Source organism: Chenopodium album, chromosome 6 (assembly GCF_948465745.1).
Source record: "Chenopodium album chromosome 6, dcCheAlbu1.1, whole genome shotgun sequence".
NCBI lineage: Eukaryota > Viridiplantae > Streptophyta > Magnoliopsida > Caryophyllales > Amaranthaceae > Chenopodium > Chenopodium album.
Window position 1 is genome coordinate 18,600,871 of NC_137839.1, and position 72,089 is coordinate 18,672,959.

General features: G+C 36.3%; 2 protein-coding genes and 1 long non-coding RNA gene across 3 annotated transcripts; 1 reads left to right on the top strand and 2 right to left on the bottom strand.

Moving 5' to 3' along the window:
* Positions 1–12,290: 12,290 nt before the first annotated feature.
* LOC145634694 (uncharacterized) lies at positions 12,291–34,771 on the bottom strand. Its single transcript, XR_014113489.1, has 3 exons — positions 34,487–34,771; positions 34,149–34,196; positions 12,291–12,615 (listed from the first exon to the last, which is right to left on the bottom strand). It is a non-coding gene; the product is annotated as an uncharacterized LOC145634694 (long non-coding RNA).
* A 2,390-nt stretch (positions 34,772–37,161) lies between these two features.
* Positions 37,162–38,899, top strand: LOC145636751 (PKS-NRPS hybrid synthetase cheA-like). Its single transcript, XM_081688306.1, has 2 exons — positions 37,162–38,650; positions 38,745–38,899. The coding sequence occupies exons 1-2, from the start codon at positions 37,162–37,164 to the stop codon at positions 38,897–38,899; spliced, it is 1,644 nt and encodes a 547-aa protein (XP_081544432.1).
* Positions 38,900–39,735: 836 nt separating this feature from the next.
* On the bottom strand, positions 39,736–41,629 carry LOC145636752 (protein MAINTENANCE OF MERISTEMS-like). Its single transcript, XM_081688307.1, has 3 exons — positions 40,448–41,629; positions 39,949–40,368; positions 39,736–39,861 (listed from the first exon to the last, which is right to left on the bottom strand). The coding sequence occupies exons 1-3, from the start codon at positions 41,627–41,629 to the stop codon at positions 39,736–39,738; spliced, it is 1,728 nt and encodes a 575-aa protein (XP_081544433.1).
* Between the last annotated feature and the right edge of the window lie 30,460 nt (positions 41,630–72,089).

Consider the following 72,089-nt stretch of genomic DNA (forward strand, 5'->3'; position numbering starts at 1 on the left):
AAAAAGGCTTGAGTGAATTCAAAAGATCAAAATAAAAAAACAAATAAATAAAAGTGTACAAAAGGGCAAGTGTTCCAATGTCTTTGATATGAAAATATCTTCGATAAGAACACGTCTCAGATTGCGTCTCTTATCGAGTGCTCGGTACCGTGCCTGAGAAACATGAATGTCAAGTGAGTGATAGACCGCATGATCGGGATTGCCCACACTTATAAAAATAAAATAAATGCTAAAGCAAAAAAAAAAAGAACTAAAAAAGAGTAGAAATTCAAGCATAAAAATATAAAGATTCAAAAGCGAGGTTGCACACCTTGGGGGCTTATCTAGGGTCTTGAGCCTTTATCCCCTTCTTCTTCAAACCTTTAGCCTAACCACGTCACAACCCTTAAAAAGACCTTTTTGAGGTATACACACTTGTGCGAGGTTCGGCTAGAGCTACGTTCGGCCTGATTCCTAACGGATACGTAGGCAACCTCACATCTAGGTGCGGTCGTAATAAACATGCATTCATATTCACATTCACACACTTACACCATGATCATATCAAGGGATCTCCTATGCTCATCCCTATTCATTTAGAGCTAGACTTGGGGGCTTGATCCCTACATCATTAGCTTACCTAGCCTAAGAGTCACCATCATTTGACTCTTCTAAAAATAATATTTTCTCCACACACTTAGCCTTTGCGGCCTAACTTTAGTGTCACTTTCACATACTGCACAGATACATGACCAAATATACTTCCCTTAGGAACCCTTTGTCATGGAATCTTAACACAACGCTGAAGCATGCCTTGTCATATCAAAATTCACTCATCAATCATAATCATCATTGCATCACGAAGTATGAAGTGCTTAGCCTCCGTGCCTAAGTTACCCAAATACTTTCATCATTGAGTCAACCATTGAGATAGCCTAGGATGAATTAATCCTTGCACCTTGAGAGATAGTATCAAATGACATTTGACTAAGCTCATTCAACATGCACCTTCAAAACTTCGATTCTTTTTCACGTCTTTCTTTTTCGGGAGAAAGTCGGTACCCTCCACAAAAATGACGGAAAATTTTTGCTTTTTTGAGTCAACACTATGCACGCACGGGTCGTGATTCACACGTGTCATTTCACTTTGATTTGAGTCTAACACATGTGTCAAACAGTTTGAGTCGAGTCAACCTCGAGTCAGTCAATCACAGAGAGTCAAGTTTATACCTTGAGTCGTGTCAAGTCGATGAGTCAAGCAATGCTAAACCTTAGGTCAACCCTAAGATAATTAAAAAGATTAGCAAAGTTCTATAGTCAAAATAAATACAGGTTCAGCAGAATAGGGAGGACCCTACTCCAATTCTTGGCGCCAGAGATATTTCAGCAGCGATAGAGCTCGAAGCCTCTCAGAAAGGTGATTTCGACTTCAAATAGCGATTTCGGGTTCCTTGGTACGCCAGTTAGCCCCTATGAGCAATTTGACATGATTAAGTAGTCGGTTTGATTACAACAGCAAATAAGTGATCGACCTGATGAAAGATCGTCTCACTTAGCTTAAAGCGCCTAAGCATTGGCTCAAAAGCAGAAAAGGCACCGACGTATAGGTTCAAAGCAACGAAAGCGCCGACGTACTAGCGGAAGCAAGGTTCGAGCGAGCTTTAAAATTCGACAAGTGTTGGTCTTCGGTAATTTTCTTCGGAATATTATCGCAACAACTGAGGATGACTTCAAGTAAAGTTATTTTCGACAGCGTTCGCTAAGATTGTGGAGGTTGTCACTAAAGATTTGAGAAGATAGCACGAGATGGGCGGTCTTCGACAGCGTTCGCTAAGATTGTGGAAGTTGTCACCAAAGATTTGAGAAGATAGCACGAGATGGGCGGTCTTCGACGGCATTCGCTAAGATTGTGGAGATTGTCACCCAAGATTTGAGAAGATAGCACGAGATGGGCGGTCTTCGACGGCATTCGCTAAGATTATGGAGGTTGTCACCAAGATATGAGAAGAGCGGTTCATGATGAGGCAGTCTTCGACGACTTTTGCTATGATTGGAAAGGTTGTCACTATGATTCAAGAAAAGGCTCGAGATGTAGCAACATTGATCGGCGGCGTTCCCTAGATTGCGGAAGATCGTCAAAACAAACAGCAAGATGGCGTTCCATAGATTGTGGAAAGTTGTCAAAAAGCAACTGAAGGTGATTTCAAGAGAAATAATCTTCGATAGTATTCTCTTGGATGTGGAGTATTATCAATGCGGATGGGGATTGTTTCAAGAGAAGCAATCTTCGGTAGTATTCCCTTGGATGTGGAATATTATCAATGCGGAGGAGGATCGTTTCAGGCGAAGCAATCTTCTATATTTGGAAGCAGTTACAGGCGTAGCGGTTTTCAAGCGGGATGGCATTTTCTAGCTTGCAGGAGGTCATCAAAACAAATCGGTTACTTTCAGAGACGTGTGCTCAACGGTGCAAGATACGCGTTTCTTAACTCTTTTATCTGTTTAACTAACGCTAGTTTTGCAGGTATCGGCGTTACAAGAGTGATTTAGGATCGCAGAACGTTCTGAATCATTCTCCGTCCCTATCGATACTTTGGCTTTCGTTTTTTGAAACCTGCGTTTCTCCAAACTCAGTAAAAGTGGGGGCTTCTGTAGACACCCATTTGTGTCTCCCCAAAACCAAACCCGGTGATGAGTACCTTTCGCGTCGAATCATAATCGAATGAAGTGAAAGTGTGGAAAGTCTAGTGTTGCGGAAAGTTTTAATTTCTTTTCTCTTCTCTCTGTTTTTGAAAACTTATTTTAAGAAAACAGCCAATCCAGTTTGGTTGGTCTATGATATGGGTCAAATAGTAGTGTAGTTGGATGGGGCTTGTAAAGACCTTTCCAACGATATATTATAAGCCCAATTCCGATGAATATTGAGGAAGTTATGGCCAATTTACTAAACTGGGCCTGGCTTGAGCTTTACGTACGGCCCAATGATCTAGGGGAGGGCCTAATATGATTTATCATTCCTAATGCAATTAGGAATGGTTTTAGTCTTCTAGATTCTTCTAGAAGGTTCTTTTCATTCCTAATTCAATTAGCATTGATAAATTGACTTTTGTTGACTTTTCAGAGTTCTAATCAAAATCAAATAGCATTTTCGAGGAAATTATATGATTTTATCCTCCAGTACGGCAAACTTATCTGATTTTCGAAAACGCATTGGAAATAGGCTTGGCGCCTGACCCCAGGCCTTGGCGCCTGGAACCAGGCCTGGCGCCTGGCGCTAGCCATTGGCGCATGGCGCTAGTGTTGGCGCCTGGCGCCAGCTAGCCAGGGTTGGCGCCAGCTCTGTTTTTTGTGCGTCAGACTCTGTTTTGTTTAATTTATATTTTTGGCTGATTTTCTCTATAAATATCGTATTAAAAACTCCGTTTTCTTCATTCATTCATCATCAATTCTCATCTACATTCATCTATAATCAGTTTTTTTTTCAATTCTTTCTTTCTCTGAACTTTGTTTTTCATACAACATTCCGCATTCACAAGATCTAGAAACACCTAGCCATATTTGAAGTTGCCTTCGCCCTAGACGTGAAAGGTTTAATTTCTGAGGGTTTGGTCCCAAATCTCTATTTCAATTATTTAATTTAATTGTTTGTTTATTATTTTCCTTGAAGTTACTAACGTGTGTATTTTGTTATTAGAAAGAGGTACGAGGCATCAAAGTAAGTACTTTATTGGTTTTAATTGATATTATGATGTAGAAATCATGTTTAGATTGTTATTATGATATTCCTAGTATCATGTCTAGGGTAACTTTAATATTAAATATGATTGTTATGATGCTTCCTATGTTCTTCCTAATATTTATGATTGCTAGTATCATGTTAGGGTTAAAGATTTGATTTTTATTGCTTAGTGACATGCTAGGGTTTGTTATTAATCTTGTTAGTATCATGCCTAGGATCTTGCTATTATTATTATGCTTTAATATTAAGATGAACATGATTATGATTAAAATTGTTATAATTTATGATGATTATGAATATTATTATTAGTATTATTATTATTATTATTATTATTATTATTATTATTATTATTATTATTATTATTATTATTATTATTATTATTATTATTATTATTATTATTATTATTATTATTATTATTATTATTATTATTATTATTATTATTATTATTATTATTATTATGATTGTTATTATAATTATTATTCATGATATTGATTATTTATTATGTTGCTTGGTATTATTTATTGTTATTGCTTGATCACACCTTTTATTGCATGTTTAAAGGAAATTTTTACTTGTAATCACGCTCGATAAGATAATTAATAATCTTGTTTAGGGTTATTTTGATTATAATTTCAAGTGATCGCCAATAATAGATTTATTTGTGCATTAATATTCAACCAACATAGATTAAACAGGTTTAGGGTTAATCCTATTGATTGCATGTTAATTAAAAAGCGCACATAAATACGATCAGAATAAAGTAGAGGCCTATTATTAGGGCAGGTTCAATCTCTTTTAGGTTGGATTTGTACCTTCATCCCCGAACTACCAGTCATGGTTCTAGACCTTATGGAGTTGACGATCTCTTGGATCGTTAAGGGGTGTAACCTTCACCTCGTGAACGGTTTACAAGTTCCTAAAACTTGTTGGCGACTCTTTTGCTCTATCTTCTTCCCTTTTGGACGCCACCGTACTTTAGTGTATGATCACAGTGGGTTTCAAGCTAGTGGGATTAAAGCTTGAAATTATTCCCTACAGGTACCATTCGGCTTCTTTACAAGCACAACATTCGCCACCCAGTCGGGGAAATTACATGGCCGAATGAACCCAGCATCCAACAGCTTTTTAACTTCGGCAGCTGCCGCCTGACTTCTTTCCTCGACGTGATTTCTTTTCTTTTGCCGGATGGGATTCTTTTTAGGGTCCACGGCGAGTTTGTGAACAGCAAGATCCGGGCTGACGCCTGGCATCTCTTCCACTTCAAAGGCAAAAATGTCTTTGAATTCTTTCAGCAGAAGGTGCAAGTCTGCACCCAACTTAGCAAAAGAAACCGTCCCAACCTTCACCGCACGCTCCGGACGGCTGTCGTCCAGAGGTATATCAATATGTTCACTAGCCGGTTGGGGCCGGAGCTCATCTGGACCGTTCACCGATTAGTGATTGCTATTTTTTCTCTTTTTTCACCTCCACCAGCAGAGGTGCCTTTCTTTTCTTTCCGGCTGCTGGTGGGGCTGGTACTGGGTCGGCATCCTTGACATTGTCAAGGTCTATTGGTTCCTGGCCGTCTAGGGCTACAGTATCTTTGACGGTTGAGAGATAGCACTCCCGGGGCGTCTTATGATCCCCATTCAAGGAACCAACAGAGTCATCATCCCTCACATACTTGATGAGCATAAGGAAGGGGATGATTACAGCCTTGGCTTCGTTGAGGGTTGGCCAGCCCAAAATAATGTTGTAGGCGGTTAGCTCCTCAACGACCAAGAACTTGACGACCAGGTGTCGCCCTTTTCCTTTCTCACCCAGCCGGATTGGTAAATCAACCCTTCCGACTAGGTAAACCATTCCACCCCTAAAACCAACTAAGGGGTGGGTAACCGGATGCATGCTGTTGCTGTCATTGTATTTCAGCTTTTGCAGGCACCGGAGGCTGATGATGTCTGATGAGCTGCCGGTGTCAATAAGGATCCGTCCAACCAGCTAGTTGGCAACCTTACATTCAATGATGACCGGGTCATCATGCGGACGGCGGACGCTGCCCCTGTCCTTTTCAGTGATCAGGACGTCTGGGAAGGAGGAGCTTGCATACGCCTGCTCATCATCATCTTTGTCCATCTTTCGAAGATGGCTCTTAGTGCCCCGGATGGTAGGGCAACCGCATGAGAACCCGCCTGCTATTGTGTAGACCGGCTCCTTGTCAGTGTCCGAACTACTAGCAGGCTGGGGTGTCTTAGACGACTGCCCCGGATTCTTCTTATTAGTCCCTTTGGACTTAGAAATGTAGGACTTTAGCATCCCCTTGTCAGCCAGACGGTCCAACGCCCGTTGAAGGCTGAAGCAGTCGTTGGTGTCATGGCCAACCTCCTCATGGTATTGGCAGAATTTGTTTTTGTTCCTTGATTGAATGGAACTTTTCATTGGATTCGGCTTTTCTAGGGACAGCCGGTCCTTAATTTCCATGAGGATGGAGTTGCAGTCCTTGTTAAACTCGTACTTAGGTACGTACGGTTTAAATTCTTTCTTCTTCTTCTGGGACGGCTGGTCAAAGTCACTGACCGCCTATACTTCTTTTCTTTTCTTGCTCTCTTCTTTCTTTTTGGCCGGCTGAGCAGGCCGGTTGTCTTTCTGCTTATCAGACTTCTTGGAGTCCGACTGGTTACCAGGCGAGCAGAGGTCGGTTGCTTGAATGTAGCTTTCCGCCTCCCTCAGGGCCGCCTGTAAAGTGAAAGCCCCTTTTCTGACTAGGTCGAACTTAAAGGTCGACCCATCTCTCAGACCCTTAAAAAAGTCTGTAAAAGCTACCTCATCAGACAATCCTTGAATCTGAATTCTGATCAGATTGAACCGCCTGACATAGGAGCGCAGCCCTCTCTCTCTCCCTGCTTAATGGTGCTCAAGTCAAGACTTGTTTTCTTAGCAGGGATGTTCATTGAGAAGTTGGAAGCAAATAGGAAGGCAAGCTTTCTGAAACTATCAATGGACCCGGCTGGCAAGTTTCTAAACCATTGTTGGGCAATGCCCTTCAATGTAGCCGGGAAGCATCGACACCAAGTGGCATCATCCAACCCTTGTAAGTACATGAGGTTGGTGTATACCATGAGGTGATCTTCCGGGTTGGTGGTACCATTATAGGTACCTACCAACACATTTTTAACCTTGGCCGGTTGTGCCGCCTCGGTTATCTCCCGGGTGAATGCAGAAGGTTGTTCACCCAGGCGGAGCAGACGAAGTTGCCAGTCTAGTGGCTGGACATTGTTATATGCCGCCTGACCTCCGAAGAAGGCCGACTGCATAAAGTGAGGGGGATACTGACCGTAGACCTGAGTAGGTACATACGGTACAGTTCCAATCATCTGAGGGCCAGAATGGACGGTATTGTTGCCTGTCTGGCTCTCATGCAGGGAAAGTGCATTCCCTGCAGAAGTGTTGTTGAAGCTGTCGGGAAAGTTCGACGTGGAAGCCGACTCAGACAACTGTTGATTTCTCTTCCGGTTGATGATTTCCCGGGCATCAAGAATTGATTTTTTACTTCCCACCGGCTGTTGAGTCCGGCGGGTATTGTTGGTATTCCTCTTAGGAAGAAGAATTTTGGACCAATCAATGGTCCCGGCTGCCTTCTCTTTTGGATGAGGAGTTGGCTGCCGATCTCTGACTGACTTCCCCTTTTCCAGAGGAGTCTTTTTGGCCGACTGACCCCTACTTGGGCCAGCCCGGCTCTGAGTGATCAGTTCTTTAATTTCACCCTAGAAATTTGTCATGAATCTCATGAGTTCGTCTCGGGTGACAGGTGTTGATCCAGCTGCCGTATGGGTTTCCCCTTCCGGCTGCCCAGGGAGTCGATTTGTACCCGCCTGGGAGGCACCCCGCTCCAGAGTGTCTCTTGGTCTGATGCGCTTGGTTATGAGGGAGCCATCATTGGCTGTATTGGTTTCGACCTGAGGATCTTCATCCTCCTGGTCTGTAAAGACTTTTAGGTCATCGCCCAGACGGTTAGGAGGTGGTATAGACTCTTGAACCATCTTCAAGGTACTCTCCCCACAGACGGCGCCAAATGTTTTGGGTGTTTTTGTCCCTCGGGAGAGTTACGTCACGAAGTCTGATCCGGCTGAGTTGTACCTGCAAAACAACGGAGACTCCGGGTGGTAGGAGCTCCGCCTCCGACGATCAAGTTAGTAACTTGAAAGGGAATAAAGAGTACGGAAATTTAGGTGGGGATCTGCTTGGATTCCAAGCTCAGGTGTTTCTCTGATGTGAGATAATGTAGGTGTAATAAATGATTGAATGTGTCCCCAAAAGGGGGAAATATCTCCCTATTTATAGGGTCATTGGAGAACGTGCCCATATCTAGGTCACTTAACCTAAATTTCAGTGGGCTGCGCCGTTTTACGGCGCTTCTTGGACTTTGGGCCCTTGAAGACCGCCATTTCAGAGGTGTATCTAAGGGCGCCACGTGTCAAGAGGATATTAGGCCACGTGGGCCATCCTGAACTCGACACGTGGCCTCCTCTCATTGGTCCACGTGTTTGGGGTATTTTTACCCTAAACAACGTCTATACTTTTGAACATTTAGTAAAAAAAAAATAAACATTTTACAAAAAATGAACATTTAGTAAAAAAAATATGAACACGACACAAAAGCTAAACATTAACATGCAATTTTTATATTCATATTTTATAAAGAAATGTTCATTTTATACGTAGCAAATGTTTAGTTTATATTACAAAACTATTGAATTATTACGAGTCAGACAAACTTCTTTCAACATTTGTCTGACTCGTAATAATTCAAAATTTGGGATTGTTCAGATTTTTTACTAAATGTTCAAAAAAAATTTGTTCATATTTTTTTTCCTAAATATTCAAAAGTATAGGTGTGGTGCATTGCAATTGTTCAGATTTTTTTTTTCTAAATGTTCAAAATTTGTGATGTTCAGATTTTTTTACCAAATGTTCAAAATTCGCGAATGTTCAGATTTTTTTACTAAATGTTCAAAAGTATAGGCGTGATACATTGTAATTATTCAGAATTTTTTATTAAATGTTCAAAAGTATAGGCGTGATACACTGCGATTGTTTGGATATTTTACTAAATGTTCAAAATTTGCAATGTTCATATGTTTTTACATGTTTAAAATTTACAATTGTTCAATAGTTTTACTAAATGTTCAATTTTTAACAAAATAGGTGCACCATAATGTATTTTAAAATTTGCGTTGTAAAATCAAGATAAAGATTGCAAAAATTGGATCCTTGTGGGGCTCCCTTTTGTATCTTTATTCTTATTTTATAAAAAAATATAAATAAAATAAATAGATAAGTCATTATCTTTGTCATCAAACGAGGCCCAAGTTGAAAAGTAAGAGAGTACAAATTCAAGCCATTTTATATGGACTTCACTCTTTTTTTTTTTTTTTTTTTTTTTTTTTTTTTTTTTTTTTTTTTTTTTTATTTTATTCAAATCGCCTAGTGTAGTAGTGTGGTAAGAGTGCAATTTTACAATTATTTGTTATCCATTTGACATTTAATAACATGATTAGTGAACTTGAGTAATAGAAGACACGCTTGAGGTTCTTGATTTCAGAGAAGAGAATGCATCAAGGGTGTACATCTAACCTTATCATGTGATTCATATTATTATGTGCTTGAGATCTTGCATAAATGTTAAATTGTTTCCTAAACTTCTGTTAATGGTATCTATAAGTTCATACAATCAGCCCATTAGAATTTACCGTTACGAGGAGGGTCTCTTAACAACAAAAAAATTAAAATAAAATAAAAGTAAAGTTTGATGAATTTTCGCAACATTTATACATAACTAGATTAAGCCCGTGCGATGCACGGTTTGTTTGAATTTTTTAAAATGATTTTTTTATACAAATATTTATGTGTTAAAATTTGTTATATATTTAGAAAAAATTCCTGATATCAAAAGATAATATTATACATTTAATTAATTTAAACCGGGAAATCTCATTTGCCAATTTTGTTTACATGTCATTTAAATTATTTAAATCTAAAATAAATTAATAATCTCGTATTTAATTGACTACCACTAAAATTTATTATCCTACATGGCGCACTGAAAAAAATTAAATCCTACATGACTGTCTAAAAACTCGGGAAAAAACTCTCCTTTAAATATATATTAGATTATCAATACAAAAAGGTACATTAATACGGAGTATTTAATGACTATAAATTGACAATCTTTGAACAACAGCTATACAATATTAATTAAGAAAATATGGTCAAACTTTATTATTTAAAGTAAATATGAAATATATGAATAATGTAAAGTCATACTTTATTAAAAAAATTAAGATTAAATACTTCCTCCATTATCAAAAAAAGATGCATCATTACTTTCTTTTTTAACTAATAAATTTTACAACTAGCTTTCAAAAACAGTTCATTATTTGGCTATCATGAGTTTATTACCCAAAAAATAAATAAAATTAAAAAACATAGATACTGATTTGAGCAAATTACAATACTTCATTCCACAAATAAATAAATATATATATATATATATATATATATATATATATATATATATATATATATATATATATATATATATATATATATATATATATATATATATATATATATATATATATATATATATAAGACACGCCAGCAATGACACGTGTCATTTTCTGGTGTGTCCTTAGTTTTTTTTTATTAAAAAAAATATTTTGGAAACAAATCTTATACAATACATAAGTAAAAGATAACAAATTTATACACAATTAAAAAATTTGATGTATATTTCCATAATATATTATCAACTATATAAACATAAGTTAAAAAAAAAAAAAAAAAAAGGAATTTGTGTCAAATATTACTAAAAGGATTCTATTTTTTTTTTAATTGAATTATATATTAAAAGCTCCAAGAAAGTAAATCGAATATCAAATATTAAAAAATTACTTAAAATAAAAGATTTGATTTATCCTTCCAAAAAAAAAATAACAACTTTAAATTTAACCAAAAAAGAAAAGAAAAAAAAAATTCATAACATAATTTTTAATGTCCTACGTTTTAATAAATTTATTTGGTTAATAAATGATACCAATGCAATTTGTTAGTGAAATCAAATATATACAAAAATATATGCATATTAACAAATGCATATTTTTAAAATCATGTCTTGCTAATGGGTAGTAACTAGTTATCACCTTTTATATACACCCAGGTGCACATAGAGGTATGTGTAAGCAAAAGTAGTTTTAAAGAAAATATTCAGGCTAACAGGTTCTTTCATAAATTAAGCATAATATTTTAAACAAATTTTTATTTTATAACTAAATGTAGTGCTAATATGAAACAATTATTAAAAATAACTGTATATGGCACGGACCCTAACCTAGTATATATATATATTTTTTGAATGAAATGTGCAAAAAAATTTTGACCGAAACTGAATGTGCTTATTTTTTGCACATAATGTTCATAGTTCTCGTTTTTCCAGAATTTGCAAAAAAAAGTATCAGGCCCAAAATCAAATATGCACATTTAGTAGAAAATAAATGCACATTTAGTTTAAAATAAATGCACATTCAATCCTTCTCATTCTTCTCATTATAAGATCCTTCTTATTGGGTCTATATATATATATATATATATATATATATATATATATATATAGTATTTTTAATGGGCTCATGGCAACATTATAATGTAAAAACAATTCAATTAATCTAAATACTTCACATTTCATTTCACTAGCAAAATTATCACATTTTCTTTTGTGATACTATCTTTAATAATTGTTATCTCATTTTATTACGAAATATTAAGACAATGACTATTATTTGCGTTCAGAGAAACTAAAATCACAATTTGTGGAAACAACATTGTCAATAGGATTGTTATTTACAGTCAGAAAAATCATTTTGACGAAATGATTATTGTATTAAAGGTCTATAAAAGGTGGTGATCTGATTGATTTTCTTCCCCAACTCAACCAACATTCTTTATAAACAAATTGAATTTGAAGACAAAAAGGAGACACTAAGATCTGGAACAGCAATGTATTGGGACATTAGTTCCTACAAAAGCAAAGGAAAGTGGCATTTGCTTTTTTCCTATTTTTTTCCTTTTGTCAAAAGTGGCACTTGCTTTTACGACTGAGTCCAATCTATTCAAGATATCTCATTTTGATGGAGCGTATATATCATTAGCATTTTTCTTTTTCATCATTTTGAAGTGATGGCCCAGTTGACGTATTAGCATAGCCTATTAGGGTTGTTCACCGGTCTAAACCAGACCGAATATGACCGAAATGAAAACAAAATTGCGAGTAATGGAAAATCAATAACCTTACTATACTATTCGTAACAAATATCGCATTCAAATCTGTTATTGTAACAATTGTTCCAACCATGGGCGGAGCCAGGGGGGCCTGGTGGAGGCCCGGCCCCTCGTGGCCCATTGGTGAAATATGTAATGTATAGTATGGCCCCCGTAGAATATATCATATCATAATGCTAGTGATAGCCCAGTTGGTTTGTTGGAGTTTTTCATGGTAACTTGGTGTGAGAGGTCTCAGGTTCGATTCCCCACTTTGAGCATAACTAAGTGTTATTAAAGAGCCAATTATCATACTCCAGTGATTTATATATTTAAAATTTAAATATTTTCAATACTAAATTAAGGCGCGATTATAGGAGTATTAATGATTTAGTGGAGCTGCATACATTATATAGCAGCCTCCCAAACTAAAGGGATGAAAGAGATGTCTGATCATCTTAGATAACTGAGCGCGCGATTATGAGTATTAGTGATTTAGTGGAGCTGCATACATTATATAGCAGCCTCCCAAACTAAAGGGATGAAAGAGATGTCTGATCATCTTAGATAACTGAGCTGCTGTCACTTGAAACCAGCAAGTTCACCTGAAAATCAAATATCAATTAGGAGAAAGTCAGCCATACTAACATGCTGATCAATAAAGTGAGAAGCGAAGGAATTTGTTCTATCTTAATGATTCACTTCTGACTTCAAGATCGGACGCATGTAAGCTGCTAAATGCTGTCACCAAATTCTCAAGTGAAGAGCAAATAAACAAAAACAAATACTGTCAAAATTGTCCTGAAACCAACGCGAATTTTGCTTTGGTTCTGTAAAGTTGTAAATCTATAGGCGATACACAACACGTTTATTAAGCAACATTCATAATTAAACAGCAAAGCCAAAAAATTCCAAACACTAGACTTCAAATACATTACTCTGTCAAAAAAGAGGTACTCATCCAAGGAAGAGGAGCCAACAATAAACACAATGACACAAGACTTCGAACATTGATCCAAATATCGAGTAGCTCAGTCATCTAAAGCAGTTTTTAACATCTCTAAATCCTATGGGGAAAAAATCATGGTTAGATCAAAAGCAATAAACACAATGACACAAGACTTCGAACATTGATCCAAATATCGAGTAGCTCAGTCATCTAAAGCAGTTTTTAACATCTCTAAATCCTATGGGGAAAAAATCATGGTTAGATCAAAAAATATTACTCCATATGATGAACAGTGGGAAATTACATATCAATACAGGGGAAGAACAAGGTATCATCCTAAAAAGCCTACATAAAAGCATGCCAAATCACACTGCACACTTGAAAGCAAAAATGTCGAAAAAGCATCAGGCACCAGACATAAAGAGGCTACTAACACCACATAGTCGCAAAACACATCTACCCCATAAACCTAAATATGGAATATATGTCATATGATCATTATGCTCCAACCCAAATCATCACCATAAACGAGCACAGCACACCTCTAAAGCACCTTTTGTTTTCTTTTCATGAAAACTATCAGACTCACCAACATATGGTCCATAAACAAAACAGCACAACCTAAACTCCACTTTCCAAATTAAAAAGCTGAGTTCATAAAGTGTAGGCCACCTCACAAGGAAAGAAAAGATCAGGATCAGATCCAGATTTTTGACAGACAGATTACACAATCAATGTTATCCTCCCATATACTCATAAACCATGAATGAGCCACATCGGAAACAAAAAGCTCTGATAGATAAGTTCATTAAATTTCAGAGATATGTAAGTACAGTTGAGTTTGGTGATTTGTTCTGATGAGTTCAATATAGCTCAATAATCGTATGAGCTCAGATAAGAGAATTCCAAGTGAAAAGAATGAGGCCTACGTATAGATAGCTTATGTTAAAAGGATCGCTCCTCAGGCCCTCAAGGAATACACAAAATTTAAAGTGCCTAATTGCTTTCCCTGCATGACACCAAACAAAGAAGCGATTTCCCTGGTTTTTTCTTTACAATCAAACTGCTTACTATAAGTTTAACAAAAGCACTTTTGGTAAGACCATCATTCTTTTCTGTTAAAATTAAGCTCACCAAATAGTTATTTACCTAGAGTTTTATAAAATCATATAAAAATAATACACAGCTAAATCAGTTGTTATCAAATGCATCAGAAAGTGAATAATCAGCTACACCATCCTTGTACTAATACACCAAAAGCATATTTAACGCCCCACAAAAGTAGTCATTGGCTTTAACATCAGGTACATGCAAACTCAACAGCAACTCAATGCTCAGCATAAACCTTTGTGTTAATTTTGATACTGATGTGGCTAGCTTGGCTGCATCTTTTAAATGATTTACAGAAACAATAGTTCGCCTATGATTTTATTTTTTCCCAGATTCAACTATTTTCTTATGAATTCATCTCCAAGCGCCCCTTAAATACCAAAGATCAATAAAGATGCCAAACAAATGAAAATCACCAATAAATTTGAATTAATACCCCTGTTTCATGTTATTTGCAACAAAATGCAAAATTTGTCTGTGAGTGTTAAATGGAGAAGGAAGGATAGAGATGTATATGATAAGGAAAGAGAGAAAAAAAAATGACAACTTAAAAAGAGAATAAAACATTTGTTGCATATAATAAAACATCCAATTTTGACAAACGTCGCAAATAATAATATGAAATGGAGGTAGATGGAGTACAAAGCACGAAGAAGACTCTGATGGAGACGAGAGTTCTAATTTTCTAAATGGAGTACTAGGAGCGAGATTGCATTCACCATGCAGCGTATAATGAATACGATAGTAAATGCTGTCCATAATCAACTAGGTGAAGGCCTTCATGACCCCAAAAAAAAAAGACTTAATGAGAAGCCATACACTAACCAAATTAACAAGATGAAAATGCCTAATGGTTATTAACCTTTAAAATTCTTAAAATTTGATGAAAAGGGCAACATTGTAGGCACAAAACTTTTATCAAGTGTCGTTTAAATTGTCCGAGTCACAATTAGTCTAGGATAAATTGTTGACTCGTATATTTGAAAAAATATTAATTCGTGTTAATAAATTATTTCAAACCATTTTATTAATCTTAGTTCACTTGTTTAATCAAAGTGTAAAGCTCGACAAAATGGATCATTCTTTTTTTAAAAGTCCAATAAAAGAACTCTACAAAAGGGTTTTGGGATGTTTAAAAGGGTTTAGCCTGAGGCCCATCTCTGTGGTTCCTTAGCAAACCCTAAGCTCCTCTATGATTAGAGCTCTCATCTATCATTTTAGAGACACTAGAATAAAGCCACTACATGAAATGGATAAGGAATTGGGCTAACCAAGCCAACCAAGCCACTAATCTTGAAGCAGCATTACAGGAGGCGCAAATCAGTCAAGCCTATCACACCACCAATCACAACAGCAAGTGAGGAGCTGGCGCTACTAGACAACAGCGCAATTAAAGCCTGCGGGAGAGGGGAGCAACATGGAGTAGTGGAACCTTGGCACATCTGAGTGAATGAAAACAAGTTAATTAAGAGCGAGTACTTTATGTGATTCCTGTTGTATATAAATTAGGGGATGGTAGGAGAATGTATTTGGCATGAGATTAGACACATTTGAATTGATACTTGTATCCTAAAGATACTACCTTAGAGATTGTTAACCTGAAGTTACCGTTTGCTTCCTTATTCTATCAATCAAACACCATGGCAGCTCATATTTGCTCTGTTCTTGTTTAATATTCTGTTAGTTGTTGAGAAGGTGAGGGTTGAGTCCCTCACACTCCACAACCACAACCTCTCCAGAGTTAGAGATATACTTACCAAAATCTAGAAGAAGAAAAACAAACATCAAACCACATGCGCCACTATACAAGAAGATGAATCCCAATCGACATCAAGCCTCTTTGGCCCTCAATGAACATCAAATCAAGTCACCATACAATTATGGGTGGTAAACTGGTAATTGAAAAAGTAGAGGATTTAGAGATTGTAACTCAGTATTCAGATCAATAAATTTACATTTCTTTCTGTTAAAAATAGATAAATAAACTTGACATCAATATATATTCATGGAAATAAGAAAAACAAGCAAAGCTATTAAAATGTGAGAATGAGAGAAGTATTAAGAGTAACATTTATTTATTAGCATACCACAATATTATATAAACGCAATATGTAATTCATTTTGTACTAAGAAGAAAGAAGTAGAAAAGTAAGACACACATTTTGTAAGAGATACAAAAATATTGTTCAGTGTATTTGTTTTCCTCTCTATATTATTGTCTGAAAATATTTGTGTGTCCACCACGCTTCCAGCAAAATGGTACAAGAGTCACGTTATATATAAGACATGGCAACAAAAAATAATGTCGTAGCTTTTCAATACCCTACGGATGAAAGGTTTTATACAAATGAAAACTATTCTTAGCGCACAAGGACTTTGGGAGATTGTTGAGAAAGGTTTTATACAACCAGAAGATGATTCAAAATTAAATGAGGCAGCTAAACAAGCTTTGGAAACCGAGGGGAAAAAGGATCAAAATGCACTTACAGTCATCCATCGAGGATTGGATGATGATATGTTTGAGAAAGTTGCTAATGCAACCAACTCCAAACAAGCATGGGATACTCTTCAAAATTTGTTTAAAGGAGTAAGTAGAGTAAAGAAGGTTTATCTTCAAACTCTAAGGGGAGGGTTTGAACACCTTGAGATGTCTGATATAAAATTCATCTCAGATTTTTTGAAGAGTTTTAAACATTGTGAATCAAATGAAGAGGCTTGGTGAGTCAATGCCCGACTCTCGTGTAGTTGAAAATAGATACTACGTTCTCTTAATTTAGATTTCAACCATGTTGTGGTTGCTATCGAAGAGGCCAATAAGGATTTAGATTCCATGACGGTTGACGAATTAAATGGGTCTCTTAGAGCCTATGAACAAAGAATAATTAAAAAAGGTAAAAAGGAAGATGAGCAACAAGTGTTGCAAGCTAAAATCTCTTTTAATAATATAAAAGATATACGTGATAAGCAAAGAATTCAATCACGTGGTAGAGGCGGTTCACGAGGACGTGGACATGGCAATGGACATGGCCAAGGAAGAAGGAGAGAAGACCAAAACACCAATAATTTTTATAGAGGTGAAACTTCTACCAAAGGCCGAATTGAGGAAGAGGTAGAGGAATGAACTAGTTTCAAACGGTAACAAAGCTAAAATTCAGTGTTACAATTGTGATAAATATGGCCATTTTGCATGGGAATTTTATTCACAAAATGTGCAGGAAGAAACAAATCTTATTGAAGATAAAGAAGATGCAAAAGATTCAACTATGATATTAGCTCTCAAAATAGAAGACAAGAGAGATGAAAATTGAACATGGTATCTTGACAATGGAGCAAGTAATCCTATGCCAGACAAAAACAAATTTGTTGATTTTATGACACGGAACGTTACTTTTGGCGATGGCTCAAAAGTAAAGATTGAAAGGAAAGGTAAAGTAATGATTGAATTAAAGGATTTTAGTCACAAATTAATTCCGGATGTCTATTATATTCATAACTTAAGAAGTAATATCTTAAGTGTGGGTCAACTATTGGAGGTCAATGGACGTAAAAAAATAATGGAGGGACAAAAGTTGTGGCTACGCGATAGATAATCTAAGATTATAGCCATAGTCGTTATGACAAAGAATAGAATGTTCTTCATAAACTTCTAAGCAATTGAATCTATGTGTTTGAAGACGAGTACTGAAGATCCATCTTTTTATTTATTTATTTTTTAGGGATTGAAGATCCATCTTGGTAGTGGCATATAAGATTTGGTCATCTTAATTTTGAAGAACTAAAGGAACTAGGTCACAAGAAAATGGTAAAAGGATTACCCCATGTTGATCATCCGAATCAACTTTGTGAAGCATGTTTGCTTGGCAAACATTTAAGGAAGCCCTTTCCAAAACAAGCTAATCCAAGAGCTCAAAAGCCACTTGAGTTAGTGCATTCAGATTTATGTGGACCTATCAAACCCCTATCACTCGGTACAATTCATATTTTATGCTTTTCATTGATGATTACAGCTAGGAAGACATGAGCTTATTTCTTAAAAAATAAATCTAAAGCTTTTGAAACTTTCAAGAAGTTCAAGGCATTAGTAGAGAAAGAAAGTGGTTATAAAATAAAAGCGTTAAAGACTGATAGAGGTGGTGAATTCACATCAAATGAATTCAACAAATATTGTGAAGACCAAGGAATTCGCCAGCCGTTTACTATTCCTAGAATACCACAACAAAATGGGGTTGTTGAAAGGAAGTTTAGAACCATTTTCAACATGACAAGATCCATGTTGAAAAATAAGATGCCAAAAGAATTTTGAGCGAGAGCAGTTCCATGTGTTTATTTATTAAATATTTCACCAACAAAGAGTTTAAAGAATGTGACACCTCTAGAGTGGATGGAAGTCAAGTGTATCACATCTTCGAGTATTTGGTTCCATTGCATATGCACAAGTTCCCAAGCAATTGAGGTCTAAACTTGATGATCAAAGTGAAAAACATCTTTTCATTGGATATGATGAAAAGTCTAAGGGTTATAAGTTGTTTAATCCAAACATCAACAAGTCAGTAATTAGCACAGACATAGAGTTTCATGAAGAGGCAACATGGGATTAGAGCATAGAAGAGGAAGAATCTTACAACTTTCTTCCTTATTTTGAGGAACAAAATTCAACAATCACAACATGTTTCAGAGACTGCTCCCACTAATCCACCATCATCTCCTCAAATATTATCACCTTTATTACATTCAAATGGAGATTCATCTAATTCAAGTGAAGGAACAAAAAGTATAAGTCTTTCCGATCTTTATGGAATGAAAGAAAGGTCAGAAGATAATACTTCTTTATTTTGCTTATTCAGTGATATTGAACCAATGAGCTTTAATGAAGCAACGAAACAAAAGGAATGGAATCATGCCATGAATGAAGAAATACAAGCCATTCAAAAGAATGATACATGGAAATTGACACCGCTCCCGAAAGGAAAGAAGGCAATAGGAGTCAAATGGGTATTTGAAATCAAGAGGAGTGCTAATGGTGATGTTGAAAGATACAAAGCAAAACTGGTTGCTAAAGGCGATAGGAGTCAAATGGGTATTCAAAAGCAGGGAATAGACTATGAAGAGGTATTTGCCCCAGTTTCCCGACTAGAGACAGTGAGGTTGCTAATTCAATAGCAACGCAATTTCAATGGAAGATTCATCAAATGGACGTAAAATCTACTATTCTAAATGGATTTCTAGAAGAAGAAGTGTACATTGAACAACTAGAAGAAGACTACGCTGTGAAGGGACAATAGAATAAAGTAATTAGATTGAAAAAGGCTTTGCATATATGTGGATGCTCTTATATTCACATGAATTAGTACTGAAATGTTTGAAGAATTTAAGAAAAGAATGGCATGCGAATATGAGACGACAGAATTGAAGTAACTCTGAGTGATGAAGGAATTTTAATCTCACAGGATGCTTATACAAAAGGAGTATTGAAGAAATTCAATATGTTGAACGTTAATCCAGTGAGCACTCCAATGGAATGTGGAGTGAAATTGTCAAAGAATGATTTGTATGGACAAAAGGTAAATCCAACCTTATTTAAGAGTCTAGTAGGAAGTTTAAGATACATAACTTGCACTAGAGAGACATATTAATTGTTTTTAGACTAGTAAGTCGCTTTATAAAGAATCCATCACCTCTTCATCTGAATACTGCAAAGAGAATTCTCCCGCTAATTAAAGGCACATTAAATCATGGGTTAATATACTCTACTTCACATGATTTCAAGCTTATAGGATATTGTGATAGTGATTTTGTTGGAGACATTGATGATCGTAAAAGTACAACGGGCTATGTGTATCTACTAGGAAACATTGTTGTTTCATGGAGTTCAAAGAAATAACCAATTGTTACACTATCTACATGTAAATCAAAATTCATTGTTGCTACTTCGTGAGATTACTGAAGGAACTCCAACTACCACAAAAGGAACCTACTGAGCCGATAACAAGTCAGCTCTTGCTTTGGCGAAAAATCCTATGTTTCATGACCGAAGTAAACATATTAGTACAAGATTCCCTTTTATACGGCAGTGCATCGAACAGAATGAAATTGAATTAAAGTTCGTAAAGTCTTTGGATCAAATTGCGGATATCTTTACGAAGCCATTGAAGTTTGAAGATTTTAATAGGATGCATAAGCTAATTGGCATTGTGAGAAAGTCAAGTTTAAGGGGGAGTGTTATAAATAGATAAATAAACTAGACATCAATATATTCATGGAAATGAGAAAAACAAGCAAAGCTATTAAAATGTGAGAATGAAAGAAGTATTAAGAATAACATTCATTTATTAGCATACAACAATATCATATTAATGCAATATATAATTCATTTTGTACTAAGAAGAAAGAAGTAGAAAAGTAAGACACACATTTTGTAAGGGATACAAGAGTTATTGTTTAGTGCATGTGTTTTCCTCTCTGTATTACTGTTTGAAATATATTTGTGTGTCCACCACGATTCTAACAGTTTCATCTATTTTCACCCTATTATTCTGCAACCCTATGTATACAATTTTTTGTCACAATCGGTGGAACTATCTTACCAGTCATCTCTTTTTCCACGTCAAATTTTAAATAACAATGACCTCAACACAAACACCTCTCCATTCACCTCAAAGACAACAAAGAGCTACAACACTCTTCAAGAATGACGACATACTTACCTTAGCAAGGTTTTATAGCAATGCTACGAAGCTACAAGTCGTTTCTACTAAATAAAAGCACAAAATTACGTAACTTTACCTTAAAAATTTGCCTTTCCCAACACCCCTTCTTTGCAATTTTCATAAAATCCTAATGGTCGGTTAGTTTTCCCCTTCTAGAGATGGACCATATACGATATGCCCCTCACATAACTCGAAATCAATTCCCACCGTGTTACCAAAAAAAGTAATAATGCATTTGTATCTCATAAGTAGTTACCCATGACTATTCATATTTATCCCACCTCTTTAAGATACCACTCATAACTAATATTACATTAATAGGAGTTCTTTGTGACAAGATTCTCTATATATACACACTCCTAAATAATTGACACGGTCAAATTTAGCATACATGTCAATGCACTAGTTTGAAATTAATTATATGTAATAAATATTAGTAAAATATATATATATATATATATATATATATATATATATATATATATATATATATATATATATATATATATAAGAGGGGAAAATTCAAGTTACTCATTATGAGAAACAAAACTCGATTCTCAACAGGGAACTTTAGTCATTCCACGGACATTGTTAGGGACTTAATTGTAACTTACAATGAGGATGGATTAAGGTTAAAGTTAACAGCAGCACTAATCGGAGTATATTAGGAATCCTATAATGAATTTCGTAAGGATAAGCATATTAGCAAAATATTTCGTGGGCCATGATCCCACTTTATTTTTCCCTTTGTATTAGCTGGAGTCAATTCTTTTGTATAGCCTTTATAAAAGCTTCTTTCTTACTTAATTAATGCAATCAAGTTTATTTCCTCTTTAATAGAAGCCATATAGCACGATATGTCAATATTAGTCTTAATAAACTATTTTGGGTTAAAAACACTTATCGTGGGTATGCACACTTAAAATTAAGACCTATTTTAGTGGTTACACCATTTTAGGTGGTAATCTAGATTTAAATTTTGGTGGTAACATCATTATATCTTGTTCTCTTACCTCCAAGTAATTAATTAATTGATTCCTAATCAATTAATAACGTGCATATGTGTTTGTTACATGTGCTACTTATGTATTTTGTAAATGGCGGAGTAATTTGAACTACATACTTCCTCTAAAATATGTTTGGATAGAGAGAAATGGAAGGAAAGGAATAGATAAGAAAATAAATAAATAATAATAATAATTATCATTTGTTTGGATATCTAATGCAAGGAAGGGAAGGGGAGGGAATTGGAAGAATACATTTTCCTTCCCGTTTTACAAAACCAAATCCCACCGTTTATGAAGAAAAATGGAAGTCACATTTTCCCTCCCCTCACCTCCCTTTTTCCCTTCCCTCTTTTCCCTACACCTCTATTTCCTTTTACTAAATTTACCCAAACATAGTGCTAGCGTTCATTAGCGGATCTATGAAGGCACAAGGGGTAACACCTATAATAAATATCAACAATCCCACTTCTTTCCAAGTTAAAAGAAAAGAGACTATTAAACAGGTCTCTTAGGTTCTAACCTTTTCTTTTTATGATTTCCTTGTTAAAAGAAAAGAGACCTGTTTATATTAAACAGGTCTCTTAGATTGATTTTTTTTTTCTTTTTTGAAACAAATTAACTATAGTTAAGTATATACATAATATTTCCTTCAAAAAAAAAAAAAAAAAAAAAATATTTGTACATAATATAATTTTTGTAAAAACTCTCATTTAAGTTATAAAAACTTACAAATTAGTAGAATCTTAAGATTTTAAATTATAAAATATATATACTTATACTTTAATTATTTTAATCACCGTACATAATACCAAATATAATAATAATACAATATTATTCTTCCTGTCAAAAAAAAAATATTATTCTTAAAAACTCCATTGATAAAACTTCTTCCCACTTTTGTTGCACTTTTCAATGCACATATTTATTTGGTAAGTAATCAATATATTTACTATTTAGTTTCATTTGAGTAAATCAATAATTTATATTAAATATAGTTTTATATTTACTTTTGAATAGTAAATTTAGAGGAATACTACAAAAATAAACTATTAAACCTATGAAATACTTTTTAATTTGATCATATTCATAAGTAGAATATAATTTATTCCATATTCGTTAAATGAAAATTCATCAACAAAAATGAATTTTTAAAATTTAAAGGCTAATGATAATGCTAGTATATAATATAGAGCTTTTTTTTAATTTTTATTTTTTTCCTCTTTATTATTCTATGCAACCCCTACTTAGAATTCCTGGATCCGCCACTGCTAGCGTTTTTGGTAGCACCATATTAACTTTTGCCATAATAATTATACTTCACTTTAACACTCGTCGGTTATTTATATACTTACAATAGAAAAAAGGCATAGTCATAGTCTATTTGACTTGCCTCAATAAGTGTGTGTGTTAAATAAATTGTATTATTGTAAATTAGTTGGGTGAATTTATCCCATCCTAGTTTGTAGCCTTTTGTTATGCTACATTTTTGTATATATTATCAATTAATGAATATGATTTACCGCAGGAAAATATTCTTTCATGGTATTAGTTGCCTAGGGTACAAATTTCTCCATCTTTCGCAGCGCCCTAGCTTTTTTGACCCACCAAATTTCCTTTTACTCTCTTCTTTTCACTCTGACTATCTCCAATAGCGAATAAGTCGTCCTTTCATCCGGATATGGTTGTCTCCAATATCCAATGTCAAGAACAATATTTCCATTACTCTTGAGATGGAAAACGTTCAATATTCTACATGGGCAAAATTATTTAAGATTCATGCACGATCTCACAAGGTTCTAGACCATATCATCCATCCGAAGACGGTTCCAGACCAAGAAAAGGAATTATGGTCGACTCCTTGAGACCATGATTCTCTCGTTGATTTATGCTACTATTTCCAAGGATCTGTTGCACACCATCATAGAGCCTAATTCTACGACTACGGAGGCTTGGAATAGATAGTGTAATATATTCCAAGACAATGAACATTCCAACAAGAATTCTCCACCACTTCTATGGAGAATTTCCCTAATGCATCTTCTTATTGTAAGCGTCTGAAGTCCCTTGCTAATCAATTAAGAATGTCAGAGCGCTTGGAGGTCTTACAAAGGGTTACGGAGGTTTAGGCATGGTAATTCAGCAAAGCAGCTCGCTTCCTCCTATTTACAAGGCTGGGTCCATGCTCATTAGAGGCGGCAGGGATGGCATTCACCGCTATGCTTTTGGCTTTGTTTAATGACCCTCCTCACAATTAGCAAGTTCGAGTTCTTTGAAGGGCAGAAATTTGGTAACCAAGAAAATTCGGTGGTCCTACAGGCAACAGTGGTGGCAAGATCAACAGTCGTCGTGGACAACAAAAATCAGCTAGTCGGGGTTATGTTGCAACACAAGGGTCGACTCTAGCTTTTCCCTTTTAGAAGCAGATTTACCCATGGGGGTGGATGAACAATGGCTAGCCCATTGCTCCTTTCCCTTTCCCACTCAAGGATGGGCCAAGCCTCACGTGTTTTGGGCCCAAGACCATAACAACAGCAAGCCTAAGCAGCATCTTCTTTCGCAGCCTACTACATTCAAGCTGCAATTCATACAATGTCACTTGCACAACCTAATCCATCTTGGTATATAGTATACCGGTTCTGTCTCATATGACTTCCTTTTCCAGTAATATCTCTTTTTAATTTAATTTGAGCACTCATCCAATCAATGGTATTATTGTTGGTAATGGTCACACAATTCCTATTCTTGTTTATGGTCACACTAATTACCTTCCCCAAGCCCTCCCCTCTCTTTAAACAATGTTCTTCATACTCCGAAACTCATTAAAAATCTTATTTCTATTTGTAAGTTTACTACTAATAATTATGTAATAGTTAAGTTTGATCCTTTTGGGTTTTCTATAAAAGATTTTTTAACGCAATAATGGGGTGTGATAGTCGGGGCAACCTTAACCTAATTACCCTCTACCATCAACAATCAAGCTTCTTCTACCTTTGCGGCCATCTCTCCTAAACTTTGGCAAGATCGTTTGGGTCATCCGGGTGATCCTATTTTAGGTGCTCTTAGGCGTAATAAAAGCATTGATTAAAATAGACTTTCTAGTTCTAGTGTTTGTGGTTATTTTGTTCCGGGAAAAACATGTTGAATTGCCTTTTGTTTCATCTTCTACAAGTATGACTTTGCCTTTTGATATTATTCATAGTGATCATTGGTCATCTCCCGTTTTGAGTTCTTTAGGACATTGATATTATGTCCTATTGTTGGATGATTTTTTTTAATTATTTGTGGACCTTTCCTATAGCTCGGAAATCGGATGTTTATGACATTTTCTTAGCTTTTAAAACCACATCGTCACTTAATTTGAACATAATATTAAAAACATGCAATGTAAATGGGAAGGAGTTTGACAATTCTTCGGTTTGTGATTTAGGAAAGAAACATGGCATGTCTTTTAATCTCTTTGGTCCTCATACTTAGCCGAAAGAAAATTTTGTACTGTCAATAACATTAGTCGTACTCTTCTTGCTCATGCCTCTCTCCCGCCGTCATTTTGAAGTCATTCTTTACAAATGGCTATATATCTGCTAAATGTTCTTCCGACTAAAATGTAGGGTAATAGATCTCCTTTGGAAATTCTTTACAAAAGCATACCTTCTTACTCTCATTTCCGGGTTCTTGGGTGATTGCGTTATTCTCTCTTCTCATCCATAATTAATCATAAGTTACAACTTTGATCTACTGCGCGTTTTTTTTTTTTTTTTTTTTTTTTGATAGATTCCTACCAAACAATCATAATATCATTATTTTTTGTCATGTCAATTTTTAATAGAAATACATTCCCCAACATCCTAATCACACAATTTCCTAGATTCTCGACTATCTCCATACATAATTCATCATCTATAACAATCTAATCTCCTTCCCCAACAGGCCAACCACCTACTACTCCTCAAGTGTAGCCGGCTCCGCCCACTTCCCTAATCGGTCCACTATCTGACCCATTCCTCGGTATGTCAGGACCTTTCTCTCCTCTCCTGTGGCAGAGACCACTCCCTCAAATTCTCCTATGGCCCAAACAGAGCAGGCCCCTTGTTATGCAAAATCTCACTCCTGCTCTTATTTCTCACCATAGTCAAAATGGAATATTTAAATCAAACAAAAAAATTTCCCATCTTTCCAAGGTTGCGAGGTCAGTGTTGTTTATTTGTAAGGTAATCAAGTTCAGCATCAGCATCAGCATTAGCGCACTAAATATATTGAAATGGATATCCACTTTATTCGGGAGAAGTTTGCTCGAGGTTAGATTCGTGTGTTACACGTGTCATCTCGGTATTAAACAGCGGATATCTTTACCGAGGGGCTCCCGCATGTTTTGTTTGATGATTTTCAAGACAGTCTTAGCATGCGTCTCGTTGCTTCGACTATGGGGATGTATTAAATATATTGTAAATATATTATATTATTGTAAATTAGTTAGCTGTATTCATCCCGTTCTACTTTGTGGCCTTTCTTTCCTAAACGGTAGCCTTCTATTAAGCTATGTTTCTATATATATTATCAATCAATCTTGATAATGGGAAAGGAAAAGAAGGGAAGGGAGGGGAAGGTGTAGGATGGGAAGGGGGGAAAATGATAAGTTTTCCTTCTCCATTGTTCTAGAGATCACTTTCTTACAATTTTAACCATTTAAATCCCCTCTTATTCCCTTTCTACCTCATTTGTTATCCAAAAAAAAAATAATTCAACCCTCCATTTTCCTCCCTTCTTTTCTCTCCATGTCCTTCCATCCAAATAATTAAATTCAAATTATCAACTTTTTATAACATCAAATAACAGCAACGAAAGATGTTAAGAATCAAAGTTGTACTTTAGCAACGTTGTGTTGGATTAATTTTGAAAATAAATAATTATTAATTAAGTTAAGTAGTCCATTTATCTTAGAAATTTGTTTCCCATGATCAAGGAAATAAACTCCCAATTAACCCACTAACTTAAGAGACCACTCATAACCAACTCTCGTAAAATAGGAGTTTTTGTGGCAAAACTCCCTAAGTATATGTCATTCAACGTAGTCTTATCACGGCTACAAGGCCACTGCATCCAACTCTCAAATACACATAAACACCATCAAAAGTGAGAGTGAGGATCCAGCACTAAAATTAGGAAGAGTTAATTCACAATTTTGGCACCGCGACGAGATTGTTTCTTGTTCGGGTTTCCGTCTTCCTCGTAGTTAACTTGTAATGGCTAGAGATAAACTCATAATTAACGTTTCCGCAATCATGAATTGTATGTTTATAATTCAAGCTATGAACATGTTTTAGTTATTCATGATTTACATTTGGCATTAAGAGCCATGCTTTCCCTGGCTTGAATGCTAGAAAAGAATCGCCAATTTTTGGCATACTGCTAGTTTTTGAATGATGATGCGGCAATCGCAGTGGTGTTGGGCATTTGTTTTATATATGCTACTTATTATCTCTCTAATACTACTATATAATATGTTCTTTTTATATGGATTATGAATGTTATGTTAATGTACCTCTAAAAATTGATGTTTGTGTGTATACCGCATACATCATCACATATTTATATATTCATAATACTTTAATTAATGCAGTGGTTATTAGAAACTCTTTTATAATTTTGGTCTAAGCTAACGAATAAATTGACTTTATATTGTTGAACCTTTTGGAGTATTTGAATATCAAAATGTTAAGTGTCTCGAGATTTTGTTAATTAGGGAGTGGCGACAGCACCTCTACTCATTAAAATCTTATTCGGAATTCACATATGGTATTTGACTTTTGTTTGTAATCAATCCTCTAAGATATGATAAGACTTACCCACGGGAATTTTATTATATTAGAATAATTAATTAGAGTAAGGTATTAAACTTTGTTTCTTAAATGTCCTATAGGAAATTAAGAAATTGATACAATTTCATAGCTTCACTATATGATTATTGTATTATATTCATCTAATTAAGTAGAACTTTAGCCCATAGGCAAGTTATATGTCACTAAATTTATGTAAAGCATGATTTTAGTTTATAGTCTATATTGATTTTAAGCATTTTTACTTATTTTTATTTTTGCACTAGTTTAACGTGTTGTGATGTCAAATGTAACATTCCTGAACTAAGGGGTGATAACTATAAGGTGTAGAAAGAAAGAGTGCTACTGCAATTAGGATGGATGGATATTGACTATGCTATTAGGAGAGACGAACCACCTGCCATAACGGAGACTAGTACTCAAGATGCAATTAGTCTTTATGAAAAGTGGGAGAGGTCTAACCGTCTATTTATTATGTTCATAAACACTAAAATATATGCTTGTATTAAGCATACTAATGTTAAAGAACTCATTAAGGCCATCAATAAGTAGTTTGCAACTTCTGACAAAGCTCTTGCTAGCACCTTAATCATGCAATTTTCATCCATGAGGCTCACTGAGACCAACGAAATGCATGACTACATCATGCGCATGAGGGATATAGCAGCCAACTTACCATGTCTGACTCATTCCTAGTGCATTTTATTCTATGCACTCATACTAATTAATACGGCCCTTTTAAAGTCTCTAACAGCACACATAAAGATAAATGGTCAATTAATGAACTTATGACCATGTGTACTCAAGAGGAGGGAAGATTGGCAATGGAAGAAGGTGAAAAGGTGAATCTCATAACTTCTGAAACGAAGAAAAAGGATCACACTAAGGAAAAGAGAAAGGGAAAGATTCCAGCGAATCAATCCATTAAGAAGGAGTCTTCGTGTTTCTTTTGTAATAAGAAGGGACACATGGAGAAAGAATGCACCAAGTTTTAGGATTGGGTTAAGAAGAAAGGTAATTTTCTAGCATTTGTTGGTTACGAATCTTATTTGATGTTAATTTTAATACATAGTGGATTGAATCTTGGCATCACAATCCATATTTCGAATACCTTGCCGGATATGACAAACCTAAGTAAACCAATTAGCAGTGAACATAACATCTTTCCAACAGCAAGATGAGTTCGCATGTGGAAGCAGTTAGGACATGTAGCTTAACTCTAATTAGTGGTTTTATTTTGCATTTAGAAAGGACATATTATGTTCCAATTCAATTTCAAGACTTGTACCTTTCGGATTTTCCTTTAATTTTAGCTTCATTATTGGTTAAGGTATTTTGTCTAATGGTTTATATTGTCTTAAATTGCGAAACAATATCACTCATAATTCCTTACATGTTAACATTGGTTCAAATTTTAAAACCATGTATTATGAATGAAAAATCCTATATGCTATGGCACCGGAGATTAGAATGTATCTCCATTGAGAGAGTCAGAAGGTTAGTAAAGGATGGGGTACTTGATACTCTTAACTTTGTTGATTTTGAGAAGTGTTAGTTACATTAAAGGAAAGCAAACTAACAAATCTAAAAAGGGTGTTATGTTGAATTTTAACCTATTAGAGATCATACATACGAATATTTGTTGTCCGCACATGAACGCTAAGGATCTGAAATACTTTATTTCCTTTATTGATGATTATTCGCGATACATGTATCTTTACTTACTTCATTCCAATGATGAAGCTTTGAACGCTTTTAAGTAGTTTAAGGCCGAAGTGGAGACACAATGTGGCAAACATATTAAGATCGTGAGATGAGGTAGAGGTGGAGAGTACTATGGTAGATACACCAAGAATGGACAAGCATGTGGTCTGTTTGCAAAATTTCTTCAAGAGCATGGGATTGTCAGCCAATGCACCATGCCTCCCCCAAGATGGTGAGAAGTATGCAAAGCAATGCTACACTTCCATCATTTTTGTGGATTGAAGCTCTTAAGATGCAGCGTATATATTAAACCGGCTTCCTTCCAAGGCTATCTCTAAAACACTTTTTAAGTTATACAAAGGATGGAAACCGAGTTTGCGACATAAGCACATTTGGGGCTGCCTGTCCGAAGTAAGAATTTACAACCCACAAGAAAAGATGCTTGATCCATGGACTATTAGTGGGTATTTCATTGGATATGCTGAGAAGTCTACGGGGTATAGATTCTATTGTCCGTCTCACAGCACCAGAATTGTGGAATCGACCAGAATTGTGGAATCGAGAAATGCAAAATTTCTTGAGAATGACTTAGTTAGTGGGAGTGATTAATTTCGGGGCAATGTTCCTAAAAAGGATCACATTGACGTTCCTCCTTCTAATTCAAGTGATAAGATGGTTATTATTCACGTCCCTCGAGTTCAAACGAACTTAAGGCAACCAATAGCCAATGAAGTTCCACATGCTAATAATAATACAAATGAGGAGCATTTGGATGTGATCAAGTTCCTTCAAAGGAGATCTGTTAGAATGAGAAGATCAGCTATTTCTAATGACTTTAAGGGGTATTTGCAAGAACTGGATTGTAATGTTGAAGTTAACAATGATCCAATTACGTTTTCACAAGTCACGAGTTGAAAGGATTCGGAATTGTGGATAAGTGCCATGAAAGATGAGATAAATTTTATGGCGTGATTGGCGTCTAATAAAGTTAGGGAACTCGTTGAGTTGCCCGATGGTGTAAAAGCCATTGGATGTAGGTAGGTCTTTAAGACAAAGAAAGACTCATTAAGCAACATCGAGGGACATAAGACTAGACTTATTGCTTAAGGGTGCACTCAAAGAGAAGGAATCAACTACTCAGTGACTTTCTCCCGTATCGAAAAAAGACTCTCTTCGAGTGATTATGGCATTGGTAGCTCATTTCGACTTTGAGTTACATCAAATGGATGTGAAAATAGCTTTTCTTAACGATGACTTAGAGGAAGAGGTTTACATGAGACAAACTAAAAGATGCCTCTCTGAAAAGGGTGAGCATTTGGTTTATAAGCTTAATAAATCCATATATGGACTAAAGCAGGCTTCTCGCCAGTGGTATATGAAGTTCCATAAAGTGATAACTTCATTTGGTTTTGAAGAAAATATCATGGATCAATGTATATACCACAAGGTTAGTGGGAGTAAGATATGTTTCCTTGTTTTACATGTAGATGATATTTTGCTAGCAGCTAATGATAAAGGGTTTTTATATGATGTGAAACAATTTCTTTTAAGTAGTTTTGATATGAAGGATATGGGTGAGACCGAGCCCTACATCAACAAAATACTTGAAAGATTTAATATGAAAAATTGTTCACCAAGTTTAGCACCTATTATAAAGGGTGATAGGTTCAAATTGGACCAGAAGGAACAAATAAGAAATAATCCTTATGCTTAAGTTGTTGGAAGTATTATACTAGACCTGACATGCCGTTGGAGTTTTGGGAAGATATCAAAGTAACCCAGGTCTTAATCATTGAAGGTTGGTTCAAGGATTACATGCTTATGTATAAAGGAATAGAAGATCTTGAAGTTGTGGGCTATTCTGACTCCTATGTGTGGAGGAACAGAAGATCTTGAAGTTGTAGGCTATTCTGACTCCGATTACGATGGCTACATTGACTCAAGAAAATCCACCTCACTATATGTGTTCATGGTAGCTAATAATTCCCTCTCTTGGAGAAGTGTGAAGCAGACCTTAATTTCTACTTCTATTGTGGAAGCTGAGTTCATGTCTTGTTACGAGGCTACCTCACATGGTGTTTGGCTAAAAGGTTTCATATCTGGGTTACGAGTCGTTGACTCTATCATTCGCCCAATAAGGAACGTGCTCAAGAAAAGAAAGTGATCATAGAACCATTAGCACTGGAATGATGATTGATGATTGTTGATCCCTTGACCAAAGTTAATGGTTTCTAGGGGTCATGTAGAAAAGATAGGACTTGAATTTGTCATGTGAAACATTTATATGTTGTACTCCCTCCGTGTTTTAAAAGGTATTACCATGGGAAAAAAACGCGGTCGCGGTCGCGTTTGCGGAAACGGTCGCGGAAACGGCTTATAACGGTTAAATAAAACGGATCGCGGGTTTTGCGGCGTGAATTTTTAAAAAAAATTCACATAATCAGAATTTTTAGTTTGTAGACCCATATTCTTTGTTTTTATACCATATTATAGCCAAAACTATACTCCATAATAAATAGTAAAGACATTATAATGTAGACCATGTAGTAGTGCAGTACTATCTACAGTAATATTCTAATCTAAAGATGTACTACTTAGTTAAAAACTTAAAATACTTGTAGGTGTACTTTTAAAATTATTAAATCATTTTTTTATAAAAAAGGGATAATGGAGGGTGGGTCCAAAAATATTAAAAATAGAAAGAAAAGGAAGTTAATTGAAATTGGGGTCCAACTGTCTAATCTTTCAGCCACTTATTTTTAATTTCTCTCTCCTCTCTCCTCTATAATTTTGTCTGTTGAATAGTCCGAATGTTTGACTTGACCCATCTTCAACCTCCTTCTTCGCCATTTATGAAACTCCAGGAAGCCGTGAAATCGCAAAAGCATAGAAAGGATAGTAGGAATTTATGAAATTTAACGGTCATTAAATGCCTACAACGGTTCCAGAATGACGTTCCACCGTTATGGAACGGGAGATACGCCGCGTTAGGTGCGATTTTTGACTCGTCGTTATATAACGGGGTTTTTCGGTTCGGTCTCTCTAAAACCCGTTACAAAGCGCCCGTTTCATAACGGAACGGCCGAGTTTTGTTTCCATGGGTATTACAATTTGACCGGCACATAGTTTTAGTCAATTTAATTGATTTAAATAAAATAAGAGGTAAGTGGGGTAGTTGGAATATAAAAAAATTATAAAAGAATGATTTAGGGTTAATACTTTATTGAAAAGTAATAAATGTGAGAGGAAAGATATAACAAAAAAAAGTAGTATTGGATTTAGGTGGAGACCATAAAAGGAGAGAGATATAATATTTAAATATAGTTTTATGTCATAAAAGAAGTGTAACATTTATTAAAATACAACCGGATTTGATAAGTGTAATACTTATTAAAACGCAAAGGGAGTATTGAAACATTTTTCAATCAGTTTTGATATTTCTTGCATTATTTGAATTTATGTACGTAATTTTGGAAATTTAGTGATTTCAATAAGAAATGTCATTTTTGTTTGACCTAGAGTGAACATGAGATTTACTCATTAAGTTGTATGAGCGATGGAAAGCTGAATATATTGTGATACATGGAAGATTAATCTCGTTATTAGGGAATTCGTCGCTATGATTCATATATTGAGTATTCTGTTTAAAGGGACCAAGTGGGAGAATGTTGGATTTATTTTGAAAATAAATAATAATTAATTAAGTTAAGTGGCCCATTTATCTTGGAAATTTGTTTTCCGAACGGCGCGAGGCGGATGTTGGTCTTCCTATCCCTATCCCCACCTAACATTTTCACCCCCATCCTCGCGGCGGGTCCAAAATTCATCCCTATCCCGGCTGGCGGGTATAACTCTAAAACCATCCCGCCCCACCCCCCACTTGGGTATCTACCCCCACCAAATCCTCACCAAAGACCCGCCTAATCCCCACCCAAGACCCGCCCAATCTCTACCTCTTAAATACATAATCCAACAAAATAATAATTAATATGGATTACAATAATTTAAAAAAAAAAAAAAAATCTTCATATTACACACGTTTTTGTTTATAATATAAGTGTAGTACTACCTCCGGTCCAAATGACTCGCAACTTTGGAATATTTTATATCTCACAAATAATACCCCAAAGTTGCGAGTAATTTGGACCGGAGGTAGTATAAAGTATTATAATTAATATTTTATTTCAAGTAATTATTTTATAAAATAGTATAAACGTATATAATTTTGTTTATAAATATATATAGTTGTGGGTATGAGGTGGGGATGGGGTGGGTACGAAGAGGGACGGGCACAACTTAAAATCCACCCCCGCCCCATCACCCATGGCAGGTATGGTTTTTATCCCCATCCCCGCTCCACCACCCGCCAAACCAAGACCCGTCCCCACCCCACTAGGCGGGGATGGGGCGGGTCTCCTACTTGACTCGCCCCACAAACATCCCTAACAGCATCCAACTCTCATATACACATAAACACCATCAAAAGTGATAGCGAGTGTTCAGCACCAAAGTTAAGAAGAGTTCATTCACGATTTTGGCGTCTGCAGCGAGGTTATTCGGGTCTTCGTCTTCCTCATAGTTAACATGCAATGGCAAGAGGTAAACTCATAAATTAACGCTTCCACAATCATGAATTGTATGTTTATAATTCAACTATTCAAGCTATGAACATGTTTTTGTTATTCATGATTTACACGTTGCACAATCAGAATATACGCAGAAAAAAAAGAATACGGGGTATGATACAAGGATTTTAATAAAAAGCAGTAAGATTGAATTTAATTAAAGACGAAGCAAGCAATAACATGAAGAGTAATGAACAAGTACCTTTTTTTTGGTACAAATCGTACAATTGCTTTCCTAACATTGATACACCTAAAATCAAAACAGCAACAAAAGCTAGAAAAATAAATCAAAATTTACTTAATTTGAAAACGGAATTATTATAATCAACAATGAAATTTGGGGTTTCACAAATTAGCAGCAACAAATTTGCCATAGTTAGGACATAATTATACAAAATTAAAGATTAATAAGACTGCAATTTTAAAGCAAGTTAAAAAGTTTAGATTGCCATAGTTATCACATAATTATACAAAATTTAAAGATTATCATGTCTGCAATTTTGAAACAGTTAAAAAGTATAGAAATTAAGAACCACTAACCTTTATTTTTTAAAGGTTATACAACAATTCAGGTGATTGGAAGTGCAATCATCTTCCGACTCACTGATATAGGAGCATAGAATAGAACATTCTAGGCATTTTTTCAGCGATGACGAATTGCGAGCCGGCCGAGCCCCCCGCCACAATTTTGAACGTTCTAATGGAGAACTGGATGGTCTTTGTATCTTTGAATTTTGAACGTTTTCATGGAATCATGGGCCGGACTGATGAGTATAGAAAATTCAAACAAGTATGACTGTATGAGTTAATCTAGGAAGTACTCGTAGTAATTTGTCAAAAAATAAACAAAAAAAATAGTACTCCGTAATGTATAATGAATACTCCGTATTAAAATACTACTTTGCTTTAAAAAATTATTAAAATATTACTTCCTCTATGTTTTAATAAATATTATAATTTGACTTTTTTTTCACTATTCAGTATAATGGTTTTGACTTAATTAGTGTACAAATATACAAAGGAAAAATTGAAAAGAATAATCCCACCTTTGGCACATCTAATCAAAATAATCTCACCTTTGCATATTCTAGAAATAATCCTACCTTGTACCCTCACCTTCCCAAAATGATCCTTTTACCGGTTTATGAAATCAGTAACCTGTTTTAGAAGGTGACTTGACACTTGTCACCTTCTAATTGGTCCTACTTTTTTAAAAAATAATTAGAGTTAACACAACAAATGGGCCCTCAATTGTTAATCAGAAAAACACAGCTTTCTTTCTTCTTCCTCCCCTGTTCATTTTCTCTATTCTTTTCCTTTTCTTGAAAATTGTTAGCATGGTTGGGTGAGGAAAAGGGCTTGAATTGTAGCCAAATTTGGGGAAAAAGACCATAATCGTAGCCATTTATTGAGGTATGTATGATCTACAATAATCTATTTGTTGTTTTGTTCTTTATTTTGATTTTTTTGGTGTTTGAATAGTGTAATTTAGCGAATTAAGGTTTATGGTTTTTGGGTTGAAAACGACATTGCGATGGTGATTTGTTGTTGTTTTTTCAAATAATTTGTGCTTATAATGTAGTATATTGCTGCTCTTTGTGATTGATGGTGTTGAATTGTGGATAATTGTTGTAGAAATTGCGCTAGGGTTTGATCAAAATGATTATGTGTGTCGCAAAATAGGGGAAGTGTTGCTCAAAAATTTTATGGGTGAATGTTGCAAATTTAGTTGTTTTGGTAGTCAATTTGAAGTATCTAACTTCAGATTATGGTCAGTTTAATCTGGTTTTCCCTTTTTTTTTCAATGGTATAAAAATTATAACATGATTTGTTTTATTTATTAGATTTCCTAATTTCACTTTGCTCTTTGCAGGTGTCCAAAACATAATGCAGAAGGAGGATAACTGTTCTTGAGAAAGATGGACTGATTTTCTGGAATTCTTGTTCTGATTTTTTTTTTTGGGGGGGGGGGGAGTTCTTGATCTGAATTTTGCCGTGAATTGCTAAATCGCGTCCGGTATTTACCAGGTAACGTCCGTATTTTAACACGATCTTACAAACATGCCCCCTTTTAATTTTACCCTAATTTACTATTACCCTAATTTACTTCTACCCCTTATAAATTTACCCTATTTTATTTTCACCCCACCGGCCACCAAACAACCATCACCACCAGCCGCCATCCACCATCCACGACTTGAAATTTTTTTTTTTAAAGAAAAAACTTTTGTCAACAACAATTTGCACAAGGGGTGAATGGACGAGTTTACGGAATTGCAGTCGCCGCCGGAGAGGTCACCTGTGCGTACGGAATCGGTGAATTTTTAGACCTTTTTTTTTTATTTTCGTAATTGCCAGAGGAACGCCTGATATTTTAGAATCTACCTAGGAACATTCTAAAATTTCAGGCGTTCCTACCTTTGTTCGCCTGAAATTTTAGAATGTTCCAAGGTAGATTCTAAAATTTCAGGCGTTCCTCTGGCTTCATATAAGAAACGCTTAGAAATGTAGTCTTATCCATGGGACATACTAAATTATCAGACGAACAATGGTAGGAACGCCTGAAATTTTAGAATGTACCGTGGAAGATTCTAAAATATTAGGCGTTTCTTCCGTGGTACATTCAAATTTTTCAGGCGTTTCCTATCTGTTTTGATTTTATTATTATTATGTTATTTAAATATTATTATATCATTATTATTACTCCGTATATGATTTCATGGGTTCTTAAGTAGTTTGTTTTGTGGTTATAGGATTCAGAATTAGAAAATGGCGGTGATGGTGTGAATTACAGTGGCCATTTTCAAACCGACACTGTGTTTCCTACTTTTGATGTTGATGTTGAATGGGCGAAAGATATTTCGCGAACAATCGGATTTTTATTCGTCTCATCGTCGTACAAAAAAACCACCGATGGTCGGCCGTATCGATATTTGGCTTGCGATCGCAGTCAAAAGAAAAGGCCAAGAGATTTGGAGAATGTGATTCGTAAGGACACTAAAAATAAGTCCGTTGGGTGTCCTTTCTACATCAAGATTTATTATGAGAGAAGCACCGATGGTTGGAGGATCCGTGCTAAAAATGATGTAACCGGCACCCATAATCATCCATTCATTGTGTATCCTGAAGGGCATCGATAAATCAGCGGTATTAGTGCAGGTGCAAAACAGGTTGTGCGTAATTTAACGAGGTCAAAGGTTGCGCCTCGTAATATCATGGCAACCATTATTGAGCAATTTCCTGAAGATCATCCAAACATCAGGCATATCTACAATTGTAGAAGTGACATTAGAATGGAGGAGTCTGAAGGAAGAGGAGTGGTTCAACAATTTCTGCATTTGGCTAGAGAGAGTCGCTACATTTACTGGGTTATGGTTGATGACATCGGCGTTTTACAGCATGCATTCATGGTGCATCCGATCACGTGCAACTTGTTACGCACATATTCGTACGTGATTGGTATGGACTCTACATACAAGACAAACAGATACGACATGCCATTCTTTGAGATAGTTGGGGTTACACCGACAAATCAAAATTTTCTTATTGGATATGTCTTCATGAGAAACGAGACACAGGCTAGTTATCGATGGGTGCTTCAGAGATTGAGGGATTTGATCGGATACCAACGGGAGCCATCAGTGTTCTTAACTGACCGTGAGCTTGGACTTTGTGCAGCATTGAAAGCTGAGTTTCCCCACACTACGCATTTACTTTGTAGGTGGCACATTAATAAGGATGTCGAAGCTTATGTGACTGGATTGTTCAAGGACAAGACGGTGGGTGCAAAGTTCAAAAATGGTAGATGGAATCGAGTCATGAATGCTACATTTGAGCCGGAATATGAGTTAGCCTTGCAGAGATTGAAAACAAGTTGGGCTCGGTATCCGAAAGTTGTGGAATACGTTGAGACTACATGGCTCCCTCATAAAGAGAAATTTGTGACGTGTTGGACGAACAGAGTTCTGCACTTTGGTAATGTTTGTACATGTAGGGTTGAGAGTCAGCACTCGGCAGTCAAGAGTTGGATGGAATCATCAACTGGTTCTTTGGATACGGTATGGGCTCGAGTACATTGCCAGATTGGAAATCAGATTGTTGGAATACGTAACGCTTTAGAGGCTAGTAGATCTAAAGTAGGTGAGAAGTACAGGCACATGCCGTTGCAACGGCTGAATCAAAAGGTTTCTCATCATTGTTTGTCTGTTCTTTACGATGAGATAGAAAGAATGAGAGGGTTAAGTTATGAGGTGCATGAGCGTTGCGGTTGTGCTCTACGGATCACCCATGGGATACCATATTCTTGCCAGATTCATGATTCAATGCGTGATAAGAAGGGGTTGTATTGCAGCCAAATTCATCCATTTTGGCAGAGCCTTGTCATTGGTGATGGTGTTGATATTCCGGAATTCGTCGACGAGTCGACAGAAGAAGCAGCACATTTTCGTTCACTTGTCGACGAGGTTTTGGCTAGTGACCCTGTTACAGTTCGAAATGTTTCTCGCATCATTGAAGATGAAATGCATCCGAATCATTCAGATCTTGAAGAGCCAGAAGTGAATCACTCAACACGAGGTCGTCCACGGGATCATTCAACTAGGCGTAACCGTAGCCATTTTGAGAATGTTGAGCGTAACAGTAGCGGTCATAGAGGGAGAAGGCCGGGCCAACATAGTTCAAGGCAAAACCGTCAAACTGAATCCGGTATATATATATTTTTTTTATATATATTTTTCTACCAATTATGAATTTTATATTAATTTATTTTCTACCCATAACGAATGTGTATTTTTTTCAGGAGGAAATGGATTCAACATCGAACAATGTAGGTACACTCACTTGCTTCCCGGACCTATATTGCCTTACATAACCGGGTGGAATGATGTCATTGGTGATGGTAATTGCGGCTTTCGTTGTGTTGCCGCCTTCTTCATGGGTTATCAAGAGCAATGAAGGTTAGCTCGACAATTCATGGCTAATGAGATTACTGGCTATCCGCACTTATACAGGAGGATTTATTACGAGGCAGGTGGTTTGGATTTTGAGATACAACGTATTCGTTGGAGCGGTGGCCCATGTGGGGAAAGACATTGGATGGTAGCCTTTCAGGATTTGTACGTAATTGCTACCTTATACAATGCAACCGTGATTTGTTATGGCATTGGAAAAACACCAACGAGCTACTATCCGTGCATCACCGTGTTACCGTTGCGGGCCCCCGACAATGCTACTGCACCAACTCGAGAGTTTGTTATAGCAACTGTTGGTGGGTCTCATTTTATACTTTTGCAGCTTGACCAAAACCATCCGATTCCCCCGATTGCAAATGTTTGGTATCGGGCTCGTGAATCTAGCGTTATTGGATGGGAGCAACGATACCAACATAGAATTAGTTTGTGGGAAAGATTAGTCGCAACTTGATAGATGTAATGCGTTGATTTTTTTGTCTGCACTTTGATTTATTTTTTTTTTTGCAATTTGATTTTTTTTTGTTTTAGTTATTTATTATTATTATTATTATTATTATTATTATTATTATTATTATTATTATTATTATTATTATTATTATTATTATTATTATTATTATTATTATTATTATTATTATTATTATTATTATTATAAGTTAGCATGCCAAAAATAATTATAAAAAAAACACTAACAAGTAAAGTGCTAATGTCCGTACAAATATTAAAAGTGTCCGATTACAATCATATAAACAAAATAATAAAAGTGTCCAACTAACAATTAATCTGTTCAACTAAGAATAAAATTGTCTAGCGTAACTCAAATCATAACCCACGCATAACATCCCAAACACGAAGGGCCAGTGTAGCCATGGCCTTAGTCTCACGGGACATGGGCCCATGCGACTCAGCTAGTGCACGCTGTGTGAAATCAACGAAGTGTCCAACCCACTGTAAACAATATAAAATGTTTAAAAAATCAATACAAATAATGAAATACTAGATAATAAATACAAGGGTAAAGGAAAATGTACTTACATAATCAGTATTGGTCCTCTCGTGAAGACCGCGACCCTGAGGTACGTCAGGGGGTGACACACGAGGGTGAAAGTATCTGACCAACCATGGAATGTAATCGTCCGTGCATGTAGGACTGCCGCGACTGAGTCTAGTGTAGCGAGCCACTGGTAGACAATACGCAGCAAATGGAATAAAGCTCTCCCATATGTGTATGGACGTCTCAGTCGGGAACTCAACACTATACATCTTAACCTTCTTCGGTCTCTTGGCCTTCTCGGGCCTAATGGGGTACCTAGGTATACCTTGTACTAACCCAAGCTGTCTGACAACTCGATCAGGCATATACGGCTCAATGATGTTGCGATACCGTAAAAATCCCGAGAACAACGTCGTAGGAACAACACTGGCAGGGTCAGGTCCGTAAGGCAGCCAGTTTACCTGCATAATCAAACAATAAATTAGTCACATAAGAGTAACGCGATACAAATCACAACTAAATAATAAATTTCATATTTACCTCAATGTCAGTCAACACGTCAAGTCGAGCACGAAAAGCGTAAAGCCGATCTGGGCTCTTCGGTGGCGAACCAACATCCCATAACAATGCACGTGGACGTCCAGGCTCCCTAGTCAGAGTGCCCTGCTGAGGGCGAAAGTATGGAAAATACTCATAAATCCACGCTTGAAGAAGCGTGAGACAACCAGAGATGGAATCACAATCTGCCCGTGAGGCCTGCCCCAACTGACGGTACAAATACGCTAAAGTAGCAGAGCCCCATGAGTAGGAACTAGTGACAAATGTACCCTCGACAGGCTGAAGCTCATGGATGATGGAGGGATGAAGTCTATTACCACTCTTGTCCACAAAGAGTGATGAACCTAGTAAAATCCACAAAAAGGACACCACGTAGATCTCAAGGGGCCTCTCAACATTGAAGGTCGTCTCGAGGACCCTCGAAGAAAGCGCGCCACTAGGCGCGTAAGTGGGTTTACGTAGCTCCTCGACAGGCAAATCCATCATGAACGAACAATACTGTCGTAACTGTAGGGGGTCCATAACAGTAGAAACCATAGTACCATCTACAGGGATCCCAAGGATATGATACACGTCATGTAACATGATAGTCATCTCACCGAACGGCAAATGAAAGCTGTTAGTGTCTGGCTGCCATCTCTCCATGAATGCTGAAATCAAGGGCCAGTCGAGGTGCTGATACATAATACCAGGAAGATGTGATAGCCCGCTTTGATCTATCGGGGCTAATGTCTCTGGTAATAACGACTGTTGCAGCTGATCTAGTGCAGTGCACATCTTTCTCCTACTCATACATCTCAAAACACCTCGCTCCACACCACCCCAAATTGCAGCTACAACATGACCACCATAGCTAGGAATAACACTACCATCCTCTGGACTACCGGCCATCGGCGTACTCACTAACCAGCTGTCCTGTATCAGAGTCCGACTACGACTAGTCTCCTGAGTACTTACAAATCTTCCATCAGCACCCCTATTCGTATGAATAATGTCATCAGCCTCCTCCTCATCGTCATCGTCATCGCCCGATAAACCCTGTTCTCCTATGTACGAGTACTCGGGACCTAGTGACTCACCCTCCTCCTGGTCAGACTCGAAACCCGACCCATCCCTCTGAGACCTTGAATGATGACTCTGTGCTGCGGAGGTCAAACTCGTCATATTAGCATTAGGGACTAGTCCCGTCTCGGTACGAGGCTGAAAACGATATCGGTCTCTCTCCCTCCTAATTGACGCGTTCAAGCGTCGTGATACAACGTGTCGTGTTCCCGAACCCTCAATCTTAATTTTTTGCAAAAGGAAATTAAAATAAGTCTAATTTTAGTTCATAATAATAATAATTATACTAATAATAATAATTAGAATAATAATAATAAAAATAATAATAATAATATATAACATCAAAACAATAATAATAATAACAACAATAACACTTGTGGCAACATTTTATTGCATCCATTCCAATTTTATTGCATTCATTCCTCCCTCTTTCAAAATTGAATCAACTTCCTGTTTTAATTTTACAATGCCATATCATGAACCATCACACTAATACATTCACAAACCCCTCCGCCCTATCTGAAATTCCATCTATTCTATTTCTACTCGACATTTTTACACTGTTGTTGACTAAAATAATTACTTCCTGCATCCCACATTATTTTGCACCTTTGTCTTTGGCACAAGATGATGAATTGGGGTTGGAATATTAGTAGAGAAGCAAGAGACTATTACTTGAAAAGTCGAGTGTGCAATTATTTTGGGACTCCAAAAAAATGCAAGTTTACAAAACAATATGGGACCAAGGCAAAAGTATCATGAATCAAGTAATGTGCCTCTAAAAACAGAGCTTTTCTATATTGGTATCAACTACTTTCAGTAAAGAATCAGGACTATAACTTGACCCTCAGCTATTGAGGCATGTCACATTTAACAATGCATATTTCTAATTATACATTTTTTTGTATAAACTGAAGTTGTTCTAAATTCTAATAGCTCATTTTGACTATCAGTAAAACTATAATTGCTCATTTTTTTTACAGCAACAGCAATATAATAACAATAACAACAACAACAATATATTCCTCCTATGCATATTTCTAATTATACATTAATAATAAAAATGTTTGAATCAAATAACCCACATGATACAAATTTTAATGCTTCAATGTTAAGAACATTAAATCCTACTAATCCTTTAAGAAAAGAGCAAGATATATTGAAGCATTATTTGCCTCAAGTTGAAGCTGCATCTTTTTTTAGCATTGTTTTGGCATTTTATGGCAAAAAGTTGTTAGGGTTTGGCCTCAATTTATGAAATGGATCATAACAACAGCAACAGCAAAATAATAACAATAACAGCAACAGCAATATAATAACAATAACAGCAACAGCAATATAATAACAATAACAACAACAACAATATACCGAGTGATACAACAACAACAAAAACAACCACATATGAAAAATAGTTTAAAATAAATAAATAAATAAAACGCCCAGAGATTTAGAATCTCTAGGCTACGAACGCCTGGAATTTTAGGATCTCCGGTCGTATGTTCGAAAATTCCAAGCGTTCGTGTTTCGTCTGGGATTTTCGAACTTACGGTCGGAGATCCAGAATTTCCGGGCGTTTCTAGCCTAGAGAATCCAGATCTCCAGGCGTTCCTTGGAGTTGACGGAAAAAAAAAAAAAAAGCGAAACCACTAACCTGTTCGCCGGAGACAATCCCTTTTCCTTTCTGATTTCCGGCCATCTGCGTACCCTTGAACCGTCAACGCTGAAGTTGGTGGTAACCGGTGGTGGTGGTTGATATGGGGTTGAATGGTGGTGGTGGTTGATATGGGGTTGAAACTGTAGGAAATCTTATTCAAAAACCTTGGTGGCTGATTATGGTGGTAACCGGTGGTGGTGGTTGATATGGGGTTGAATTTTGGGTGAAAAAGAAAGGGTAGGTGAAAAGGGTGAAGAAAGAGAAAGGTAAAAGTTAAAACAAAAAGGTTTTGATGGGTTATTTAAGGGAGGGTATATTAGTATGTATTTTTAAAAATACGGGCGTTACCCGGTAAATATCGGACGTGATTTAGTACCCCCTTACTGATATCCTTTTCTCTTTGGTGAAGAAGGATATTTTTATGGCATTTTTTTTGTTATTGTAAACTGAAATTAATGGCATTTTTTTTATTTTTTTTTGTGGAAAACAGATTATTATAATTTTTGCATTTTATTTTTATTAAATTTAATTAGTAATTAATTACCTATAGTTAAGGGTGAGTTAAAGGTGAGTTAGTTGGCCGGAAAATGGGTTTGAGTACCCAAAGAGTGAAAAAAATAAATTGAGTACCCAAAGAGTGAAAAAAGTTAGAATTGAGGACCTGATTGTGATGTTAACTCAAAAAATTAAAAAACAAACAAAATAATTTTCTTAAAAAAAAATCTATGTGTACGACCACCCCCTTCATCGCTGGACTGAAAATGGCCCACCACCGGCCTGCCACTGCTGAAACAACCTGGCAGCCACCTCCCTCCTTTCTTCCCTGATTTCTTCTCCCTCCCTGATTCCTTCTCCTTCCCCCTCCCTCTTCCTACCCAACTCCACTCTTCCCCACCGAAAGCAACTCCCACCCCCTATCCTCGCCGAATAGACGACCCCTCGCCTTCCCTAGCCCATTGAAACCAATGGCGGGGAGAGCGCGAGAACATTGTCTGCAGATTTGGGGGTGAGGATGTGGGTATGGATGGACGTTTAGTCAACTCCCTTCCCCGTCACTCCCCATGAACCATTCACCCAAACCAATAACAACAAAATCGCAGTCTCGCAATCCAGCGCCTCCAACAACTCAATTTTCCCAATTGTAACCCCAATTTCAGCATTTGTAGCCAATTAAGATTGTGGGTGGTGGTGTGTAGGCGGTTGACATTGAGTTGGTGTGTGGAGGTGGTGGTGATTGCGTGGGAGTTGGTGTGTGTGGAGGTGGTGGTGATTGTGTGGGAGGTGGTGGTGAACTGGCCTGGTGATTGCGTGGGAGTTGGTGTGTGTGGAGGTGGTGGTGATTGTGTAGGAGGTGGTGGTGAACTGGCCTGGTGATTGCGTGGGAGTTGGTGTGTGTGGAGGTGGTGATGGACTGGTGGTGATTGCGTGGGAGGTGGTGTGTGGTGGTGGTGTGGAGGTAGTTGACAGTGATGAAAGGGGTGAGGTGAGAGAGATGAGGGATTAAAGGTATATTTATTTATTATTTATACAAATATTTTTATTTCAATTTTATAATATGAATTATTATTTTGATGTAAAAACAATAAGATTTTCAAGCTAAAACTATTAAGTGTTTAATTTAAATTATAATCCCTTTTAAGTTTACTATCCTACTACTTAAATCTTACTCAAGCCCAAACCAATCCTACTCCTACTTGGATTAGAAAAGTTGATCGCATACTCTTACAAAAATATAAAAACCCTAAACCCTCACACTCTTCCTCTCTCACGTAAAAAAAAAAAAAAAAAAAGAAAAGGAAAACCCTTAATTCCTATTCTCCTCTTTCATGACATTCAAAAGAAAAAAAAAACTTCAAGCTTCCTCCGTCGCTGCCAGCTGACCACCTCCGCTGCCCAACCACGCCGTCGACCTCCGGCCACCACCACGAGACTGTAGTAGTTCGCCCCTCCTTCTTCCTCTCTTCCTTTATTTTTTTTACTACCTCCGTTAACATTTACTTGCAACTTTGGGGTATTATTTGAGAGACATAAAATATTCCAAAGTTGCAAGTAAATGTTAACGGAGGTAGTATTTTATTTTATTAAATTGATTTAAAGTTCTAATCTTTGCTTAATTTTGATTCAAAGTTTTTATTATTATGGTTTGATATTATACATGGGTTATAAAAGATTATGAATTTATGAGTTTTGACATGGAAATTTTAGAAAATAACACCACAAAAAAACACAAATTTTGATTATAACACCACAAATTTTAAAATTTTGATTGTAACACCACCAAAAAACCAAAAAAAATTGATTTCACCACCACTTTCTAACACCATCCAAAAAACCGTCAGTGAGCCCCACAAAGTACACGTGTCAGATATATATTGGATTAAAAAAAAAGAAAAATAAAAAAAACAACAAAAAAAATGAAAAACCCTAAAATCCAAACCCAGCCACCGTACTCACCACCGGCGTCGGTTTCTCCTGCCCACCGCCGCTACTGGTTCGCCCAGTCGACCACCCTCGACCCCCGACCACCTAAACGACGCACCTCCCTAACCCTTAAAACGCCGTACCCAGCTTGGCCTCACCCCAACTCCGATTTAATTCTAAATCTGGAAACGGGTTAGGGTTCAGGTGAGGGTGGTTTTCGACGACGGTTTTGGGTAAGAGAGAGGATAATCGGCGACGATGATGGTGTGGGAGAGGATTTCGGCGACGTGGGTGGTTTTCGGGTTGTGTGGGAGTTGATTTCGTCGAAGCCGGTGGTTTTTGGGTTGGTGCGGGTGAGAATTTCGGCGACGTGGGTGGTTTTCGAAGAGGGGGAAGGCAAAATACAACAGCGTGGGTGGTTTCGCCGGTTTTGGTGGAGGCAAATGGGTGCCGGCGACCTGGGTTACGGTGTCGGCGGCTGAGGTAAGGTGGCGCCGGTGGTGGAGCTAGCTGTGTTAGGGATTTTCTTTTTTTTTTTTATTATTATTTTTTTTCTTTTTATTAATTCAATTTTTTAAACCTATAGGCTATTGACACGTGTCAAATTATGGCCCCACTAACGGATTTCATCCAAGAATCCGTTAAGTGGTGGTGAAATCAAATTTGTGAGTTTTTTTGTGGTGTTATAAGCAAAATTTTAAATTTTGTGGTGTTATAATCAAAATTTGTGTTTTTTTGTGGTGTTATTTTCTAAAATTTCCTTTTGACATGTTTAATTTATTATAGAAAATTTCAAATTTGTTTAATTAAGAAAATAAGGGTCTAAACATTGATTTTTCATGTTTTAGGGCTTGAAAACGTGTTAACCAAGTTATCTAATCATATTATGTTTAAATTACATTAAAGTATAATTATTTTGATTATGTATAAAATTGATTATTAAAGTTTCAATTTTTATGAACAAGTTGTGTTAATTTCATATTTTTATGCTTCTAATCCTATAAAATAATTATTGTGGGTATTTTATGATTAAAAAGCTTTGAACTTTAAATAAAACCTCAAGAATAAATTTTCAGATTGTATACTTTTTATTTTAATTTGAAGCTTCTAATTACATTGAATTGGTATATTTTTGGGGTTTTTAACATACTAACTTATATAATGATTATTCCAAGTAATTATGTTTATGGGGTTATTTAATATATTTAAACCAAATTTTCAGATTATTCACTTACTTTAAAGTTGCTGTAATTTTGTATTAAACGCTATATTTTCATGATTTTAGCATATAAACTTATAGTTGGAATGTTATATTATTATTTTTGACTAATGGGAACAATTGAAAAGCTTTATTTTGATGGTTTAAGAGGTTTTAAAGTAGTTTGGTATTGCTATAAATTTATTTGCTTGGGTATTGATTTAATTCTTGTTGTTTGGTTTAGGAGAGGACTTTGTAGAAGACAACTTCTAGTTTCTAAAGTGGCCAACTGAATCGTTTACAAAATGTACGTATGAGTTACGAAACCTTGCCTTTAGATGCATGTTTAGGGATGTATCGAGAACTTAGTATCATGTATAGAGAAGATTGGGCTAAATTGTTTGGTTATACATTGTGATTTCCGTATGTTGTGCACTATTCTATATTGCAAGTATTGTTTATGCTCTAATTATGCAAGATGCGCTTAGAGGCAAAGGTATGTGATTTGGTTAAATGATTCATTTATTACTCGTTCATGATCATGGAGATAGAATGAGTAAAGGAGGAAATTTAAGTCTTATAAGACGAGGTTAAGATTGAGGGGTGCTTTATGCACTCAAGGTGTTTATACACCGAGGTAGTTAAAGGAATAAATAATAAATGTTGCTTGTCACCAATAAATCAAGAATTGAAATTGGAAGCTTGCTTTACTTGATTGAATTGATATTGGATTGATTGTATTGTTTTTCAAATGAGTCATCACCAAGTCTAAACTTGTAATCACGTAAAGTGCAAGATGGATGAGCAATAAAACTCTGGATTTGTGCACATCTAGAGTAATGACAATCAAGGGTTGGGGTACACGGGGTATTAGCCGTGCACTTTTCTTAAGGTCGTTTGATCTACGAGTCTCTTATTTCAAATACTTTTCAAAAACTAGGATTTAGATGAGATCTCATACTAGCTACGGTTACGGAGTCGCGCCCGTGGTCGTTGGATGTTTTATTGATTTTTCCGAAAGGAGGCATGGAGTTTTTCTTTAATTGATGTTCCAATGGAGCATGGGATGGACAATCTTGTCTATTGCTTAATCCAATGAATAAAATGAAATGATTTACTGTTAATTAGTGAAGTCATAGTAAAACTGACAGTTGTGTCACGTGTTGAATCTATAATTTAATTGTGTGCGATGATTGAATGTTAGTAGCATGTTAGAGATTTCTTATTATATTTTGTAGCCCGTATGTACTCATCTTTGCTGATTACGTGCTTTTGTGTGTCTTTCTTTGGTCGTGGCCTTTGTCTTTCAATGACCCCATTCTTGTAATATTAGGGAGCAGATTAACCACGGGTTTTTACATGTTTAGAACTTGCATCAAGGTGGTGGGATTTTGAGTGGAGTGTTGATTACCATTTACAGTTTACTTTATTTCTTACTTTTGAATTTATTTAGACTCGATTTCATTTACCTATCACTTTTATTATTTTGGGTTTTGAATAAGGACCTTAATGGTTCCAAGTTGTAAGACTCAATTTGGTTTTGTTTATTGGTTTTGAAACTTATTTATAACTGAATTAGTTTTGCCGCTGCTAATTTCTGATATAGCCTTAACGTTTGAACACGTGGAGGTAACATGCCAATGGTTCTCCTCTATTTTATTTAAATTAAGTGGTTTGGGAAAATGGAGAATTATTGGGGTGTTACAATACAAATATTTTGCCTACACTATAATATAGGTAATAATCACTACACCCCCCTTCTAAACGACACCACATCTCAATTCTAAACTTCACTTCACTGCTGCCCACTACAGATACGTACTACTTTTACAACAACACCTCACGCACCTAACAACTTCTACGCTGCCACCAGCCATAATTAGGCCACTTTTCACCATGCTAGGTTAACAAAGAAGCTACCGAGTTTGCACGCACCTCAATCGACTTCGCTAAGCCTCATTTTCGCTCAAAGTTCAGGGCAGGGAATAACTGTATAGCATAGAATTTAAATTCTTTCCTTGTTATCTTTGCATTTTTTTCAAGAAGAAAGATAGTGCAGAGATCAATTCATGGTACCGATATATTTGATCATAGATTGATGATCCTAACTTGTTTAATCGGTTTAATTAACAAGCAAACTACAAGCTTAATAGAGGTAATTTGATAAAGTTATGCATGAATTTATATCTTACTCGTATTAAAATTGGCAGTGTATGTTTAGAGATCTTAATTGATTCGTTTGATTGTCTAACAGGTTGTGTAAATATTTTATTTTGCACAATTATTAAACGTTGACACTATGTCTAAGTTTATAAAAAACACAAGAATCATAAAGAGAAATTGAGCCAAAATTGCCAAATTTTGATTGGGATGGAGATTTGAAGGTTTTAATAACCTAATAATGCTGGTTTTTGTTGTTGTGGCAGTGTAGATACCCAAATGTGTCTCCCTTAAACCAAACCCAGTGATGAATACCTTTCATGTCATTTGATTATCAAACAAAGAGAAAGTGTGAAAAGTCTAGTGATGAGGATGTTTTTATTAAAATATCTCTTCTTTCTGTTTTTGAAAATATTTCTTTTCTTACCCTATTTTTGAAAAACGTGCATTCCAGTTTAGTTTGGTCCATGATAAGGGTCCAATAATAGTGTAGTTGGATAGGGCTTGAAAAGACCTTTCCAACGATATATTATAAGCCCAATTCCGATGAATAATGATGAAGTTATGGCCAAAATACTAAACTGGGCCCAAATCGGATTTTACCTACGACCTAATGATCATGTGGAGGGTCCAAAGGTTTAATCCTATTCCTCAACTAATTAGGATTAATTAGAAGCTTCTATAAGTTTCTAAAAGATCTTAATTATCCTTTTTGAAAAGATAAGATTAAAGAATTTGAGTTAATTAAAAACTTTCCTTTTATAAAAACTTTGCTTTTTTAAAATCCTAATTCTATTCGAATTTAAAGATGTTCAAAGACAGTCAGATATTAATTTCGTGCCTCATAATTTTTATCCAAATTTTATATGGTTGGATATATCTTGAAGTTATCTTTCTAATGATATATTATAATATTAAATCCGAGCTATAATGAAAAAGATATGAATGGAATACAAAACTCTATCCAAACTGACACCGTTCTACTATTTCGCCATATCTTTTTATCAACAAAAGATTTTAATCTGATTCTAATTGGGTTGGAAATTATACTTCAATATCTTTCCAACGACATATTATATGACTTATTTGGACTTCTGGATCAAAAGATATGATAAAAACAAAATCCGAAAAAACTACTGTCCATCGAGTTTTTTTTCGATTCGAATTCGGATTCTTTTCTTATTCTTCGACCCTCTTTTTTCTCTATAAATAGAGGTCATATCTCCCCTTTTTCAAATTATCAACTCTCATCAAGAATCTCTTGATTACTCTCTCTTTATCTTTTCTAAACTAGCCTTTTGCACACAAAAATCCGCATTCACAACACCAGGAAACACCTAGCCAAATTCGAAGTTGCCTTCGCCCTAGACGTGAAAGAAAGAGGTACGAGGCATCCAAGTAAGTGCTTTAATTGATTTATTGATTTTAGGATTCTTAGACATCATGTCTAGGTTGTTATTATGATTCATAGTGTCATGTTAGGGCGTTTTGATCTTCCTAGTATCATGTTTAGGGTAACAACTATAATTTCTAATATCAAATATGACAATTGTGATTCCTGCGATGCTTCCTATTCTCTTCCTAATATTCATGTTAGTATCATGTTGGGGTTAAAGCTTTGATTTTTAATGTTTAGGGACATCCTAGGGTTTGTTATTAATCTTGTTAGCATCATGCCTAGGATCTTGCTATTATTATGCTTTAACATGATTATGATTATGATTATGGTTATTTTTATAATTGTGATTATTATGTTGCTTGATTATATTTATTTTTTATTTCTTGATCACACCTTTTATGCATGTTTAAAGGGAATTTGTACTTGTAATCACGATTAATAAGATAATTAATAGTCTTGTTTAGGGTTAATTTGATTATAATTCAAGTGATCGTCAATAATAGTTTATTTGTGCATTAATATTCAACCAATATAGATTAAACAGGTTTAGGGTAATCTTATTGATTGCATGTTAGTCATAATGCGCACATGAATACGATCAGAATAAAGAAGAGGCCTATTATTAGGGCAGGTTCAATCTCTTTTAGGTTGGATTTATACCTTCATCCCCGAATTACCAGTCATGGTTCCAGACTTATTGGAGTTGACAATCTCCTGGATCGTTAAGGGGTGTAACCTTCACCCTGTGAACGGTTTACAAGTTCCTAAAACTTGTTGGCGACTCTTTTGCTCTATCTTCTTTCCCTTTGGACGCCACCGTACTTTAGTGTATGATCACAGTGGGGTTCAAGTTTGAGGTAATGCTTGAAATATTCCCTACAGTTTTTGGCGACTCCACTAGGGAGGATTTCTATTTTAATTCCTAAAATTTATTTTGGCAATGATTTAGAATGAGTGGATGAGACTCGAAAAGTTCTAAGTATTTCATGTGCGTAATTTTGATTAAAATTATTATCATATGTATAAAAAATATCTCATTGGAAAGACCATCCGTAATGAGTTAAAAACATAGGATTTTTACACGTAGGAAATTTGAGGAATATCTTTCACAACTAGGATCGAAATAATGCTGCGCAAAACTGAAAAATTTTATTGAGCACAGAAAACTGCTGAGGCATGTAGGAACTAGCGTCAGAAAACAGAGTCAGTCGCCGAGGATTTGACTCTGGCGCCAAATGACACTCCTGTCGCCAGGCGCTAGAGCCAAATCGCGGCGACGACCTCTGTTCGCTGGCGCCAAGTTCTTCCAATACCGAGCCAGAAATATGCGTTCTAGTTTTGATGAGTTTTTAGCACTGTTTGCTCGATCCTACTTCCTGATTGAGTTTTTCTCACTTTTCTGAAACCCATATGTGTTCTACATATGGACATAACCCTCTGAGAATTCATGCTCCATCTACCTGATTGAACGCTCTGTGCAACAAAGAGTACATCCGAGAATGTTGAATTCACCAAACCATGGAAGCGAGTTTCTAACTCGCGGTGTCCCATTCACTCGCGCCAACCCTTCAAAAGGTAAGGCTTCCGCGTGGTGCATCCGGACAATTAACCATGAACCCTCTTTGACTAACCCATATCCCGAACTTTAGAGAACTAGAGCCATGGTTAGGTTGCAAACTTATTGCATCATGTTGTGACTACTTGACTACTTGTGCATCTCTTACTTGTGCATACTTATTAAGTGACTAAACTAATCGTTTGGTTTGACTTGTGTTTGTAAATAAGTCTAAATAAACTAACCAATGACTAAAGGGCTTTGCTTAATTAATTGATTAATTAATTTGAGCTAAAAAATATACCTTAAAATCGAGTCATAGTTCCTTTAAGTCAACCCGGATTTTTATTCCCGTATACTGCACAAGCGTCAACTTGTTTTGGTCATAGCCAAAGTTCCAGGAAGAGTTACGAGTCGTACAACCAATGGATCTGTAGCCCCGAGTTTTATGTTTAATTTGGCGTTGATTTCATCCCAATCAGAGTCACAATACAGATCAAAAGTTATGACTAAAATATTACAACCTGTCCAGTTTAATGCATATACATGAAGTCGTAACTTAGTCTTTGCTTGAGTCTAGTCACATAGTCTAGCCACATGGTCATGACATGAGTCTTAACATGTCACCTACACTCACTAGTCTTATCACACACTCTGTGTATATGTCACCATGACCATGTCTTAGGTTCATGCATGAGTCGGTTTTTTCCGTCATTTGAGTTGGGGGTACATTCTATTCCTAATTTTTTGATCTCTCCATCTACATCATATTTCCATTCTCTACATGCTTTCTCCATATCACAATACTCATTCTTCCAACCTCCTTCCATCTATTGCATGTTGAAAAGAGTTTGAGTCAAATAATTAACAATGAATATCCCTAATTTCCCTTTCCACAGTACTTGGTCAAGGAGAGAAGGGCGATTAATCAAAGATAACCTCTTTGTTCAAGTCTTACTTTTTGATAAACCGATTCGTCAAAAGAGGAATGCTAAAAAGATAATGGTAACTCAGGAAGAAGTCAACGAACTTAGGAATCAATTGACTGACATAACTGAAGTGTTAAAGGCTTTAAGTCTTCAAATAAATGACCCTGTAAAGCAACAACGAATGGAGCTCATGCAAGAAAGCTTAAGCAAGCTATCTAATGACTATAAATTCCAGGGCATTAGCTCACAAGAGGTCTTGGTGGACAAGGAGCTTCTTCCGTAGAAGTTCAATGCCACTGACATTCCTAAATTCAAGGCAACAAATAATCCTTATCTTCACTTAAGAGCCTTTGAAACTATAATGAACATTAAAGGGATTGATAGGAAAGTCTTTCATTCCTTGTTTTCTTTATCTCTTGAGACCGTTTGTCAACAATGGTTCTTTTCTCTTGATAAAGAGAAAACTTCTACTTGGGATGCTATTGTAAATGCTTTCATTGATATATATAAGTGCAATATTCAGGTCGAAACCGATTATAGACAACTTGAGATGCTAAGACAAAAAGAGAATGAAGTCTTTACCTCTTTCTTTAATATACGGAGGGAAACTTCCGCTAAAATGATTGAGGTGCCCTCCGAAAAAGAATATGTGAGGATGTTCATTAAAAATTTACAAGAAAAGTATTCGAAGCATTTGAATACTTTCAAAGCTGTCTATGACATAGGCATTGAGATCGAAGATGACCTTGCAAAGCAAAAAACTACTAACAATAGTAACCACGGTGGCTGGAAAGGAAAAAAGAAAGACAATCCTTGCTCTTCCAAAAACTCCCACTCTAGTAACAATGTTAGTACCTATGATCTCAGTGAAGTTTTAGCCATGGATAACCAAGGATCTAAGAAGCAACTAAGGAAAGACTTCACCCCCATTGGGATGAGCTACGATACTGCCTTCGATCAACTCCATGCTAAGGGACTCATTACTCCCATTAGACCTATTCAAGATCCCGCACCCGAAAAGAGATTGCCTAGTTGGAATCTAGATGCACATTGAAAATATCATCGAGGTAGGGGTCATACTACTAAGAGATGTTGGACGCTAAAGGAGGCTATCCAACATTTGATTAATAATAACAAGCTTCTCATGCCGCCAAATAACAAGAAGAGCGAGTGATGATGAAGCAAACGACACAAGACAAGAGGCGAGCTTCAACGACAAGATTTCATGACCTCCTTTTTTCTTTTCTTTTATTTATCCCTTTCCCCAATAAGTCTAGCATAGACACCTTTTTTAGATTTATTTTGTAGGATCATTATTTCTTTTCCTTTAATAAAATGAGCATTTATTTTCTTGCATATGATCATTTCATTACATTGCAAAAAAAAAAAAAAAAAAAAAAAAAAAAAAAAAAAATCCATGACAAACTAAGCACAAGGTATACCAATGATTATACCAATGATTTGAGGCACCCCTTGTAGCCACATCATATCACCTTTCACCCTTCAAATACACAATCTTTTTTTGATAAATCACTTTGAGTCTCGTCTAACGATAGACCCTTCATTTTTCAACCCTTATCTACCTAACTTTGGGATGGGATGGTGTGTAATTTATGCAATTTTTAATTTCATAAAAAGCTTGAGTAACTTCAAAAGATTAAAATAGCAAAATAATAAGCAAAAATAAATAAATAAAAGTGTACAAAAGGGTAAGTGTTCCAATGTCTTTGATATGAAAATGTCTTCGATATGAACACGTCTCATATTGCGTCTCTTATCGAGTGCTTGGTACCGTGCCTGAGAAACATGAATGCTAAGTGAGTGATAGACCGCATGATCGGGGTTGCCCACACTTATTAAAATAAAATAAATAAAGCAAAAAAAAGAGCTAAAAAAGAGTGAGAAACCTCAAGCATGAAAATACAAATATTCAAAAGCAAAGTTGCACACTGTAGGGAATATTTCAAGCATTACCCCTAGATTGAACCCCACTGTGATCATACACTAAAGTATGGTGGCGTCTAAAGGGAAGGAAGCTAGAGCAAAAGAGTCGCCAACAAGTTTTAGAAACTTGTAAACCGTTCACGAGGTGAAGGTTACACCCCTTAACGATCTTGGAGATCGTCAACGCCAATAGGTCTGGAACCATGACTGGTAGTTCGGGGATGAACGTACAAATCCAACCTAAAAGATATTGAACCTGCCCTAATAATAGGCCTCTACTTTATTCTGATCGTATTCATGTGCGCTTTCTGACTAACATGCAATCAATGGGATTAACACTAAACCTGTTTATCTATGTTAGTTGAATATAATGCACAAACAAATCTATTATTGGCGATCACTTGAATTATAATCAAATTAACCTTAAACAAGATTATTATTTATCTTATTAAGCGTGATTACAAGTACAAATTACCTTTAAACATGTATAAAAGGCGTGATCAAGCAATAACAATAAATATATATCAAGCAACATGATATTAACAAATTATATATAAGTTATCAGTCAATTAACAAATAATATGAAATAATTCATAAATTAACAAATTACGTTAAAGTATATCATTCGACACAACAATAATCATAATCATAATTATCATAATAATGTTAAAGCATAATACTAATAGCAAGATCTTAGGCATGATACTAACAAGATTAATAACAAACCCTAGCATGTTATTAAACATCAAAGATCAAATATATAACCCTAACATGATATTATCATGAATATTAGGAAAAGAAGGTAGCATCGCAGGAATCACAATTGTCATATGTGATATTATAAATTATACACTAGTAGAAAAATACAAAAAGGCATCCCCATAAAGGCACCGGTTCAGGCCAAACCGATGTCATAAACTGGCCTAAAATTGGGCGCAATTTTATACAAATAGAAAAGGCACCGGTTCAGCCCAAATCAGTGCCAAAAATAAAAAGGGCACCGGTTTGAACCGGTGCCATATTTTTAAAAAAAACGCGCCCTATACTTTCTTTCTTCTTCCTTCTCTCTTTCATTCACTGTTTCATTCATTCGAGCCCTATTCCCTTAGCTTACTGCACTCTCGTTCTCCATTTTCCCACCACCATTATCGCTGCCACCGTCGCCGGCCACTAGCCCCACCCTTCTCTTTCTCCCTTGACCGGGTTTTCCCCCCTGTTCCTTCTCTTTCTCTGTTCAATTTCAAGAGGGTTGTGAAGGTGTAGAAGCTAAGCCGCGCCACCACCTGCTCGCCACACCGCAGTGCTTCTACTGCCCTGTGGTCGCTGCGCCGTGCCCTCCTCCACCACCTGCTGCTGCCCTCCTCCACCACCGAGTTAATTTCCTCACTATTTCAAGGTTTTTCCTTTTTTTTTTTTTATTTCACAATTATTTTCTAATTATGTACTTATATTATTGTGTTTTGCATGTTGAAACATTGTTTGCAAATTAAAATTTAGGTTTGAATAAAATTATACTCTAATTTTTCTCAATTTTAGGTTGTTTTATTGGGAATTTGTGAAAATATTAGTGATTTTTCTCAATTAGTTGGATTTTATTATGTTTTAATGGTTAATTTAATGTGTTTTGGTGGATAATTTTGAAATAATTATAGAATATATATTAACCTTGGTACTTAAATAGGTGAAATTTGGTATGTTACTTGGTTAATTTGAAGTTGTTTTGATGGATTATTTTGAATAAGTTAGAGATTAGTGAACTTTGTTATTAAATTAGTTGAATTTTGGAATGTTTAAATGGTTAATATTAAGTTGTTTTGATGGGTATATTTGAATAAATTTGAGATTAGTAACCTTGCTTGTTACTAAATTAGATGAATTTTGGAATGGGTGAATGGTTACTTTTAAGTTGTTTTGATGGGTAATTTTGAAAAAATTAGAGATTAGTAACCTTGTTAGTTTAACAATTTTGAATAAATTAGATGAATTAAAGTAGTGAATACATAGTTTAGCAATTGTTAGTTCGATGAATGATGTGTTTTAGCTTATAAATAAATTAGTGAATTGACATGTTATGAGAAAGAAATAGTACATACCTTATATTTAACCTAATTTTTGTTTATTGTTTTTTTTTTTTAATAGATTTGTGAATTAAAGCACGAGTTTAGCTTAAGGACTACATATTGAGCTCAAGTGGATAGTTGCTATATTGGTATGGCTTATAAACTTTACTTAGCTATATTTCTTTCTATTTATCCATTTAATAAAAGTTTATTCATGAAATTGCAACTTGTGTATTGTTTAATTGCAAATAAATACAACAATATATAGAATACTTGCATCATCATATGCCTAGATACCCGTTCAAGGCTTTCTCATTAGGAGAAAGTCTTGAATAGTCCTCGGTTGGGACTGTTCTTGAATGTGTACTCTCACTAAGGTGGTGAATGTATGTTTTCTTTTCGATTTTAAGGAACATCTTGGCTTACCATTTCCTCACTATGTTCTGTGGGTACATATGTGGGTAATTAATTATCTACATCGTGTACTTGGAGAACTAGGGGGAAATGCTACCAGATTTTCCTTAAAATTGGAAAGTTGACATACATTCACTAGTGAGAGTAGACATTCAAGGATGGGTTAGGTTGGAGTGATAAGGACCCTTTGGAAACATGCATTTTTTTACTATATGAATGGTATATTCACGTTTTGTACTTGAATTTGATTTACATAAAATATGTAGCAATTACACATTATTCATTATATGTTGCTATATATGTTTAGAGACAATTTACTAAATGGAGAAGGATCGTGGTTGGATGTATGGTAGACACGATACATTGGAATTTTGGAATGGGGTTCAAGAGTTTTGCGAGAGGGCTTTAGCTTATCAACGCAAACTGGGTGGCAAAGGCCTTTATTATCCTTGTGTTGATTGTAATAATGTGAATGTGGTCGATAGTGTTGAAATCATTAGAGATCATGTATTATGTCGTGGTTTTAGGCATTTATACCATGTGTGGATTTGGCACGGAGAAAGTGGAGAGTACAGTGGGGATCTTGATCGGAATGATGTGCGTGTTAGAAGCAATGAGATTCATGTGGACGAGGAATACGAGAATGATGACTATATTGTTGATAATGGTGAGGATGGAGCCGATGATGATCAGGCGGATGAGGTTGAGGATGAACAAGTGGATGAGATGTTGCATGGTGTTGAAGGTGGAGTGTTTGAGTTATTATCGGAGGCTTCCAAAAAGCCTTTGTATCCCAAGTGCAAAAAATACTCCAAACTATCGGCCGTGCTAACACTTTTCAACATTAAGTCGAAGCATGGGTGGACGGACATCAGTTTTACTTCTTTGTTGACCGCATTAAGTGATATGTTGCCTGATGGGAATGGAATTCTTAAGTCTTACTATTACGCAAATAAGCTCATGTGTCCCTTTGGTTTGGAGTATAAGAAGATACATGCATGTTCTAATGACTGTATTCTGTATCGAAATGAGTATGAACAACTGCAGGAGTGTCCACGATGCAAGCGGTCGCGGTACAAGCGTATGAGTTGCAATCCTGGCACGGAGGGACCTCCTGCTAAGGTGTGTGGTATCTTCCCATTATTCCAAGGTTTAAGCGTCTGTTCTCAATACCAAAAGACGCTAAAAACTTGAGGTGGCATGCAGAGGGAAAAAAGAAAAACAGAATGCTGAAGCATCCAGCTGACTCTCTTCAATGAAAGAACATTGATTTAAAGTTTGAGAAATTTGGTAATGAAGTCAGAAATTTAAGGCTTGGGTTGTGCACGGACGGGATGAATCCATTTGGCACTCTTAGTATCCAACACAGCACATGGCCGGTACTTTTAGTGATTTATAATTTGCCTCCTTGGTTGTGCATGAAACGTAAGTATGTAATGCTTTCATTGCTAATAACTGGTCCTAAGCAACCTGGAAACGACGTAGATGTTTACCTTGCGCCGCTTATTGACGACTTGAGAAAGATGTGGGACGAAGGGGTTTCCGTTTTTGATGCTCATCAGAACGAGATGTTCACATTGCGTGCAGCCCTTATGTGGACCATAAATGACTTCCCTGCATATGACAACTTGTGTGGGTACAAGGTCAAAGGGAAAAAGCATGCCCCATATGTATTGATGACACATCAAGCATATACCTGACTCATTCTCACAAAGATGTCTACCTACGGACTCGAAGGTTCCTTAGGCGTGATCACCCATACCGTAGGCAGAAAAAGGCTTTCAATGGAACCGTGGAAGAGGATACTACGCCTAGACCATTGACTGGTGCTGAGATTAGTGCTCGGGTGAAAGGGATACAAACGGTGTTTGGAAAATCAGAAAAAACTGTGGTCTCAACTGCTCTGTTTAAGAAAGAATCAATCTTTTGGAAGCTTCCGTACTGGAGAGAACATGACGTTAGGCATTGTCTTGATGCGATGCATATAGAGAAGAATGTGTGTGATGCTCTTTCGGGGACGCTTATGAATATCCCAGGCAAAACAAAGGACAGAAAGGGTGCACAGTTAGATTTGAAAGAGATGGGGATTCGTCCAGAATTGTGGCCTCAAGAAAAGGTTAGAAAGGGGAAGGAGCCGAGAATAGAAGATGAAAATGTTTCGAAAAAAGGAAGGAGAAGAGCAAGGGAAAGGGAAAGGCTAAAGACGCGTCAAAGAAGAAAGTTAAGGGTAAAGGGAAGGATGAAAAGAATTATTTACCCCCGGCTTGCTATACATTGTCAAGGGTAGAGAAACGTATGTTTTGTGCATGTCTGTACGGCATTAAGGTTCCATCAGGGTACTCATCTAACATGAAAAGATTTGTAACCTTAAATAGAGAATTGAAGCTGACAAGTATGAAATCCCATGATTATCACATTATGATGCAATTATTCCTACCGATTGCAATCCGTGGTATTCTACCGAAACACGTGAGGGAAGCGATTACAAGCCTTTGTTCGTTTTTCAATACAATTTGTAGCAAAGTTCTTGATCCTTGTACACTAGATGCTTTGCAAGCAGATGTGGTTGTGACTTTGTGCAAATTTGAGATGTATTTCCCACCCTCATTTTTTGACATAATGGTTCATCTGGTTCTTCATTTGGTGCGTGAGATTAAGTTGTGCGGTCCAGTGTTCATGAGGTGGTGCTACCCTTTTGAAAGACACATGGGTACCTTACAAGATAAAGTACGGAACCGGGCTCACCCTGAAGGAAGTATGATGCAAGGGACCGTGGGTGAGGAGATATGTAACTTTGTGGCGGACTACATAGCCCTTGCTTAACCTATTGGTCTTCCTACTTCTCGACATGAAGGTAGACTTGATGGTCATGGCACAATTGGGTCGAAATGAATGTCACCAGACCGAGATCAGTTCTTACAAGCACAACTTTATGTGTTGCACCATGTTTCAGATGTGCACCCATATTTAGACGAGCACATGGCTAGTTTGCGTGACGAATTTCCATTGAAAGGTGAAAGGGCACTTATGCAGTTGCATAATAAGATGTTTGTTAATTGGTTTTGTGATCGAGTAATGAGTGGATTGGATGATACTAATGTGACCGATACAGTACGGTGGCTTGCGTACAGTCCTAGGGATGATGTCCGTTCATTTGAGGGATATGACATCAATGGGTACACTTTTTGGACCGAGGGTCGTGATTTGAAATCTTCCTCCACCTAAAACAGTGGTGTAACTCTTGTGGCATCGTCAAGGGAGTTTGCAAGTTCTAAGGATAAATCACCTATCGATGCAGAGTTGTCATACTATGGTCGAATTCAAGAAATATGGGAGCTTGATTATTGTGACTTCACGGTTGCTCTTTTCAAGTGTAAGTGGGTTGAAATATCAGGCGTAACGTCAAATATGAGGACTTTACTCTTGTACATCTTGGCCACTTGAATGATAGTGCGGAACCATTTATCCTTGCATCTCAAGCTAAGCAAGTGTTCTACGTAACTGACCCAATGGATTCAAAATGGTCTATAGTGCTAGCTGGCAAAAGAAGAATCCTAGGCGTTGGAGATGTTGAGGATGAGGAAGAATATGATGCGTTTGATGATTCAACACCTTTCACTGTTCCTAGACCTGTTGTACTAAATGACATAGACAACGAAGCAGGTTATATGCGATCAGACCACAACGAAGGAATTTCAGATTGAGGTAGTTTGATTAAAAGTTAGTAATGGCTTCATTGCAAATATAGTTTAGTTATCATGTATATAGGAGCATAAGTAGGCAAAAATGACCATAAACTAACATATTTGTAGTTTGAAATTGCCTAAGTGTACTCATTATCATGCATATACAAGGTTATAGGACCATAAGTAGGTGAAAATGGCTTAAATAGCTTCTACTTAACCCAATTCTTTTGTTTTGTGTATGAACTAACATTTATTCATTCTAACAACCTATATTCATTATATTTAACATGTTTGTAGTTTGAAATTGCCTAAGTGTACTCATTATCATGCATATACAAGGTTATAGGACCATAAGTAGGTGAAAATGGCTTAAATAGCTTCTACTTAACCCAACTCCTTTGTTTTGTGTATGAACTATCATGCATATACTTTACTATACACTAATATTGTTTTATGATTGCTTTGACAGGTGCTTATATCTCATGGCGGACGATCATGACCCTCATTGTGTAGAGGACATTGATGATGATGAGTATGAGGACGAGTACGAGGATGAGGACGAGGACGAGGACGATGATGAGCCTTATGATGTGAATAAGGAGGATGACTTGGGTGAGCCAGAGGATCAGGCTCAAGATGAGTTTGAGCGTAGGCTTGAAGAATTTGAAATTTCAGCTGAACGTGCATCGCCTATTAAAAATACAGCACGTGAGATTGTTGGTGAGAACCCGACTCCTGAAACTCATGGCCAAGGACAAGATCAAAACAACACAGGTGGTGGAGGGGGGGTAAAGGTACCGGCTCAAAGAAAAAGAAAGGGGTCCGACGAGAAGCTTTAAGAAACCGGACGGTCCCATGGTCTTGGTATGACAACAACGGCCAACCCGGACCCAAATGGCGTCGACAATATGCTAATCAAGTTGGCATTTGTGCGCGGAAAATCCCCATTACACTTTTAATGCGGCAAGTACCTCCGGGTTTGATTCAAACATTTTGGGATGATACAAGGGTAAGTGTGTTTTTGGCACATTTAGACAATTTAAGAAACCTTAACCTTATGGTTGTTACTAAATAGAAACTAATAATAGGTTTTAATTTGTGCTTGCAGAGGCTATTTTCTATTCCTAATGATCCCGAGAAGAGAAGGGTGTTTGAATCTTTATTAGCGGAAAGATTCAGAGGCTTTAAGACCAACTTGACTAATGGGGTGATCTACAAGAAGAAGAATGTTAATTGAGATGAACACTACAAGAGGGGGGGTGAATTGTAGTTGAGTTCCTAAATAATAATTTTGCAAATATAAAACAGAACAAAATAGAAACTTGCGATGCACACAGATTTTACGAGGAAACCTTCTAGTGCCCAACTAGAAGTAAAACCTCGACCCTACCTTAGGGATTTCAAACACAAATACTTCCACTATAATAGGGCAAACACCAAGTTACAACCTATTATAATTCACCCTCTACTCTCAAGTTCCAGACTGAACTTGCTACAGAACAACACCTTGTTCTACCCAGTTTGAGTCCCACACTCAAACTCACTCGTACTCCCTAAGTACAGATCTTCCCCCTTCTCACCAGAAGCTCTCTCTGTATGCAATGATAAAAATACTCTCACCCTAATAAACCCGAAACCAAATACAAGAATTAACACCTAGTATATGATCGGCAAGCTATGCATGAAACTCGAAACTAATATGACAGTATGATAAGCTTGGCAAACTTACGCAACTATAGCTCTGTAAATTCTTCACGCATTAAACTCACAAAAACCTAGGCTCATATTATTCTCTACTATTTATACGAGTATTACCTGTATAAACAGTAGGTTTACATAAAGATAAATAAGTAAAACTTAACTTATCTTAAAACACGGTTTTTTAATTAAATCCTTTGAAGAAAATCTTTTCAGAAAATAAGATAGAAATATTGAATTAAAAAGCATAATATCTTTTTAACAAACTGATTTTAAAAAGATAAATATTTAAAGAAAATCTTTTTCCGATTTCTATCTTTTATCTTTTCCGATTTTAATTTATTTGCCAAGCTAACTGTCACGCTTCTAATAAGTTTCATGCATATCCTACTTTACATATTTAACAATGAATCTAGAAGATAAAATCTTAACTAAAACATTGCTGCGCTGTACTCTTGTTCTGGTAGGTTTACTTGGACTCCACGCTTACTAAGTTCCTCCAAAGATCTTAGCTAGCAATCTTCAAGTTCCTGTGAAGGAACGTTCCTGTGAGGGAACTCAGTTCCTGTTAGGGAACTCTTCTTTTATATTGAATAACTTTCTTGATAAAGAACTCCTTCAAGTCTTCTCAGCTTTAGTTGCTTCTTCCATCTCCAAGATCAATTTCACCTAGGCTGCACAAACACTTGAAAAGTCTTTATGAGATGAGTTTGCTGTAACTTAAGTTCCTCATCATCAAAACCTTTAAACATCAACAATTTCCCCCTTTTTGATGATGACAAACTTAAGCAAACTCTTGAGAAAGTTAAAACAAAATAAAAGGTCGTATTTTTGTATTTTAATTTTATTGACAGAAAATAAACACACAACAGAAATAAAACAAAAACAAAAAGTAAGCTAAGTAAACTAAAAGTAAACTAAAAGTAAACTAAACTGAGAAAGTTATGATACTTTCTCAACTGGAACCCAGAACAACTTCAACCTCCATGTTTGCTTCTTCTTTTCCCCCTTTTGGCATTATCAAAAAGTCATGTATTTTTAAGGTTATTAAACATCCACCAACAGCCCCACAAGCAATTCATCGAGTGTGGGAAACTAAAGGCAGCGCTGCTAAACAACCTCAAGTAAGATCTACTCTACAGCATAAGTGTTCGAAATATACACAACACACAAGTATAATCAAGAGTTCCAACTTTTCATTAAAAATATTTAACATCCAGATGAACAATTTTAAAAATTTACAATCAAAATCAATTGTTCAAATACTTAAAAACGAGAATTAAATATGTTCATAACTAAGACAGTGAAAGAAAAAGCTAGGCTGATTTGGAGATGGGGTAGGCTGATTTTGAGATGGGGTAGGCTAGGTTTCAAGAAACTCCAGAATCTTGTTGAAGTCCTCCTTTGTTTGCTTTGCAGAGGCCTCCAACTTTTCTTCAACCCCCTTGAGCTTCACTAGGAACTCCTCCTTCTGTTCCTGTAGAGCCTTGTGAAGTTCTTTCTCCTGGAACTCCTTCTGTTCTTGAAGGTCCTTGGTCTGTTTGAGCAGCATTCTCTTGAGTTCCTTCAACTCCTTCCCCTGCTCCTGGACCAATTTTTCAAGTGTCAGCACATGAAGTTTACCAGCAGAGTCCTTCATTTGACTCTCTACCCTCTCCATTCTGTCAGCCAACTCAGCAACTTGCCCTTCAAGGATATTCTCCTCGACATCCAATTCCAGTGGTTGTTCCATGCTAGTTTGAGGAACACCACTGGCAGAAATCCTCCTACTCTTCCTTACAGGCTGCTTTGACATAACCTTTTCCTTCCTCTTCCCTGTCACTTTTTCTTTCTTTTTCTCTCCTTTTTCTAACTTCTGAATTTTTCCTTTTACAACTTCCAAACTTAACCCAGCAAGGGTTTCCTCATTGATCACATTTTCTGGCTTCTCATTCAAAGCCCCATATTTTCCTTTTAAAATCACTCCTGCATTTTCAAAAACAGTAGACAAAATGGCTCCATACCCCACTTTTGTCCAACTTGGAACACAATGAGCTAAATGCTGATACATCAAAGAAGGAAAGTTCACCTTAATCTTCTTTAAAATGCAGAAGATTACAGCCATATCCAGTAAACATGCCTCCCCCTTCTTAGCAGTCCTAGGCAGAATAGTCTTTTTCACCAAATTAAACAGCAGCTTATTTAGAGGGCTTAGATCATTATGACTCATGACTTTCTTACCCCTCTGTCCTCCTAATTCCTCTACTATATCCCCAGCCATGAAATTTCCTACATTGATACTACCCTTTCCCTTCAAGTAAGTATCAAAACCTTCAGTAGGAGCTTTTAGAATTTTACCTAGAGTTTCTAGGTCCAATTCAATCTTTACATCATTCACCATGCTCGTTATTATTCCCAATTTTGCCTGAAAATTCTGGCAAAATTCATTCATAGCAGCAGGATACAAGTAATTTGATGAAACCCTAGTTAACAGAAATTCCCAACCTTGAAATTTTATTAAATCAAGAAACTCTAAAAATCTTGCTTTTCTACACCACACAGCGTCAAGACGATGACCTACTACATACCTTCCTGCCATTGATTCAAGTTCCTCTTGATCAGTTACCTCCTCTTCTTCATCTTCCTTTTCCGATTCTTCCTTTTCTGAGTTGTTCTCCTCTTCTTTTTCTTCCTCTTCTCCCTCGCTTATTTCTTCTTCTTCTCTGTTCTCCTCTGTTGTCTCTTCTGGGTTCTTCTCTTTCGCAAATTCATCAACTTCCTCAATTTGCTCTTCCAGAGACTTCACACTTTGTTTTCTTTCCTTCCACTCCTTTAATTTTTGAAGAACATTCGAGACAGAGGAATCCCCTTGATCGATTTTACTCTCTACTTTTGATTTTGGAGGAGATTTCTTAGGGTTTACAGAAGGTGTTTGAGAGGTAGAAGATGCTTTGTAGTTTACCATGGCTAAAGGAAATGATTCTTCCTGAATTGAGTTTTCTGGACTTTGGGATTCTTCAGAGGAAACAAACTCAGCAATGATCACCATTGAAGCTTAAGGAAGGGTTTTAAAGGGGTTTTCAAAGTTTTACTGAGAGGGAGTAAATTCGATGTGACAGTGAGGTGAAAGAAGTGGGTGAAAATTTGCTTTTATAATAAATGAAGCGGTGTGAGAGAATTTAGGAAGTTTTCACTGTTTAGTTATTAATTGAACAAATTCAATTAATTTTTCAAAATTTAAACACTGGATGAATCTTTCAAAAAATTTTAAATTTCCAAATTCAATTAATCTTGAAAGAAGTTTCTATAAAACACAATTGGAACACGCTTTCAACATGTATGCAATGTACAAATTTAATAACTTAAGCCGTTGAGCAATTTAATGAACTTACCTTTGGCAGTTAACAACGGTGACACTTTAGCTATGTTTATCACACCAAGTTTGTGGTAGAAGTTCTTTTTGCTCTATTTACAATATTTTTGACTTTGCCATATCTTGGAACTTTAGAGGCTAGTACTTCAGCTTGATCATTCCAAGTTCCAGTCTCAATTTCTCAAATCTTTCTCTGTTCAAGGGCTTGGTTAGAATATCAGCAATTTGATTTTCAGTTTGGCAAAATTCTAACTTAATATTCCCTTGCTCCACATTATCTTTAAGAAAGTGATGCCTAATATGGATATGTTTTACCTTTGAGTGTTGAACTGGATCTTTAGAAATACATATAGCACTTGTATTATCACAATAAATAGGCACACAATAAAAAATAATACCAAAATCTCTGACCTGTTGTTTTATCCATAAGACTTGTGAGCAACATGCTGCTGCAGCTACATACTCAGCTTCTGCTGTAGATAAAGCAACTGTGTTTTGCTTCTTGGAACCCCAAGAAACTAAACAAGGTCCTAAAAACTATACCATACCTGAAGTGCTTTTCCTGTTTACCAAGTCACCTGCATAGTCAGCATCTGTAAAACTATTCAAATTAAAAGAATCACTTCTAGGATAGAAGAGACTCAAATCGTCAGTTCCTTTCAGGTATCTAAGGATTCTTTTTACTGCTGTCAAGTGAGACTCCTTTGGATTTGCTTGGAACCTGGCACACAGACCTACACTAAAAGATATGTCAGGTCTACTAGCTGTTAGATAAAGTAGTGAGCCTATCATACCTCGATACATAGATTGATCAATGCAAGTTCCAGATGGATCTTCATCCAATCTAGTAGCAATTCCTATAGGAGTATTGTTGGTTTTGGCATTTTCCAACTTGTATTTCTTGATCAGTTCCTTAATATATTTTTGCTGATGAATCATAATTCCCTCTCCAGTTTGCTTAATTTGCAAACCAAGAAAGAAATTTAATTCTCCAGTCGCTCATTTCAAATCCTCCACTCATAAGGTCAGCAAAATACTTGCACAGAGATTCGTTAGTTGCACCAAATAAAATATCATCAACATAAATTTGTACAACTAAGATATCAGTTCCATTTGACTTTAAAAACAATGTTTTATCAATTTTGCCACGTTTAAAACCATTAGCGAAAAGGAACTTAGATAATCTTTCATACCATGCTCTAGGAGCTTGCTTTAACCCATAAAGAGCCTTGTCAAGCTTATAGACATGGTTTGGGAACTCTGGATTTTCAAATCCAGGAGGCTGTTCCACATAGACTTCCTCATTTAAGTATCCATTTAAGAATGCACATTTGACATCCATCTGGTACAGCCTAAAACCCATATAAGCAGCAAAAGCAATAAGTAAACGAATAGCTTCTAACCTGGCTACAGGTGCAAATGTTTCTCCATAGTCAATTCCTTCTTGCTGGTTGAAACCTTGTACAACTAGTCTAGCTTTGTTCCTGACAATAATACCATGTTCATCTAGTTTGTTTCTGAATACCCATTTTAGTCCAATGAACCTCTTGTCTTTAGGTCTAAGTTCTAGATGCCAAACTTTATTTCTTTCAAATTCATTTAGTTCAGCTTGCATAGCATTAATCCAGTCTGCGTCAGTTAAAGCCTCAACATAATTTTTAGGTTCCATGGAAGAAAGGAATGCATTGAATGCACAGAAGTTCCTAAGCTGAGATCTGGTTTGAGTTCCTTTTGTGATGTCACTCATGATTGTGTCAACTGGATGAGATTTCTGATATTTCCAGGGCCTTGGAGTGAAATCTTTGATTGGATACATCCTCTCTTCATTATTGTTGACTGGTTCTTCTGTAGGAACTTGATTTTGGAGCTCAGGTTGAACTTCTTCAGGAGTTTCCACATTTTGGCCTTCATTATGATTTTCAATCTGTTCTTGAAGTTGAGTTCCTGGAGCATTCTCCAACTCTGGTTCAACATTTGCTTCAGGATTTGTTACTTCTGCAATTTCAACTTGCTGCTTCTACAGTGATACTGATTCCTCATCTGGATTTTGCTTACGCACAAGTCCAATCTCGAAATCATCATCACAATCTTGTACATCAACCAAATTTTCAGTCTCATCAAATATAATATGTACAGACTCCTCAACACACATTGTTCTTTTATTATAAACTCTATAAGCTTTACTATTTGAGGCATATCCTAGGAAAACTGCCTCATCACTACGTTCATCAAACTTTCCCAAGTTCCTTTTACCATTATTGTGAATAAAACATTTACAACCAAAAGATCTAAAGTAAGAAATATTAGGTTTTCTCCCTTTCATAAGTTCATAAGGAGTTTTGTTGGTGATGGCCCTAACAGATACTCTGTTGAGTATATAACATGCAGTGTTCACTGCCTCAGCCCAGAAGTTCCTAGGCAGCTTGCTTGATATCAGCATTGTCCTTGCCATGTCTTCAAGACTCCTATTCTTGCGTTCCACTACTCCATTTTGTTGTGGAGTTCTTGGGGCAGAGAAATTGTGATCCATACCATACTCAGCACAAAATTCATCAAATTTTGAATTCTCAAATTCTGTTCCATGGTCAGATCTAAGATGTATCAACTGATTACATGTTCTTCTCTGTTCTTTCTTAACAAAAGCAACAAACTCATCAAACGTTTCATCCTTGCTTACAAGAAAGAAAACCCAAGTGAACCTTGAAAAATCATCAACAATAACCATTACATATTTCTTACCACTTCTGCTTTGGATTCTCATTGGACCACAAAGATCCATATGAATGAGTTCCAAAGGTCTTTTGGTACTTACCATCTTTTTGGACTTGAAGGAAATTCGGGTCTGTTTACCTTTAGCACAAGCTTCACACACTTTATCATACAGGAACTTAATGCAAGGAAGTCCTTCCACTAAGTTCTTAGATCTTAGTTTATCAAGTAAAGAAAAGCTTGCATGGCCAAATCTTTTGTGCCACAACAGAGGATCATCCTCAATAACACTAAGACATGTTAAACTGCTGTTAGGAACCTCTTTAAGATCCACAACATATGTGTTCCCTTTACGAGTTCCTTCTAAAATTATGTTCCCAGTGTCATTGTGGATGATTCTACACTTGTTTGAAGTAAAGCTAACAGAGTTACCTTTGTCACAAAACTGTGAAATACTTAACAAATTGTGCTTGAGGCCCTCGACCAAAAATACATTATCAATAGCATGGGAACGTGACCTTCCTATCTTGCCAATAGCAATTATATCACCTTTCATATTATCACCAAAGGTCACTGTTCCACCATAGTAGGCATCCAGTGAGAGAAATCTAGTTTTATCTCTAGTCATGTGCTTAGAACAACCACTGTCGAGGTACCAAGTGTTGTTCCCCCTCACTGGAACCTGCAAGAAGAATTTAAACGTTAGAGTCAGGAAACCAGGTTTCCTTGGGTTCCTGTGTAACATGGGTTGATTCATTTTTCTTTACCCAGATTTGTTTTACATGTTTGATATTCTTCTGAGTGCTTTGTTCTTTCTTAGGGCACTTAGCTTGCTTATGCCCTGTATTGCCACATAAATAACAAACAATGCTACTGGGCAAGTTGACATACTTCTTTTCTTTCTGGAACTTCTTTTTAAAACCTAAACCTTCAGTATTCTTAGTTTGAGCCTTAGTGATCCATTCAGGAACTCTATACTCCATTGGTTGCTTACCTTTCCTAGCCCTCTCAAGTTCCCCCTCAAGACGTGCCTTATCCGTTTTGATCTCTTCCAACTCATGTTTTAATTTTTCAAAATTCGGATAATCAGTAGGTGGAGGAACTTCAGAGTTAGGAGTATCAACAGTTAGTTTTAACAAAGACAATTCCACATTCAAGAGTATGTTATTTTGTTTGAGGTTCTCAATGGTGTCTTTTAAAATTTTATTATCATCAAACAGACTGAAGAACCTGTATTGAATATCAAACTTCATGTTATCAACCCATTCACTGTTCTATTTGAAAGTTACTAAAGCTTTATCACTTTCCTGTTTGGATCTATGCAATTCCTTTAAGTCTTCTTGAATTTCCAAAACAGTATTTATTAGATTCTCTTTAGACAGATGTTTTAATTGGTTGTAAGAGAACCATACCTCAGACTCAAGCTCCTTTAGCTTGGCAGCTTCATCAGTTTTTGCCATTAGACATAAATGAGCGGTTTCTTCTGATGGTTGATCCTCCTCTTCTTCTTCTGAATCTGTATCTCCCCAAGCAGCAAGCATGGCTTTCTTAACGTTGTCCTTGGTGAAGTAAGGCTTGTAGACTCTTGACTCCTTGGATTGCTCCTTGCCTTTAGTCTTTCCTTTCTCTCCATCCTGAACAGGACAATCTTTGATAAAGTGATCCTTTGATCCACACTTGAAACACGTTGTGTTTCTGGAACTTGTATACTTCTTGTTCCTGTCAAACTTCCTATTGTTCATCATCTTCTTAAATTTCCTCACTAGCATAGCCATCTCTTCTTCATCAACATCTGATCCTTCTGAGTCTTCAGCCTTGAGTGCCAAACCTTTATTTCTGGAACTTTCAGTGTTGGAACTCAGATGAAGTTCATGAGTCATTAATGATCCAGCTAGTTGTTCCATATTGCACTTAGTAAAGTCCTTAGCTTCCTGCATGGCAGTAACCTTGGATCTCCAGCGTTCATCTTGTGGTAGGATTCTTAAGATCTTCCTTGCCTGTTCATCAATAGGAATTTTCCTGCCAAGGGAGTTCAGTTCATTAATAATATCATTGAATCTAGTAAACATCTCTTCTATGGTTTCTTTGGATTGCATTTCAAACCTTTCATACCTAGACATCAATAAATCTATTTTAGAACGTTTTACCTCGTTAGTACCTTCATGAGTTACCTGTAACAAATCCCAAATCTGTTTGGCAGACTTGCATCCCATGATACGATTATGTTCATGGGGTCCAAGTCCACAGTGCAGATACTTTATAGCTAAAGCGTTCATTTCAAGTTTCTGATAATCTTCTTTATCATAATCAGAAATAGATTTAGAAACTACCTCATGCTTGTCATTGGTTTGAGTTATTTCAAAATCACCAGTTTCAATTACACGCCAAACCTGGTAATTTTCGGCCTTGATGAATATCTCCATCCTGTTCTTCCAGTAGGCATAAAACTTACCGTTGAACATAGGTGGACGTTGGGTAGAGTACCCTTCTTCAAGTTTCTCCTTGTAATTCATCTCTCTAGGAACTTACTCAGCAAAATTATCTGCTTGCACGTGAGAACCGTGCTCTGATACCAATTGTTAATTGAGATGAACACTACAAGAAGGGGGGGGGGTTGAATTGTAGTTGAGTTCCTAAATAATAATTTTGCAAATATAAAACAGAACAAAATAGGAACTTGCGAAGCACACAGATTTTACGAGGAAACCTTCTAGTGCCCAACTAGAAGTAAAACCTCGACCCTACCTTAGGGATTTCAAACACAAATACTTCCACTATAATAGGGCAAACACCAAGTTACAACCTATTATAATTCACCCTCTACTCTCAAGTTCCAGACTGAACTTGCTACAGAACAACACCTTGTTCTACCCAGTTTGAGTCCCACACTCAAACTCACTCGTACTCCCTAAGTACAGATCTTCCCCCTTCTCACCAGAAGCTCTCTCTGTATGCAATGATAAAAATACTCTCACCCTAATAAACCCGAAACCAAATACAAGAATTAACACCTAGTATATGATCGGCAAGCTATGCATGAAACTCGAAACTAATATGACAGTATGATAAGCTTGGCAAACTTACGCAACTATAGCTCTGTAAATTCTTCACGCATTAAACTCACAAAAACCTAGGCTCATATTATTCTCTACTATTTATACGAGTATTACCTGTATAAACAGTAGGTTTACATAAAGATAAATAAGTAAAACTTAACTTATCTTAAAACACGGTTTTTTAATTAAATCCTTTGAAGAAAATCTTTTCAGAAAATAAGATAGAAATATTGAATTAAAAAGCATAATATCTTTTTAACAAACTGATTTTAAAAAGATAAATATTTAAAGAAAATCTTTTTCCGATTTCTATCTTTTATCTTTTCC

What these genes read in the sequence shown, in the direction of transcription:
- LOC145636751 (XM_081688306.1), top strand. Translation starts at nt 37,162, where the DNA reads ATGGCAACCATTATTGAGCAATTTCCTGAAGATCATCCAAACATCAGG. An exon ending in AAACCGTCAAACTGAATCCG is followed by an intron (nt 38,651 to 38,744) that starts GTATATATATAT and finishes TATTTTTTTCAG; the next exon opens with GAGGAAATGGATTCAACATC.
- LOC145636752 (XM_081688307.1), bottom strand. Translation starts at nt 41,629, where the DNA reads ATGACGAGTTTGACCTCCGCAGCACAGAGTCATCATTCAAGGTCTCAG. An exon ending in ACGTGTTGACTGACATTGAG is followed by an intron (nt 40,369 to 40,447) that starts GTAAATATGAAA and finishes TTGATTATGCAG; the next exon opens with GTAAACTGGCTGCCTTACGG. An exon ending in AGAGGACCAATACTGATTAT is followed by an intron (nt 39,862 to 39,948) that starts GTAAGTACATTT and finishes TATTGTTTACAG; the next exon opens with TGGGTTGGACACTTCGTTGA.